General features: G+C 33.0%; 3 protein-coding genes and 1 non-coding gene across 15 annotated transcripts in view; 2 read left to right on the forward strand and 2 right to left on the reverse strand.

Moving 5' to 3' along the window:
- The first annotated feature begins 1,622 nt into the window (after nt 1–1,622).
- On the forward strand, nt 1,623–30,110 carry LOC148277073 (uncharacterized). Of its 8 annotated transcripts, none has more exons than XM_088233364.1 (5): nt 1,623–1,857; nt 3,598–3,741; nt 9,663–9,795; nt 18,356–18,470; nt 25,874–25,896. In XM_088233364.1, the coding sequence occupies exons 1-3, from the start codon at nt 1,630–1,632 to the stop codon at nt 9,732–9,734; spliced, it is 444 nt and encodes a 147-aa protein (XP_088089490.1). In that variant the 5' UTR covers nt 1,623–1,629; the 3' UTR covers nt 9,735–9,795; nt 18,356–18,470; nt 25,874–25,896. The 8 variants fall into 8 exon arrangements, with proteins under 8 accessions (XP_088089490.1, XP_088089492.1, XP_088089491.1 ...); XM_088233366.1 differs by lacking the exons at nt 18,356–18,470; nt 25,874–25,896 and adding exons at nt 10,232–11,024; nt 16,422–16,735; XM_088233365.1 differs by lacking the exon at nt 18,356–18,470 and having other exon boundaries at nt 25,874–26,013.
- Nucleotides 30,111–32,656: 2,546 nt separating this feature from the next.
- LOC148277074 (RNA-binding protein squid-like) lies at nt 32,657–38,125 on the reverse strand. Of its 4 annotated transcripts, XM_088233373.1 has the most exons (9): nt 37,894–38,115; nt 37,180–37,233; nt 36,721–36,761; nt 36,261–36,535; nt 35,989–36,120; nt 35,313–35,595; nt 34,460–34,525; nt 33,386–33,505; nt 32,657–33,295 (listed from the first exon to the last, which is right to left on the reverse strand). In XM_088233373.1, exons 4-8 carry the CDS (start codon nt 36,402–36,404, stop codon nt 33,420–33,422), a joined length of 711 nt encoding a protein of 236 aa, XP_088089499.1. In that variant the 5' UTR covers nt 36,405–36,535; nt 36,721–36,761; nt 37,180–37,233; nt 37,894–38,115; the 3' UTR covers nt 32,657–33,295; nt 33,386–33,419. The 4 variants fall into 4 exon arrangements, with proteins under 4 accessions (XP_088089499.1, XP_088089497.1, XP_088089500.1 ...); XM_088233371.1 differs by lacking the exon at nt 37,180–37,233 and having other exon boundaries at nt 37,894–38,125; XM_088233374.1 differs by lacking the exon at nt 34,460–34,525.
- On the reverse strand, nt 36,610–36,678 carry LOC148277075 (small nucleolar RNA snR61/Z1/Z11). The gene has a single exon (XR_015823598.1). It is a non-coding gene; the product is annotated as a small nucleolar RNA snR61/Z1/Z11 (small nucleolar RNA).
- Nucleotides 38,126–42,940: 4,815 nt separating the features above from the next.
- rin (ras GTPase-activating protein-binding protein 2) overlaps nt 42,941–72,089 on the forward strand; it is a 33,057-nt gene continuing 3,908 nt past the window's right edge. Inside the window, exons 1-9 of one of the 2 annotated variants that reach the window (XM_088233358.1) lie at nt 42,941–43,090; nt 43,703–43,844; nt 53,739–53,880; nt 61,431–61,589; nt 62,682–62,937; nt 66,761–66,862; nt 67,663–67,760; nt 69,397–69,538; nt 70,747–70,875. In XM_088233358.1, coding sequence (XP_088089484.1) covers nt 43,747–43,844; nt 53,739–53,880; nt 61,431–61,589; nt 62,682–62,937; nt 66,761–66,862; nt 67,663–67,760; nt 69,397–69,538; nt 70,747–70,875 — 1,126 coding nt within the window. In that variant the 5' untranslated portion in view covers nt 42,941–43,090; nt 43,703–43,746. The remainder of the gene's footprint in view (nt 43,091–43,702; nt 43,845–53,738; nt 53,881–61,430; nt 61,590–62,681; nt 62,938–66,760; nt 66,863–67,662; nt 67,761–69,396; nt 69,539–70,746; nt 70,876–72,089) is intronic. The other variant, XM_088233359.1, reaches the window with a different exon arrangement.

Consider the following 72,089-nt stretch of genomic DNA (forward strand, 5'->3'; position numbering starts at 1 on the left):
AAGCATGATACGCACATACGCCAACAACTACACTATTTATGTATTTATTAAACACTTTGTGTACATATACGTTTTATATACATACATATAAGGGCGGGCATATTGCTTCAAGGCGATTTCTTCCTACCCACTCAAACTGTTCAGTTTAAGAAAATATAGGCATATGGACATATTCAAGGTATATTTTTTACGTATACAGTTTTATAGAAACAAAAATCGACTAACAATCTAAACTATTAATGGAAAGAGGAGGGGGAATGGGAGGAAAAGAAGGAGGAGAATAGAAAAACTCAAATATTTGGATAGTAACATTTCAATCTTGATTTAAATGTAAATAAAGAAGAGGCGTCTCTGATATTAGTGAGTAGATTATTCCACATTCGAGCAGCTACTACTGTGAAAGCAAAAGGAAAAATTAGAGCCTTGAATTGGTGTTAATAGGGTTCTTTCGTTACTAGAACAAAGAGATAGCCCATATTGTGACAAAGGTTGGGGTAAAAAGGGGGACTTATCCTCACTCATTTTCCTTTACAGGATATTTGCCTGGTAGTAATCATTGATGTAAAAACAGTCATCCAGGAGTAATATTGTTTTTTTTATGGGAGTTGCTTTATTATTTACCTTGCTTATAATATACAAGGTTAATATTTCAAAAGTGCATTTTTCTGCAACTAAATTTCTTAAAATTAATCTAAACTGTTGGGATCAGGAGGGATGTACTAATGTGGGCCAATCGGGAACTTCTCAGCATTTGCTTATGTGAAGAAGAAACCATTTAAAACTCTTCGGGAGAAGCCGGCCTGTTGGCAGTAGTCAACAGGCCTTTCGTTCCACTAGAGGAGTGTTCGGCATTTTGTTCCCTACTTTGATTTATTTTACCAATTGCCTGACCATGTATGATACTACCATATTTTACATATTGACCATGTATGATACTACCTCACGTGTGAGTTCTTTATTACCTATCATTGATGGGATGTCGCATAGATCTTCACCAAAGCTTCTGTATCGCGCCTCTAGCTGTTGTCTTTGAAAGCTGAAAAGGGGGCAATGCATCAACAGGTGAGGGACATCTTGAGGAGTTTCACCATAGCATGGGCAGCTATCGATCTCGAAGAGCTAGAAGCGATGCAGGTAGCTCATAAACCTACTATGACCTGTAAGCATCTGGGTGACCTCGTAGCCAGCATTCTGCATTCTGAAATCAAAGGCATGGAAAATGGTAGGGAAAAACATTTTAGTTATACTTCCGGTAGGTTCAATTAAATAAAGATCGTTCCAGAGTTGAAGGGTCCTGCTTCTTATTTTTCTTTTGAGGGGAGTTTCGTTATATTTCTTAAACAAAATCGCATATTTTATCCGCCTGCACAACTGTTCAGGCGTTCCGTTAGTTGCTCATAAGAGCATCTGGGTATGCATATTTTTAAGCTTTGGATGTCATGGCAAAAGTTTTAGTACTACGCAACACCGCGGCATGGACGTAGTAAAATTATCAATGATTTTAGTTATGTAGTTTCGATGGTTTCAGGATGAGTGCTTTGCATCCGGCAGATCGTGTTTTTTAATTATCGTTGGTATTTTTCTTTTCCAATAATTTATATACGATTCTGTTTTAGTTTTGCATCGCCTATGAGACGCCACTTTGTCGACTACAGCCGTTTCTCATCTGTGATCGAGGAGAGCTTTACGCAGAAGGGTCTCCAGCACTCGCCACTTCTGGTTCCTGTACCACACCTGGCTTGTTCTGCTTCCTGGAGGAACTTCCTCAACTACAGCGAGAGGGTGCTGCTCAGCAAGGCCATGGAAAAGTTGGGCAAATCTCCTGACGAACTGTCCAACATCACGGAAGTATTCAAGGTAAGCGCTAAGTAAAAAAATATTAAATATGGTTAAGTAACTCGTCGGAAATAACATGAATAAAAAATGGTTCAACAATTATTTACTTACTTTTAATTTAGAAAATAACTGAACGACCTTCTTGTGTCAACCTTCTTTGGTAGAAAGCAATATAATGTGATCGCTTCAAAAATATTTCATGATTTAATGCCAAATATAAAGGACTCAAAATGTAAATCAAATTTTAAAATAAAAATAACTGCACATACAAATAGTGTAGCGATGATTTTTTTTGAAACTATATTTAGATTAAGAAACGATTACTTTATATAATTGGTACACATATTATTTATATTCTTATGTATTACTTTACTTTACAATTATTTTTTATTATGTATTTTACTAGATTATTTATGTTTAAGTAACATCTTGGCATACATTTATATATTGTATGATTTCTTTAATAAATAAATAATAATGATTATTTAGTTTTAACATTTGATAAGCTATGCATTTATAGCTAGGCAGTTTTAGTTTTTTTTTCTGTAGTTGTTATATTAGTATAGAGCTACTTATATGTTAAAATATAAAAAATCTCCATCTTAGAACAGGCTGAGCCATGTTAGAGAGAGACTATCTTAACCAGCGGACGTTGTCATTCACTACTTTTATATAGATTCCCTGGTATTAAATATATACTTATTTATGCAATAAATTTATTTACAAAAAATAAATATAAACACCGCAGTAATAACTATTTACGGATGCATCAATGCCATAGTGAATTAAACTGTTATTGTGTGCAGTTAGAATCAGTTACAAATATTATCATCATCATCATTCCCTTTCCACACCTAATGGGGCATAGGGTACTGCATTGGTACACCAGTCGCAGCGTATCTTGATCATTTTTTGTTACATGAAGGTAAGATGATCAATCTTATGATTCAAGTACCAGTCCAGGGACTATGAAATATTCTAGTGTGAAATCACCCTTTTTTAAATAAATATTTCATAACAACCATGTCGGGAATCGACCTCGAGACCTGACCATTACACCACGAGGCCGCAGACCATTACAAATAACCGAGTAATCAAATTGATAGGTTTTTAAAGTGGAATATACAAATCGATACAACTTCATATAAGGTTAAGCGCATGACATATTTTTTCCTACCTCTAAGGAAAAGGTATACCAAAAAGACCCAAAGGCTGAAAATGCTTATGTTTTACACTAGAAAATTCTGTCATCACAGACGGTATAATTAACATTAAGTACGGTGGCAGGCTTTAGATCAAAAGTTCAAAATTCTAGCCATGTTCCGCTTCAACTTTATTTCCGATTTCTATGACGTTTATTAGTTAAAAATTGCCTACACGTGTAAACAAACTTGTACGCCAGAACTTAAAGAAATGTAAAGTTCAAATAGGCAAGAAAAATTGAGTATAAAGCTATTAGTTAAAATAAAGCAAAACCAATAGACGATGATTTAAAAAAATGATAATGATAAGACTTCCATATCCTAATTTTTGTGTTTTGTTAGAGTTATTATACACATATTTTTCTCGACAATATATTATACAGTACTATATTGATATCTCCGGTGCACGTTTTCTAATTGACTTGCATCCCGGATAATTTTGATTCTTTTTTAAACTTCTGCAAACATAATTTTTCAGTTTCAATACAGTTAACTACTTTTGGCCTCTTATGTTTGATTTATTTATTGCAAAATATACAAACATCTTATCTTGAATTAGGATTTCGACAAGGAGAACTGTGGAACCATTCCCAAATCGAGGTTTATCAAGTCCCTGAAGGTTCGCGACATGATGGACCTGTCAGTGAGAGAGCTGGACGTTATCTGCAAGTGCTTCGCTGCTTACAGAGGATCAGAGGAAGAGGTAAGCTAGTATTTTGATGGAGCTTTTACCACTAATTAATTACAATAACGGTTTTTTAACAACATAGCAATCGATCAATCTGTCTTAATTGGAGAAACGTTAAACGGAGATGGACCTTATACGCAATTTTAAAATACTTAATGCTATTTGATAGCTCATCTCTGTTGCAATCAATTTCTTTTCATGTTCCCAACCGTGACATCAGAAGTCAAATTCGGCTTTTATTAAATAGGTATTCTATGTGATACCAACTTTTATTTCTATGCCCCAATGTCCAGGATTCGTGGATTAGTCAATTTGTCACACATCTGAGAATTCTTTAAAATGGATCTTCCGGGTTTTCGAAGATTTATTCGCTATCAACACAGCGTGGGATGAAGGTGAATTGACATGGGTTAGATCGAAGTTTTATACGTTGATCGTATTTGTTGGTGTATTGTATACCATTATTGACTGTCCTTGTTTGTCTTTGCTACATAGATTTATGTTCTTTTCGTTCAGTTTCTTGTACACATGTTTCTTCACATAACTGTTGTAATTGGCTTAGGTCGTTTATATGATAAATAAATAAATTACAATTCCTTTTTCTGGTACATTTTTTTCCTTATAGATTCTTCTGGATTAGTTGTGGTCTACGTAACTAGGTACAACCCTTTTTTAGGGCAAAATAAATCATATTTTTATTATTTAAAGCATCAACTTTGTTTGTTGTTAAACATTTTACCAAATGTTATTAAATATTTGTATATAACCACTTACCGACTTTTCTGTGTCTACCGGTTTCGAGACGTACCCGTCTCTTCGTCAGAACACCAAATAAACCAACATGCAAACCAACATGCAAAACCCACTATACACCTTCACCATAGTTGTTGCACAAAAATATAAAACCAACACGACATGCATTTTTATAAGCGCATGCACTGATTAGGACAAACACGTACTGATTCAATTATGAAAATATTATCTTGTTTGAGCATTAATGAAAAGAGTAGAGGGGATGGAGAGAGGGTACGTCTCGAAACCGGTAGACATAGAAAAGTCGGTAAGTGGTTATCTATAAATATCTAATAACATTTAGTAAATCATGTTTATGAAAATGAAATTTTATACATTTGATCTTACGGGGATGATCGTCGGAATAAAAGTTTTGTATGTCAACTAAGTAGATGACGTACTAGAATTACGTCTTATTTTTTTTCTAAATTCACTTGTAATATGACGAAACCAAATACTTAAAATCGATACCACATTATAATTAGTCTTATTTTTATACAAATCTCCTATATACATATTTTTAATCATGTAGGTATGCTGCTTGATTTTAAAATTAAAGGGTGAATAATTATATTGCTGAATAATTGGACATAAATATTAAGTTCTTACCTACGAAATTTTCAATGTGAGTAATAATAATTCAAATACAAAAACAATACAACACAAAGTTTGAAATGCATTAATGCAATTCGGCAATAGGTGTTTATAACAACTGTTGTATGTATTCAACTGTAGGTAATTTAATGGACATAATAAGTCCATAAACATATAAATATTTTTATAATATTTACAAATATAATTCTTGTATCTCTTAATTCTTTGACAATAACAAAATCTAAAAGCTGTGAAAAAATATGTATGCTGTACGCTGTGCATATCATATATGGTATAGGTACTCGTATATATCCAAATTAATGTAAAGGAAGAAATGTTCCCGGCTCAAAGACAAAAAACCTGTCATCTACAGTTTTATCGAACCACTCGTAGCTTTTAGATCTATCTATTTAATTTGATCACAACCATGATTCACGGAAAGTATCAAAGTAAAATCTTACGGTAGTATTTTTTTTTACTTGGAAGCGATTATTTTGTGATTTAAGCATGATTTATTGATATGGTACGAGAATAAAAAACCCCAGAGTATTTTCGGTGGGTTCACAATTCTTTTGAACGTCAAATAATGTTTCATATAATATTTAACTTCCAAATAAACTTCGACAAATTTAACAAGATCCTTTTCGAAAACAGTTTTTCCTCGGTGTATTGATATTTCCCAATAAATTGATTCCAGTTGTCGATAAGATTTAATATTTGATCAACAAGAATTTATTGCCATTCATTTTGTTGCAAATATGTATTTAATAATCGATATTAGTTACTCAATTTCAGTCCCTAATGCACATCTTCAAAGGGAAATGTGATCTCGCTTCGAGAAAGTGGGGTATGTAATACTCGTATCTACCCCCATAACATACAAAATGTTACGTTTGTATCCATTTAAGGAAATAGAGATGTATTAATTTGATCATATCTATTTGACATTACTACTAGTGGGTTTGTCAATATAATGTTTAGTGCTTTCGTGGAAATTGATGTCTTAATATTTGTTCCTAAATGTAATTAATATTACATCTGTATAAAGATAAAATTAAAGAAAAAATGTAGAAAACAATCGAAAAGAAGTATGAAAATGAAATAAACTAGACCAAATAAACAGTAAGCGGTAACAAGATTTAGCGGTTTAATTGAAAATTAACCATTTTTTGGCACTTACTTGTTGACAAATTACAACAGAGATGGAGAACATTTTAGAGAAGGGAATGTAAAAGTCTAGGTATTTACAGGGCTTATGTCCTATCGTTGCCTGATTTAAGTGGCCACTTTACACACTATATAACATTAATCATTTTGTCTATGTTTGAACATCGATATTTCTTCAATTCATTCATCTGTTGATTTTACTGAAATTAAAGAGCTGAAACTTTTGTTGTTGTGAAGAGATTTTTTCGATCGAATTATTTCACATACTAGGCAACGCCTGAAAACAATTTTCAAATGTTTAAACTTCTTCTTGGACCAGATGGTTTTATTACTCTTAAACTTTACTTAAATCGAAAGATGGAAGAATTGAAAAAATATGGTTGAACATCCATAGGCAAAATGGTAAATATTACACAGTGTGTAAAGTGGTAAATATTCCCTTCTCTAAAGTGTTCTCCATCTCTGTTGTAATGTTTTAACCTTAATGTTTCCCTAGGGAGTGAAATCCAGTCTTTTTTCTCCAAAAAATTTTGAAAATCCCAAAATATTGCATTTACTTGTTATTCAGCAACGGAACACTTCGCAAATCCGAAAATGTTAACGGATCACTTAGCTTATGTGTACGTGAAAACATTAATAAATTATTGCACGATCATAAACACTTCCAACTTTTAACTCTCGTAACGCTATATGCAAATAGGCGCTGGGGTCGTTTGGTTCCCCCGTTCTAGACGTCCTGGCGGTCACTGCTAACGTGCACCTGACTCGGAAAAATGCACAGGAGCTGACAGCCAGCTGTTGTTTACCAAATTAAGGCATAAAGAAAATATTTTCTAATGATTTTTTGGTATATATTTTTTTTAACTCGGTTAAATAAAACCAAAAAAAAAAAATTTCTTTGGCATTTCTTTACCTTTAGGTAAAAAAATATTATATAATTGGTTTATCAACGGTTCATTATTGAATAAATTAATTTAGTGTATTCTGCACAAAATTAAGGTAAAATGTTTGAAACGAAATAAATTCAATTTGGACAGCGGCGTTTCATTATTTTTTAAAGGTGCTTTAACGTATTTTTGTGGGAAGAAAATAGAACTTGCCGAGATAAATTAGATTTTTAGGCCAACTCGGGACTCTCAGGAGTACATCATAAATTTTCATGGTAAATTAAGCTGTCGTTTTTTTCTGGTCTTAAATTTTTACAACGAAAATTATATTTTTAATGATTTATTTTAGAATCGTATGTTTTTTCCGTTTAGTTCAAAACATTGTGATTTTATTTTTTGCTCTTTTGGGAGTTTAAAATGTTAATTAAGTTAGTTGAAATAGTGAAACTCACTGTTTTAAATAAAAATAGCATGAAAAATATTCAAATACAAGTCGTAGGAAAAACACAATATCACACTTTCTGAATTTTTCTTTCTTCTTTTTTGTGTATTTCATAAAATAAAAAGATAATATGCTTCAACTTCAGTAGTCAACTTTAATTATTACATGACTACTACTGAATCAAAATCTAATGGATATTTTTGTAAATTTTTATTTAAATTTTTACGGCGAATAGTTTTGTGGTCAAGTTTAAAAACCGTAGTTTATAAAAAAACGCCGTATGCGTATACGACAAAGTTAATGTAAAATTACGTAGGCGAATGGTGCTGAGCCAATTTCACCATATAATTAAATATTCTATAGTAGTTAAAAAAACAAATATATACTTATACTCGTATATGTACTAAAAGTTATATGGTTTGGTCCTAAGATATAGATTTTATGATTGATTTACTATTTATTTCCTAATTACAGGGTAATATTTAAAATTTGAAACAAAAAAATTCGTATTTTAAGACTTTTTTCATGGCTGATATTGTAACTTTTGTATGGTATCTGCCTACGAATATATTTTTATTTTTTTAATTGAAACAATTTTTTTATTGGTTGATTAAAAATTGATACATGGAAATGAGCATGCTAATGTAACGAAACGTTATTGTTTATGCAGGTACTATAAGGAAAATTAATTTAATATTATGAACTTTAATATTGTTATCAAAATACCAAAGATGTCAGAAGAGAGTCGCTAAAGGTTCTAATTAGCAGCATGGTGAATATCATTCAGTGCATAAAGTGATCAGTGATCATCCGAATTAGTCATTGCTCATTAAGTCCAGTAAATTCTAAAAGTAAATTATTGTACTTGAATTTCAAATTTAATTATTTTGTAAAGCGCCCTTGAGGTATTATATTACGAAATTGGCGCTATCTAAGGTATCAATAATAATAATAATTAAATACAGAGATATTGTGAATACGTTTAAACAGATGTCTTCAACCAAGATGAAGAAATTATTAGGGATGTTGAATTTTAGGCATTTACAGAGCTTTTGATGTATTATTGATTGCTTCAAGTCATTTAAAATTAAATTTTTTGGTTTAAATTTATAAATATGTACATTACAAAATAGAGTATTTTAATTCATTTATAGAAATAAAAAGTCAGTTAAATTAAGTATTTATAAAATTTACGCCTAGGTATACATAATATCTTGAAAATAATATGTTAAAAAATGTAAGAGAATTTTGAAACGAAAAACTCTCTCAGAGGCGGGAAAAATTTCAATGTCCAAGGTGATATTAATCAACATAAAGATAGCCCTTTCAACAGGCATAACCATTGTCAGGTCGGTCCTGTATATTGGAATGTGGAACAGTCTATGTTGACGCTGTCTAAGGTAACTATCCGGAATATATATCCGGCTAATGCTCCGCGTGATTTCAGGGTTGTTAATAACTCCGCGTAACAACTGAAAAAAATGCGTTGTTCAATAGTCAAAAGTCATTACTTTACACATCGTCTACCTACCTAATATACCCGTTGCTTAATTATCAATTTTGTTTAAAGTGATCAATAACCAGATTAAATAACAGGTAAATAAACCCCGTAAAGAACTAGACTTCGATACGAGTTGATAATTTATTTATCCCTGTTAAGACCTCTTTCAATAATTTATTTATTTGTCTCCGCTGAGACATGATTAAGCAACATTTTAAAAGAGTTAAATCTAATATACACGTTTAAATATTTGGAATTACTCAATGTATTATTGCCAGCGTCGTAACTAGGGGCTGGCCAGGTGGGCGGCTGCCAGGGGCGCAACTTTCAGGGGGCGCACTTTACAGACCCGAAACCTTCTTTTCTCTTCCTAGAAAATAAGTCTTGGAGGTCACAAAATTCAAATCTTACCATGGGCGCTCTTGATCCTAGCTATGACGCTGATTATTGCATAGATTTTGTAATTCCTTTGTGAAAACATTTTCGTACGTATCTGATAATATAACCGTAATATCGTATTGTATATAAAATATGTTTAAATATTCATTTTCAGGTTGACTACAGATCCTTTAACAGTGCAGTGGACAGACTAAACTACGCGTCCAAGGATACTCGATGTCAATAAAAGGACACAGTAAAATACCATTTTCACAGCATCTACCTAACTAATTACCACATCATCACACGTAAGTTTAAGCGATGATCTAATTATCATTCAATACAATAAATATTTTTTCTAAAATCCATATATACTTACGACGATCCGTCAATTTCTTCATTTTTATCAATTAACATTACTAGAATAAAAATAGACAAGTAACTTGAGATACGAAAAAAGCAACGTCAAGGAACATTTTTAATTTCTTCTTTATACACTCCTTTGTGCTTTTTTAAAATCCTATTAATGAGTAATTTTCATATTAATTTCTACACATACCTGCATATTGCTACTTTTATTGTGGTATCAATCTTTTTTTTAATGCATGCCAACTAGAGGTAAGAAAATATTGATCATTTATTTGAAAAGTGCTTTTTTATGTCTCATAAAATTAAATTGTTACTCTCAATAATAATTAGACAGAATAAAAAAGCCATGTTTTGAGTATGTCCAAACGCTTGCAGATAGGCTGAATTTCCTTCCCAGGGAGTTATTTAGATCTAAACTTGTTGTAATAGACAAGAAAAATATTTTGAGAGGAGAATTTGGAAGTCTCCGTTGCAACAAATTTAGAATTAAACAGATTCAACAACAGGTAGTGATATTGAAAAGGTGAAAAAGTTTAAGTACCTCGGCAGCATTCTAACAGAGATCCTCCACCCATATATAGAAATTAAATGCAGAATTAGGGCAGCAAAAGCTGCTTTTAATGAAATGAATTCCCTCTTCTCAAATGATAATCTGAAAATGATAATAAAGCAAGGATTGGTAAAGTGTTATGTGTGGTCTGAATTGTTGTATGGCTATGAGACTTTGACTCTGAAGGCGAACACTACGAACAGACTAGAAGCTTTTGAGGTGTAGTTACATCGCAGAATGTTTAAGATATTTTGGACAGACCTGATAAACAAACTTAGAAGTCTAAAGTCGAGCTAGAACGAACAGAGAACTCATAACCACCATTAAAGTTCGTAAAATTTCGTATCTGGGGCATTTAATGCGTGGAGAAAAGTATCACTTGCTTCATCAAATTTTGATTGCCAAGATTGAGGGTCACCAGTGAGCTGGAAGAAGGCAGGTGCCCCGGCTGCGTAATCTACGAGACTGAACTGGCTTTAAGGCTGTGGAGCATATTTTCCGGATAGCACAGGACCTTTAGAGACCTTCGCCAGACTGATTTTCAACGCTGGGAATACCTGACAGGGTACTAAGAGAAGAAGAAGACGAATTTATTAGATTTAACGTAGTATAAAAGAGGTAAGAATATTAAAGAGAAGGATATCTGGAAGTCTAGACATTTTCAAGGCTTATGACCTGTCAATGACCACTCAAACCAACATTTGGATCAACTCAAAATGTTGCTTTTGTTTTTGCGAAATTGTCATTCGGCAATAAGCCTACCAGTGTGCAAACATAATTATTGTAGGTACCTGGAAACAAATAAATGTGAATTCGAACTCCAGGTATCCGGATTGCCAAATATCTAGATTGTTATAAGGAAATATTTAGTTTTTTTTTTTTAAATATTGTGCATTGTAACTTTGCTGGACATGTTTGAGTAAGTTTAAATGTGATTCCAATTCGTCGTATGATTTCAAAAGCAATCAAATCTGGCACTCATTATTCCGGATAAGTAGAGTTTTACTGTATTATAATATAAAAAGTTGGACTCAAACTTGCGATACATATTTTTCTAATAACTATGTACAGTACACTTATTGAGGGATTTCCCTTTAATAATGCACTTAATTACTATTTTTTCTATAGATAAAACTAGCAGATAACAATTAAATAATGCTCGATAAAGGGCTGGCTACCTTTTTTACTCAATATTTTTTTATCTAAACGGAAATATCACGAGAAAGATATCACGTCTTGCAATATAGTTAATTATATTTATTGAGTAACATTTATAATCCACGTTCGATTATTCTTTGATCGCGCAATAACCGCGTGTTGTAAAGTATTTCCATTAATTAAAAAGACTGATAAACATGTGTTAAATCTAGTGTTTATTTTAAAACAGGTACAGCTCATTTAAAACTTGAAAAATTCTCTGCTTTATATTTTATTATTTTTATTTCTTCAACACGTGCATTTTGAGGGGTTTAAAAGCAGAAACGCCACTGTCCACGATCACTAATTTTGAGAAAACCGAAAAAATCGGTATCGAAAAAACTATTTATTTTAAGTTCAATGTGCAAGTTAAGCGTGGTATAAACCAGCGCTGAAAAGACTATTCATTTTATGTTCAATTTACAAATTGAAAAATTAGCCGTTTTGCGACTGGTTCTGTTGGTTTTAAGGAACATATAAGAAAAACATTTTTGAGAAGGGAATATGGAAGTCTAGACATTGGCTGGTTTTAGTGGCCACAATGGAACATAGCCTTCGAAAAAGTGGGACTACATATGAACTTGAATAAAACTAAAGTGATGTACGGTCCCAAATGAGTTTCTAATTACTCCTGGGAGTATAATATGTAATTTTTGTATTATATGTTTTATTAATAATAAAAAATAAAAAATAAAAAAAACAGTATGTACATTTTTTTGTTTTGCAAATACTTACCTGTATTTCAAAATATCACGTCTTTTGCTTAATTAAACACGACGTAACATCACGATTGTTAGCAAAGAGGGCATTTTTTAGTCACAGTCTTTTAAGAGTTAAACGTTGGCACACATGAGTTACTAATACATACTAATCCCTAAATTATAAATGTTTGTATGACGGTCATTTGATGGTGAATCACCGAATTTATTCTACCCAACTGTATATTTTCAAACTGATAAGATATAATGAATGAAAATATTAATTTAAATAACATTTTGTTTCAATAAGGTTTATTTTGACACGGATAAAATCTCGCAAATAACAATTCAATAAGTATGTAGGTACTTTTGGCGCTTATGTAAACATTTACTAAGCTTTTCACTGTACACGCAATAGGCCTATTTCGGACGGATCGTGCAAATCCACACGGCACGGTAAAATATCATATCATAGGAAGGATTGATTCTTATCGGGAAAACTTCTTTCCGACTCTAAATACTGCAGTTTTCATTTGTCTTACGGTTGAAATACGGCTCAATACAAATCGAATAGTAATATTCTTCGTCTTTTAAACTTTCATCTTTTGTTTCTTGTTTTGTTTATAATTTTTTTGGGGAAATCTTTTTTTTAGTTCAGCTCAGATCTTTTTACTTCATTATTAAAAATTTCTTTTTTTTTAATAATAGACGTCGATGTTAATATTATACGGAATCATCATTTCCTTTTCTGCACTTACTCATGTTTTGTATGTTTAAATATTTGACTGTGGAGACCAGAGAGTGAGAGACGAGGATGTGTTGTTGTCTATGGCCACAGTGCCCAATGGACCTATATAAGGGCGCGTAACACATCACTCGCCCTTTACTGCCTTCACCAGTATTCAAATTCACTTTTTTATTTTTTTTATTCATTTATTAACCCTTACGGATTATTACAATAATTTTACAAAAATAATATATGCATTTTTTATTCATACTCTGTTATTCAAAATAATATTTTTAACGTCTTTTGAAAAGTTTGTCTGAGTCTTTTGTTTAGTTTTGTCTGGTAGTTTACTGTATAATTTCAGACCCTGGTTTATTTGTCTCGGCTGTTCTTGTATTGTTTTAGAAAGTCGTATATGATATATTGTATTATTTGTTTTATCTCAGTATTTTCGTGTGTAATTAACAAAAAATTGGGAGTAACTTAAATTTTGTTATTTATTTATTTATTCCTTGAAGTTAAATCCATTTAATCATGTGTTTTTACATGAAATAACAAATACCTACTATCTAGTAGAGTATAATAATATACCTCTACAATACTATTTTCATAAGTATAAAAAGGTCCCTTTTGTTTCATTGCGGGAATTCAATGTTTTAATTTGTTTTTCTTAGAATGCCTTCTTTGTTTTTTTTAACCATGTTCGGAATGATGAAAATAAGTAATAACGCGCTACAGTTATAGATTAAGGATATGTAATTACTCAACCTGTTTTAGTATAACCCTATTCCCAGTGATTTCACATTTAGTCATACTTTCATTTCTTTCAAAAACCATCACATTCGAAATATCGACATTCATCAGCAAATCGCTTCCCTCGCATACATCGTAGACTTTTGCTACCAAGAATAGCGAAATATCACATATTACGAATACTGATAAAAATATATGAAATGGATTTAGAATAATTAATTGTATTCTCGAAATCTATCTGGATATTGTGAAGAAATGTTTCCATACATAAATGTAAAAAAGAAATTTAATAAAAATACGTTGATAGAAAAACACAACATGTTTGGCCTTGGTAGTTGTGACGTTAAGATTTGTGGCAATGTTTTTATTTTTATTTTTTAAAAGGAATAACCCGCTAAGCCTCTATTTTGAGGCTTGTCAGCAGGTGGGATAGAGGGGATATGGAAGAAGGTAATGAAAAATACACCACAACACCCAGACCAATTGAGAAAAAAATCTTTCTTGGATTTTTTTCTTGCAACTTGCGGGAATCGAACCCGCGACGCCAGTTTCACAGATAGCCGTCTAACCAACTGCGCCACGGCGCCTGTCTAAATAAATTCTATGTAAATTTAAATGGGCGGGAACAAATAAACGTAAATCATGACGTATTAGGGGCGTGGCCAATAAAATTACCGTTTTTGCGGGTATTTAAAATTACAAATTTAAAAATATTTTTTGTGCTACCAATAATTAGCAAAAAAAATATTTTTACAGGACTTTATTTCATAGATCTTAATTAATTTAAAAATGTTTTAAAAAATTGATTTTTCCATATTTTAGTTCCTCTTTGTTATTTTCAGGAAGCACGGCATCATCAGCATACAAAAGACAATTGACAGTTAAATTCCCTATTTTTTCTCCCATTTTTTAGCCTTTCAGTTATTTCATACAGTTCTCGATATATACCTTCCTTCTTTTTTCTCTGCTGCATTGACATGTTTTTATACTTTTAAACTACTTTTAATTACTTATATTGTATATGTATATGAAATCAATATATTGCTGCTCTTACTATGTGTCATTAATTTTGAAGATGATTTTTCAATTGACATAAATTTATTTTCTTTTTTAAAGATTCTTCTCATCGTTTCTTTGAATCCCTTAAAATATGTTTGTGTATATATATGTTTTTCTTTTTTTAAAAAAATGATATTATTTTACTTTATTTTTACATCTAAGCATGTTTTTCATTCTTTATTTTAATTATTAACTTTTAATTACTTATACAAATTATCTTCATTTTTTACATTAATTTTAATTTTTAAACAACTTCTATTTATGTTTATTTTCCTTCTCTTTTTTGTACTTTAATTAATAACTTTACATATAATTATTATACAATGTGGAAACTTCACTGGTCCATTAAAGTTAAGTCTAACTGTGTAAAATATAAAACTATGTAACTGTACTGTATGTTTCCTAAATAAAATAAAATAAAATAAAAAAATTAAATACGTTGAACAGCCATGGTGACATCACACATCCCTCTTTTATGAATGTCAAACCACGATATGTATGATCCATTTACCCTAACACATGCTGTGCTGTCTTTATACAGAGAAGCAATAGCCCGTGTCAGATTTCCGCTCACTCCATACTCCGATAACACCTTCCATAATTTTTCTCTCTCAATTCTATCAAACGCTTTTTGCGAATCGACAAATGCGTAGAAAAACCCTAAGGCAAATATTTGATCCATATATCCTCTTCCATTCCTAAAACCGCTCTGTATATCCCACACTCCATCCTTAGTAACTTTTTTTACTCTCTCAGTCTGTATTCTTCCATTAAATTAATCACGAAATGTAATTACTATCACTTCCGAATAAAATAGGATTTAACGATTACACTAATTGACGGATGTTTTGGTGATTAATATCTAGCAATTGTTTTTGCTCAATACAATTAATAGTAAAATTCTTTTAGTATGTTTCGAAACCCAATTAGATATAAATCGGTTGATAAAAATTCATTCTCTGGTTTTGACATTTATTTATAAATGTACATGTAAAGATTATCACTATCGATATTTTAAAAATGCATAATCTTTAGATAAGCATTTTATAACTGGTTGTAGGTAGACACATTTTTTAACAATTTTTAAAAACAATGCGAATTATCAGAAAACGAGTAAGACCAAGAAAGACATGAAATGATCAAATTCAGCAAATACTTGAAGATGGACATATCAGGAGTAGGAATAATCGGCGTGCGTGCACGAGAAGATGTATGAATGCAGAGGAAGCGAGATCTGTATGCAAAGCGTGATATGTGATGTCAGTCTCGTGGTGTAATGGTCAGCGCGTTAGCCTATCATGTAAGAGGTCTCGGCTTCGATTCCCGACATGGTTGATATGACATATTTATTGAAAAAGGTTTTTTCCCACTAGAATATTTCATAGTCCCTGGACTGGCACCTCAAGTGTAAAATTGATCATCTTACTTTCATATAGCAAAAAAAAATTATCAAGTTACGCTGCGATTGATGTACCAATTCAGTGCCCTATGTATCATTAGTTGATATATTAGATGTTATTTTATAAGCTTTTTATTAAAACTATTGTCAATAATATTTTGACTTTGTCCAAATTTTTATAGACAAGGACTGGATTCAACTCCCTGGGGAGCTGTTATTCTTGGGAGCTGTTATGAATCTCACCCGCATAAATAAAAGTTTCGGCTCTTTTACTTCACAAACATCAACAGATGAAAGAATTAAAGGAATATAGATGTTCAAATATGGGCAGAATGGTGAATGATACACAGTGTGTAAAGTGGCCACTTAAACCAGCCAACGACAGGTCATAAATCCTGTAGACACTTAGACTTATATATTACCTTCTCTAAAATGTTCTTTATCTCTGTTGTAATACGTTAAAACAATTTTGCTATAATATATTAAATCCCCTTATACCAGCACTTTTGCTGATTGGGAATATTTCGTACAAATAATATATGTAATGTAATGTAATATGTAGAGTTAAAAACGATGTATTTTGTCATAAATAAATAAATCTAATCTAATCTAAGACAGAGTAATATGGCGTTTTCTCACATCTGCCTACCCCTACAGTGAAACGGCGTAACGGTTTGGTATTGTTGTATAGTTTCGGTTTCGGACAATAAAACAAATTTCGGCCGCGGTTTCAGTTTCGGCCAATTTTTGGACGAAACCTGCAGTCCGGATGTGTCGGATTACGTTCGGCTGTACTCGGGTGCATATTATAGCTCGTGACTCTCAAGTTATCCTGAGTTCTAAGATGTTTTATTTAATGTATTTATCTATTTACATCTTTTATCAAAAATCCAATTTTACGTTCACTTTGCCCAGCTAACAAGGGTACATACCCCGTTCCAAGCTAGGCAATTTCATTCTAATATATGATAATAGTTAACAAATTAATAGAGAGCACAGAGTAATACAATATAAACTTACTCGTATACACATTTTGATACAAATACATATACACTACACACATACACATATATACACACATATATATATATATATATATATATATACACACATATACACACATATATACACACGTTAATACACATGTACATACCCACACACGTACATACACCCATGCGCATACACAAACATACATTCATAAAACGTAAGACAATTTATTTTTAATGCAAAACTTCATGGTTACCATCTGTAAGTATATTTTTGTAAATTATTCTTTATTTTGATATTTTATTTTCGACATCCACTAAGAATCTCTAATCCGTGGCATGCATCAACTTTTCTGACTCCCTACGACCAACGTCATGCAAGAACGAGGTCAACACCTTCCGCAACTTGACAACACTCCCGTCTTTCCACGATTCTGGCAAAAGGTTATGGACTTAATAAAATAAATAAAACAACTTTGTTTTTAACCACTAATGTAATTATTAGTGGTTAAAAGCAATGTTGTTTTATTAATTTTATTATAATGAATAACCACAAAGTTAGTGCTTCAAATATAAATTTTATAGGTTATGGACCTTTTTTCCTACGTAATAGTGTTGTCTAGATGCCAGATGAGTGTTGACCCCTTCACTTAGTAACAGATCCCTATTAGAGTATCTTGTATTATGGTTGTGGTTGACGCTTGGGTAATTATTTGACAATTGTAGAATGCGTTACTTTCCCGTTTGTTTGACCGTTCACGTAAAGCAGACCGCAAATATAAGGTAGAAGTTAATGAATAGAAAGCAGATAGTTACTAAACTGCCGACATGTACAGAATAATAGGTCCATATTATCCGCAGAAGCCGTATTAAACAAACAATTCCTTTATAGTTAATAAGTCAAGGTTCCAATAGCGGACATTGAAAAACTGTTACAGATAAGTTATATGTGTAAAAACAACAAACCAAAAAAAGCTAAAAATAAACAATCATACTCATTAAATTTATGCCTTTAATTTCATGGTGTATTTTATGGAACACTTATTTTAATGAACTCATAACAATAAAAATGACTAATTTTGGGATTTTTGAAGTGACAAATAACTAATGTTAATAAATTTCGGTTTCAGTTGAATATCTTGTTTCGGTCGGTCACTATTGGAAATATAAAAAACCAACCTTTAACCTGTGGGTTGCGACCCTCTGATGGGTCGCGAAGCCTTGCTCGGGAGGTCGGGGCCACAAGTAAGGCAAATTTATATTCTATGTACAACAATAGACCAGCATTGCTTTGAAAAATTGTAAGAACCAGTAAAAATAGTAGTTTTTAGCATTTTTCTTGTTTCCCTTTCTTCCGTTTTTTGCTATTCCCAAAACGTTATTTTCATTACCATTTTGTTTTGCGATTAACGATTTAACATATTCGAATTATACACCTAGATCGGTGTTTTTCAACCTGTGAGTCGCGACTCTCTGATGGGTCGCGAGCCTTGCTCAGGAGGTCGCAGCCATAAGGCAAATTTATATTTTATATACGCTTTGCTATGAAAAATTGTAAGAACCGAGTGGTACATGCAATCGATAAACTATTATGATGTATTATTGAAAAAAAATCAGTTTAAAGATAGCGCAAGTATAAAATAATGAAAGAGAAAATACAAATATTTGTAAGCATGAAGCTTGTAATTAAACATGTTACTCAATGTTAGTTTAATAAGTGTTCTGACAAAGAAACGGGTATGTCTCGAAACCGGTAGAGATGAAAAAGTCGGTAAGTCATTACATTTTATTTATTTTATTTTATTTTATTTTATTCAGAAAACATACAGTCATACAAAATAAGTATTAAAAACAACAATTTTTCAACATAAAAAGACCAATTAAGTTTTCATAAATTTAAAAAATATAAACATTAAATGTGACAAAAAAATTAATAAGAATTTTAAGTGAGAAAAGAATAATTGTTGACGTTTGCGTTTTCCATGGAGGTAATAAATTAAAATAAATAAAAATACCGAATGTACACTCTGAGCCATCCACGCACACACATGAACGCACATATAAAACGTACACAAACATATAAATTACATGCGGCACATATACATAGCATAAATCAGCAACTATCCCAAATAATCGACCCCATGAAGAAATTTTCTGTACAAATGCAACGTGCAGTTAAAAATGTCTACATCAATACTGAGTCCGTTATAATATACAATTATTTGCTAAGATTTGAACAAAAAAAAAGAAATACGGTAGACATGATTAAGAACTTTAAAAAAGAAACAAAACAAAGAAAAACAAGAAACACATTAAATAATAAATACGTTAGCTATTACAGACTTTTTATTTAGTTTTTCATTTTACTTTTATTCTCCCAAAAATAGGTAGGTATTTTTTTTTTATCACAACACCATGAAAATAATTGTTTTTTTGTGTAGGTAATTATCGGGATTCGAACCCAAAACATTATGTGCGTGAGTCCAATGTCTTAGCCATTAGACCACGGAGGCTGCCGTGATTATTTATTAGATCTGACAGAATTTTGAAAGAAGTGGGTGTGTAAATTTTTATTAATAAATTAAATAAATCCTAAATTAATATGCCAGAGGGGTTCTTTGATTGGGAAAAATAATGAAATGCATCCCATTTATGTTTACTTAATCATCACTTGACTCATGTCGGCACACGCATTTTCAGTTTTCAGAATTCCGATAAATAACGAATGTTTTTTAATTGAAATTTCATACTGTTGAAATAAAATAAAATCTTATCTTTATTTAATTTTACAGTATACAATAATAGTCTTGTTGGCAATAAGGTTACGATAAAAATAAAAACAATATAAATCTAATTTGTCTATTATATTCCGGAAAATATTATTTATTTATTTATTTATTTATTAACGGGCATTGTCTATATATACAATTTATAAGGTTTAAATATTACAATAAAATAATAGTTTAAAACATTTTTTAAAAAAGAAAGAAGCATTGACAAACATAAGGGACATCGAGACAAGATCTGGACTATTTATTTAGTGCTCGTTTAAATCGTTGTAAACTTAAACCAAAAAAGTCCAGATCTTGTCTTGAGTTAACAATACGACAAAGGCGGGTCATTGGAGAATTTAGGCCATAGTTTGTTCTATGCTGATCGATGAACAGTATTTCATTGTTTCTCAATCTACGAGTCGGAATATTGAATTTTACGTGTCCCAGTAATGATGGAACATCGATTATACCATTTAGTATGCCGAACATATATATGGAGTCAATATTAGTTCTACGTTTTTGTAGACTAGAAATATTTAACATTGACTCTATTTCAGCATAAGAATAATTATCTCTCTCTAGTCCGAGCATCCACGCTATTTTTCAAAGCAAGCGATGTTGGACTGATTCAATGAGATTTATGTGATTGACATAGAATGGAGACCAGACCACTGAGGCATATTCTAGAAGAGGGCGAACAGTTGAGCAATAAAGAGTTTTGATTGTACGGACATTAGTAAAATCAGAGGATATTCTGTTAATGAAGCCAAGTAATTTCAGTGATTTATTTACTGTTTTATCTATATGCTCGTTGTATATCAGTTTATAGTCCAAAACAACTCCTAAATCTCTGATGGACTGGACTACATCAATTTTGGAGTTTTCTAATAGGTACTCGAAGGAAATTGGTTGTTTTGTTCTATGAAATGACATTATTTTGCATTTTTCAATATTTAGTTCTAATTTATTGACTTTACACTATCGGTTAAAAGAGTTAATGTCTGATTGAAGAAGAAAACAGTCTTGTTAAGTTTGAATTATTTGGAGAATTTTGTTGTCGTCCGCGAAGAGCCGAAAACGAGAGTAAGAGAATGATTTAGCAACATCATTAATAAACAAATTGAAAAGCAGGGGTGCCAAATGAGCACCCTGAGGTACACCCGATGTAACATCAATACTCGTTGATAAATAGTTATTTATCCGAACATTTTGTGTCTTACCAGTTAGATACGATTTAATAAATGAGAGTAATGGATATCTTATTCCCAAGGCATGTAATTTATACATATTATTTATTATGCTACCTACCACAAATTTTCATTGATTTTAAGAATCAACATAATAAAATAGTCAACTCTGATATATTTATTTGTTATTTGATTAGATTTAACCATCTGCGCGTTATTCTAATTTTACAAAAAATCTGACATAATTTTATCCGGGACGTTTTTATGTATGATTGTTTACGCAAAGACACATATAAATGTACATGTAATGTTATTCACCATGTAAAATAACCTTAGAGTATATATGTATATACTCTAAGAAAATAACATTTTAAATATTTCATAAATAAAATAATTGTATATTTATTCGCCACACAGGAGTTTAATTTTAGATCACAAATTTTGAGTATTCTGAATACCTGAAACTTTTTGTTTTCCTAATTCTCATACAAAATATTTTATTTATAACATAACATTTTTTCCTTCTTTATTTTAAGAAAACAACCTCAAAATACAACACAAGTTTTCAAATAAACCCAAATTATAGTTTTCTGTAAGTTTTCTAAATACAAAGCAAAAAATAGTAGACTTGTACCAGAAGTCATTCCGTATAACTCCACTTGTAAAAAGAAAAAAAAAACAAAAGTAATGAAATAACACATAAGTATAAAGAGAAAAGGGTTTTTGTTGTTAACTAGGTCCTAAGAAAACTTTTTCGATCCACGCGGAGTGAGCCCAAACAAATATTAAAAAAAAAAAAAACAATATTAAATAAATATATGAAATCATTACAAAAAATATATAAACATGGAAAGTTTGCTAATTTCTGTTTAATACTGATTAAATTATAATTACTATTTGCAATTAAGGCTTTAGCATTTATTTTATAATTGTTTAGAGTAAGAAATTATGTATCGAATTCAGACAAAAAATTGTTAGTTTCATTTTGTGATTTAAATCTGTATTTATAATAAAATATCGAAACGTACTTAATAAAGAAAAACGAAAGAGATCACGATACATTATTATATTGCAAACATGCATGTGAGAAAGAAATTCACACATTCCCTTTGTTAATATTTTCGCTTTTTAATGCAATTATAACATTAAGAATGTAGGCAAGTAGGACAATTGCCTTGGTTTTGAACTACCGATGACAAATCGTGAGCCTTGTAAAAATGCCTATACATTATTTTCTCAACAACCATCTACATCTCCGTTAAATTAAAGGATATTTAATACTGCAGTAATAATAACTCAAAATTAGACAGCGGAGAGACTATCACTTCCTCTCGCTTCTGTTCAATGTACTTCAAAGTCCTAACGCTCCTATATACCTGCGTGAAAAATTTCAACGCTTATCAGTTCATGGTTGACCTCTTCGTTCTAATTCTCAAGGCACTCTCTCAATACCCATCCACAATTCCTCTTTCTTCTCAAACTCATATAGTGTCCATGCGGCTAAACTGTGGAATCATCTCCCATCCACCATCAAAGATGTTACTACATTATTTCTATTTAAATCACGTCTGAAGAAACATCTCCTTTCTCTTCCTTTATCTCTCCTCCTTTCCTTTTTCCCATTGAGTAATAGTTTTGATTTAAGGTAATTTATAAACAAATACGTTTATTTCTATTTTTATATATCTTTAGCTTTTTAATCTTTTTTTTTCTATAAAATATGTTCTGTAACTTGAATCATAAAAATAAAACATTTATTTTATTGGTTGGTTGGCAGAAATTGCCATTTGGCAATAAGCCCGCCAGTGTACAAATAACATTATGTACAAAAAGTTAAATAAATAAAAAAAGTATTCAATAACAAAACTAAAACCAGTAGAGAAAGAAGAGTCTATACATTCCATACAATATTTTGTACAATGTGATATATTTTGACTTTCTCGCTCGATCACTAATGATCTAAGAGTAGTAGTGCCATAATTATTATTAATTGTCATTTTTCATGATACTCTCTCAGCTTTTGCGAATAATTTCTTAGGAATAAATCTTATTCAATAAGTACATGCGTACTTATTTTTTATTGCATTGTATCCTGAATAAAACAATATGTATTATAACTTAATATTTCAATCTATTTTGTGTAATTCTATAAATGAAAATATATGCATGTAACATTGTATCGACGAATGCTTTCAAATTGTATGTTTTCTAGTATGTATCTTTGTTGAATTACCTAATAAAATAAAATAAAATAAATAAAAAGTATCTAACAGTCCTTTATATGACAAAAAGTAGTGTGGAACTATAATCACAGTAAACCTTTTACGAATGTCAGTACAATGGTATGTTTGAAATTAAAAACCATTCAACGCAAAATCAGTTAAGTTATTCGTAATTTATTCATCTTTAAACTCGTATGTGCCAAAAAGCTTAAGACACTTTTATGCCGTATGCACTATAATTAACATATGCGATGTACGTCGACATAATACGTTAGTTCGTTTAATTGGAAATAACAAAAGCAATCAAAGGATTTAAAATATTGAATTCTATAAGCTGTTGGTTCCGCGAATCTTCTACAAATGATCATTATGAAGATATTACGGGCAATTATCGCTATCTTATCTTGCAAAGATTCGCGAGGGTATAAAAAGAAAAAATCGCGACATTGAGACACAACAATCAAAAGTGTAATCGAATGATAAAACAAGCTGTAAAATATTCGCGATCATTTATTTTGGAAAACAATTTGTGAATAGTATAGTAGTGAGAAATATGTTTCGATATTATGTAGTGGGTTTGTGGTGTCTTCTTGCGGTATCTGCAGAGGACTGTCGTCCTAAGAGATGTCCTGATCAAGGAGTCATTTTACTTCCTATCCCTTCAGACTGCTCACGGTTTATTAGCTGTCTGAATGGTAAAGCCATTAGCAGGTAACAAATATTTCTTACAACATATTTATATTAATTTTCTTATGTTATAGAATTCCATTTTTCAAAATTTTATCTACAAACTAAAAATGCTTTCCACCCACATAACTTTCTTTTCCTCTCTTAATTTTATCCGGTTGGTTAAATCAGGATGAGTTTAAAAAAAAAGTTTTAAATTAAATAAATAAATTTATAAAAAAAATCATTGTTTATCAGATTATTATAAATTATTTGCATTTCTAGCTTTTTATAAATTTTATTATCATACCTTGTATTTTTTTTAAACTACGAAGCTGTCACAAATTTTGAGATAATTGCTGCGGAATAAAGTTTGTTTCAACTGTGTAATTTATAAAATGTAGAAAAGATAAAATTCTCACTTGTTTACAGTTGTGAAAACATTTTTAGATAAGAAAATAGTAAAGATTTCTTTTTAAATTTATTTCAACAGAGAGGTAAAACCTTGTTGAGAAGGGAATATGGAAGTCTAGACATTTACAGGGCTTATGACCTGTCATTGGCTGGTTTTTCAGTTTCAGTGCTGCAGAGCAGCGTTTATTTTATAATTAAACAAATACATACAAGAATTTGTTACCCACTAAGTCTAAAGACTTTTCGGTGGGACACATTTTTTTTATGACAGGTTTATATTACATTTATTTTATTAATATTTTATAAATTTATTTATAAACATGCACTAAAAAGTATCTAGAAGATATCTCTTCAGTTCTTTTTTTTTCATTTGAAGATCTTTCACGTTAATGATGGTAAGTGGCCACTTTACACACTGTGTAACATTCACCATTCTGCCCATTTCCTCAACTCTTCCATCTGTTGACTTTTGTGAAGTAAAAGAGCTGAAACCTTTATCACGTGGATGAGATTCATCCGGCTGAACCAAATCGCCTACTAGGCAACGCCTGAAAACAATTTCCAATTTTTATACTTCTTCTTTTACCAGGTAGTAATTCAACAATGTTTGATTATGTCCAAATGCTTGCAGACTGGCTGGATTACTTCACAAAAGTCAACAGATGGAAGAGTTAAGGAAATGTGGATGTTCAAACATGGGCAGAATGGTGAATGTTACACAGTGTGTGAAATGGCCACTTAAACCAGCCAATTATTTATTATAGGAGCAAAAATTCATTAACATTTTCTTTTATACCCACGAACAGGCCATGCCTTTGTGGGATTTTTTTGTTTACTATTTTTCTATTAATATGTATTTCATTGATATGTAATTATGTTTTATGTTTTTAATACTCTGTTTTATTATAATGTTTATTGTAAAAAACAAAAAAAAAACAAAAAATGACAGGTCATAAGCCCTGTAAGTGCCTAGACTTCCATATTCTCTTCTCAAAAATGTTTTCCCTCACTGTTAATATAAATTTAAATATGAACAACTCCCTAGGGAGGAAATCCAGCCAGTCGGCAAGCATTTGGACATAATCAAACACTGTTAAAGATTTCTTTCCTGATTAACTTATAGATAAATGAATACTTATTACATATTTTCACTAAAATTTTAATTTTTAAACAACTTTCATTTATGTTTTCTTTTTCCTTCTCTTTTTTATACTTTCATAATTAACCTTTCATTTAATTGCTTTTTAATATGGAAACTTCACTGGTCCATTAGAATTAAGTCCAATTGTGTAAAATATGAAACTTTGTAACTGTACTGTATGTTTCCTGAATAAAAGAAAATAAAAATAATTTAAAAAAATAAAAATTATTATATTTTGTTTCAGGGACTGTCCAAAGGATGAAAGCTTTGATAAAATTATGCGCAATTGTATTAAATCCAGCCTAGCAAGATGTGAGTTGTGTAGCAGCGACAGCTCTGGTACCGACGAAAACAACAGTAGCGAAGAAAGTTTGAAACAATCAATTCTGAAAAAACTCTCCAATAGGAATACAGTAGTTTTGGAAAATCACTCCGATTCTAATAACATTTCTCAGAGGTGCATCGACAATAGTGTTACCAATGTCATATGCCCGACGGATATTGGAGATGATAGATTATTACCACACCCTGATGACTGTCGCCTCTTCTATGTCTGTGTCGCCGTCGGGCAAAAACCACTCTGCAGAGATTGTCCGGCTAATCTTCACTTTAACCCTTCAAAGAAAGTTTGCGATCATCCTCAATTTGCTGGCTGCGAATTTCACTTCAATACGCGTATTCCTTACTTGACTTCCGAGCTTTCACGGAGAGATTTTGTTAGCGATATGCCCGTCAGAAATCTTGAGCGATGTGAACAACAAAACACATTAAATGCTGACTTGAGACCTGATCCGAAGCATTGCAGTAAATATTATGTGTGTGAGAAAGAACTGCTCATTCCCATGGAATGCCCCGCCGGCTTACATTTTAATAAAAAAAAAAATGTTTGCGATTACCCCCATAACGTAAGATGCATATCGGAAAATAGCACATCGGTAAGAATTTTTAAACAAAAAAATAATGTTATCGCCGCATTTACTCAAATGCTGAAGCAGAAAGTATCGGGGAAACTTGAACCTTGCCAACAACAGGGAAATGGAACCCTGGCTGATTTACGTCCTGACCCTAAGAACTGTAGCAAGTATTTTGTGTGCAATTGGGATTCTCTCATTTCCATGTCATGTCCAGAAGGTTTACATTTTAGCACCCTTTATAAAATGTGTGACCTACCACAAAATGCATGGTGTAAATTAGGAAATAGTTCAGATGAAGATCGTCCAATAATAATTCCAGAAGAGTTGGAAGGACCCAGCCAATGTATACAAGTCAGTAGTCTTTTTGGTAATTTGAGACCAGATTCTAAAGATTGCGGAAAATACTACGTCTGCGAAGGGAATACCCTCGTCTCCATGCCCTGTCCCAATGGGTTACACTTCAATCCTTATATCAAAGTGTGTGATTCTCCTCAAAATGCGAGATGCAAACCACAAAATGACACTCAAAACTACACTACACCATCACCATCTGGTTATTTGAATACTTCTAATGTTCATTTTAATGTCTCTGAACTTGGCGAAGGAGGTGGTGTGATCCAATACAATCAAACCAATCAATGTGTACAAAACAGTGGACCTTTTGCTGATTTGAGACCAGATCCTAACGATTGCGGAAGATACTACGTCTGCGAAGGGAAGACTCTCATTTCCATGCCCTGTCCCGATGGCTTACACTTCAATCCTAATATCAAAGTGTGTGATTATCCTCAAAATGCGAGATGCCAACCACAAAATGACACTCAAAACTACACTACACCATCACCATCTGGTTATTTGAATAGCTCTAATATTCATTTTAATGTCTCCGGACTTGGCGAAGGAGGTGGTGTGATCCAAGACAATCAAACAAATCAATGTGTACAAAACAGTGGGCCTTTTGCTGATTTGAGACCAGATCCTAACGATTGCGGAAGATACTACGTCTGCGAAGGGAAGACTCTCATTTCCATGCCCTGTCCCGATGGCTTACACTTCAATCCATATATCAAAGTGTGTGATTATCCTCAAAATGCGAGATGCCAACCACAAAATGACACTCAAAACTACACTACACCATCACCGTCTGGTTATTGGAATAGTTCTAATATTCATTTTAATGTCTCCGAACTTGGCGAAGGAGGTGGTGTGATCCAATACAATCAAACCAATCAATGTGTACAAAACAGTGGGCCTTTTGCTGATTTGAGACCAGATCCTAACGATTGCGGAAGATACTACGTCTGCGAAGGGAAGACTCTCATTTCCATGCCCTGTCCCGATGGCTTACACTTCAATCCTAATATCAAAGTGTGTGATTATCCTCAAAATGCGAGATGCAAACCACAAAATGACACTCAAAACTACACTACACCATCACCATCTGGTTATTGGAATAGTTCTAATATTCATTTTAATGTCTCCGAACATGGCGAAGGAGGTGGTGTGATCCAAGACAATCAAACAAATCAATGTGTACAAAACAGTGGGCCTTTTGCTGATTTGAGACCAGATCCTAACGATTGCGGAAGATACTACGTCTGCGAAGGGAAGACTCTCATTTCCATGCCCTGTCCCGATGGCTTACACTTCAATCCTAATATCAAAGTGTGTGATTATCCTCAAAATGCGAGATGCCAACCACAAAATGACACTCAAAACTACACTACACCATCACCGTCTGGTTATTGGAATAGTTCTAATATTCATTTTAATGTCTCCGAACATGGCGAAGGAGGTGGTGTGATCCAAGACAATCAAACAAATCAATGTGTACAAAACAGTGGGCCTTTTGCTGATTTGAGACCAGATCCTAACGATTGCGGAAGATACTACGTCTGCGAAGGGAAGACTCTCATTTCCATGCCCTGTCCCGATGGCTTACACTTCAATCCTAATATCAAAGTGTGTGATTATCCTCAAAATGCGAGATGCCAACCACAAAATGACACTCAAAACTACACTACACCATCACCGTCTGGTTATTGGAATAGTTCTAATATTCATTTTAATGTCTCCGAACTTGGCAAAGGAGGTGGTGTGATCCAATACAATCAAACCAATCAATGTGTACAAAACAGTGGGCCTTTTGCTGATTTGAGACCAGATCCTAACGATTGCGGAAGATACTACGTCTGCGAAGGGAAGACTCTCATTTCCATGCCTTGTCCCGATGGCTTACACTTCAATCCTAATGTCAAAGTGTGTGATTATCCTCAAAACTCGAGATGCCAATCACAAAATGACACTCAAAACTACACTACACCATCACCATCTGGTTATTTGAATAGCTCTAATATTCATTTTAATGTCTCCGGACTTGGCGAAGGAGGTGGTGTGATCCAAGACAATCAATCAAATCAATGTGTACAAAACAGTGGGTCTTTTGCTGATTTGAGACCAGATCGTGAAGACTGCGGAAGGTATTACGTTTGCGAAAAAACTACACTTACTTCGATGTCTTGTCCGAGTGGTTTACATTTTAACCCATCTATAAAATTGTGTGATTATCCTCAAAACGCGGGATGTCAACATCAGAATAATACTCAAAATTACACAACAGCATTCAGAACTAGTGATTTCAAGAACTCCCGTATTCCATTCAGAATTTCCAATGAAAATTTGAAACGAACTAAACAATGCGAACAAAGCAACAATCCTCACGCTGACTTGAGACCAGACCCTGATAGCTGTAGCAAATTCTATGTTTGTGACGGCGGGCATTTAATTTCCATGAACTGCCCTCAAGGATTACACTTCAGCCCTAGTTCCAAAGTCTGCGAGTCTCCCTACACGGCTAACTGCTCGTCTTCAACACGCCCTGAACCTTTTTAACACTTATTAAAACAAATAACATCCCGAGAGGATACAAAAGAATCTTCATCAAATGAACAGTGACAGCCTCAAAAAATATCTCAATAATTTGAGATAATTTTCAGAATCTTATTAGTGTTGTTAGGTAATTTTGTTAGTCGAATAAAATATTAAACATTTATTTATTACATTTATTTAGTACTTTCCAGGTGATTTTTTTAATGCATAATTTACCTTTATACTTTTAATATATTATTTTTTAACGGTTATACTTAGGTACAATTTACTCATTAAACATCTCGATTTTATTTGATGAAATTTGTGCTTGTGCTTTGTAAGGGTTAAGCGTTTTAATATTAGATAAAAAAAAAAAAAAATTAAATAGCGATACATTGCAAAAATGAAGTCGTTTTTATGTTATAAAACAAGGAAACATCCCTAAATAGAAGCGCAATTATGTGATTTAACGAGACATTAGTCAATAGAATTTAATGAAACTTCCGTAATTAAGCCTTTGAATATAATGAAAAGCTCTTCTCTCGAATTTTTATTGTGTGTTTTAATTAGGTACGTGTTGGTATTTTCTTGTATAAAAACTTGCAGCTCGTAAAATATTTCGCAGTAAACTTAGTGATAAGTCATGAATGCTATTGCAAAACGGCAATTATTCTCTAAATACATGTTACGAAAAACTTACACTTTGTTTTTTTTCCCCATTTAATCTAGGTACATAATTCTGTATTCCATTTCAGTGTTGTGTATAATATAATGTAAAAACGTATTTTACATGTTTTATTTTATTGCCATTTTAACCGAAGCGCATTCAATACGTCTTTAATTTGTTTAAAAAAATTTTAGAAAAATAATTTGGATATTGGAATTCCAAAAGCTTTAAGTAACTACTTTCAGTTGTTCTCATGTAAACAGTAAAAAGGTATGCTAACTGTAAAAAAAATGATCAGCGATATTTCGAAAACACAAATTTAAAGAGGTTTCGGTTATTTGAAATCGACGGAAAATTGGATATAATAAAAAATTCTTACCCGCGGTAAAAATGAAAGCATTTAATTGTAAGACGAAGTTTTTTTGAAAATGTATCGTGTTTTCACACGTACAGGGTTCACTTTTTAAATGTCAGAACAACTCACTGACGACAACAAGTGACGTCACGCGTGGAGTAATTTCAAAATTTAAAAAATCAAAGCGATAATACATAAAAAATATAGTTTATTAACAAATAAATACAACCACTGAAAAAAAGTATTGTAATATCGCCTGAGGAGGTTGATCTCGTTCGATCCTTGAACCAGTAAAAAACAGCACTAAAATTATTAAGATCCTTATTTAAAAACCTTTGAGGTGCCTACCTATCAGACAAGTTAACTAGTCGTAGAGTTTACGATATCGGATGCAAGACAGTAATGAATTATTTGTGAGGTGCCTACTGCTTAAATTTTATTAAAAAATATATAATATCAAAAGAACTCGATGCAATATAATTACTCGGGCAGCAACACTAATACTGATTAGTGTTCTAAAATGTATGTTAAAGTGACATAAGGTGTACTTGGGTTTATATTTAATAAAATATTATGTATTTATTTCTGTAACAATGAGGAAGTTCAGCGCTACGGGAAATTGGATATTAAATTGTTTTCTCGCGCGCTGTAAAAATTAGAGCATTTAATTGTACAGCGAAGTTCCTCTAAAATGTATGAAACAATCAATAAAACTGACAAGGACATCATAATTTCTTCTAAATTAACCAATGATAGAATGTTGATTACCGAGAAGCCGACCCACCAATCGGGACAACTCATTATTGAGAACTAGTAACGTCACGCGCGACGAGTAAGAAAAAAAACACTTTAAAAAGTCGTAGCGATACGATATAAAAAAATGTTTAAAAAAATTAGCTTAGTTTGAAATTTTAAATATATTAACAAATAAAAAATATTTTTAAAAAACCTCCGAACTTCCTAATTATTATTTCAATATTATATTTAGTTAGTTGATATTTTACACTAATTTGATTCTTATATTCTTAATAACTGTCTATGTTATATAAACTGATTTAAAAATATTCTATTACAAAAATATCCCATCATACTCGTGTCATGTCAACTAACCAGGTTGGAACTTTGAACTAACTGAAATGAGGACACTACATGTTAATGTTAAATAGATTCCCTAGAAAAAAAATATACGTGCATACGTAATAAATAAATAGGAAAACAAAAAATAAAATAAAAGTGTAATGTAGCATTACAGTACATAATTCCATATTGTTGGACTAAGAAATTTTCATGACCACAAAATGGTGATGCTTTCGCCATCTACCGAAATACGTTTGAAATTATTTATCCTGCTATCTAGTTATACCAGAAAAAACTTAACAGTATAGTCATCTATCGACAAGTTTTATAATCATATTTAAGAAGCAGTCAAGGAATCAATTTGTTTGCTCACTTGTTTCGTTAAAGACTGCTAGAGTGCAATGCTATCGCAAAATTGTGAAATAATTTACGCGAAATGACTTGCACAATGATTTCCACAAGTTTATTCGAAGATGAGGTTACCAACCGCTGTCCGAGGTTAACGACCCGAATGACCGCAAAACTAAAAAATACAGACCATCTGCAAAGCATACTTGCATATGGCAGAATAATTATCGTGCGTGCATGAGGAAGGTCTGTATGAAGTGACGCGGCGCGGCGTCGCGTCCTCCGCCCACCACCACATGGAAAACACGATCGGAGTTTAAATTCTTACCTCATAATTATTGCAACTTTACCCTCATCCCGGTTTTTCCACCAGATTAACATCTCAGAAATGACATTTTGGGTGTGCCCAAATATTTGTATACATGTACTGGATTTCCTTGGAAATTGTAGAATCTGGGCCCCGATTACAATGATTGTTCAGATTTATTTTCAATTTTATCTACAAAGTAAAATTAAGTTTTCTGTATGAAAAGCAGAATATGCATACAATATTTTCTTCCAAACATGTCAAATTGTAGGTTACCGACGAAAATACTTTAAATGTTCATGGAAATATAGTAATTTTCGCACACAGATTTCGGTTTTTCTTTTGACAGTCGAAGACAACTCAGTTAACTTCCCATTGTAATCGGGGCTCTGGGTAGTAAAACGGTAGTGTTCTATTTCCATCAAAATATGAAGATGGAAAACAAAGCATAAAAGTAAGTCAAACAAGATTTATTTAAAGAAAAATACATATTTTATTTACACAAGATTTATTTTCCAAGACGTGTACATCAATTTTGAATATCTGAATAATATCAGATCAATTTACTTATAATCTACAATTTACTAACATTAAGAATTGCTAGACACGAAATGTCAATTCATGGGGCCTCTAGCAGGATTGGTATACTTGGAGGGGACCCCCAAGTACATCCTACAGACCATATCCCGGCACGGGAACATAAAATACTTAACGGTTCCTTATTTGTTCCATAAAATACACAGTCTCCGAAAACGATCGCGTAAGTGTATAAAATAAAAAATATTTCTCACACAAGATATAAGGAGGACAAACAATAATGAGGGACTGGTCCCCCGAGCGGGATGTCACAAACTTTAAATTATCCGTAATAATAGAATTTGTACAAGATCTAAGAGTTAATACAGTAAACGTAAGATACAAAAATGCGGGCGATGAACACGATTGAATTGTTGAGTTGGGATTCCTTTCATACCGGACGTGGCATCCGTCACTAGTTGCTGGATTACTTCCTAACTGCCTATTCACTTCCCTTCCCTTTCGATGATATGGAATGATCTGATTCTCATGAAGATGCGGTGAGCTTACCAAGAGCATCGGAAATTACACGATGACGAGAGATGATTCTTAACCTGGAAACAGAACCAATACTTAGTGGCCTAGTTACTAACTTAACTAATACTAGCGCAATAAGAGAGGAAGTATGGTAAGGTAAGGTTTACCTTAACAGAAGACGTGGAGGAGATGCGCGCTAGCTCAGTACGGCTGGTGCCTCTGGTTGACTCGTCCACCGCCTCCTCCACCACGCTGCTTCCCTCCTGTGTAGCCTCCGCCTGAGCTCCCTGCACCACGCACAATATAAACCCCGTTATACATAGCCACATTCCCAACTCAACATCCCGCGACTACGCGACACCTACTGTACCAACAGCTAATCTCACTTCATACTATACTAGAACTAGACTGTACTGTACTAAACTTGGGAATACATCGCTTTGCGGAAGAATCATGTCCTTCAAAAGCTTACTCGCCATATCTTAATTTTGTTTGTTTTGACTCTTATATTATTTATTTTATAACTATGTCGCGAACATTTACAATACTTGTTCAGTCATCCATAAAGGGCAAATAATCGAAGTCAAATGATATTAATTATATTATGTACAATATATTATGTATGAATATAAAAACATATGTAATTATAACATCATTAGACTTCTCGAACAGAAACAAACTAGAACTATTTAAATGTTAGAATGTGAGGGTATTCTCTACTTTCAGTCTGTTCGTAAAATAACATTTTAGGACAGCCTGACAGCAGAGTGATGAAGATGAAGGAAATATTTATCAGAATACTGGTAAGACAGTGCCAACTTTACCTCGCATGCATTAACTTTAAACACTCTGGAAAATGCTATTCCGTCGTATTTTCTGTGGAATCGATTCAGTGCAAGCAGAACAACAGCACACAAAGGTAAAATAAAAACACTTCTGTCAGCAGTCTAAACTTTCCATAATGTAACAAATGCAAGCGCAAATTTTGTTTTTGTGTTTTCTTCCTATGTTTTCAAATACACCCGATTACTCCAACCACTGAACAGATTGTCATACTATAGACATCAGACACACAAGACCAGAAATGTCCGTGTGAATAAGTTAATTTAGATGCTACAAAACCCACAGCGTTGCTCGCCACTACGACGGGACAGGCTGTTCGGCTGTATGACAATCTGCGTGAGAAAGTTTAGTCTGCCGAGTGTTACGGGAGAACTAAAATTGAGCTAAGACGGGGGTACCTTTGCCTCGGGGGGCGCCGCTCCGAGCTCCGTAACCTCCCTCGTACCCCCCATAGCCGCCGTAGTCTGGCACAATAACAAATTGCTTATTAGCAAAACAGGCCTCTTATTCTCAAGTGACTTTATAACTACATACTGACTGCTTTATACCATAGTACAATATTATTCCAATTTTATTTATGGTGATTTCAGAAGGCGAACCAAACTATTCAAACCCATTATTCAGCATCAGGGGTTTTACGGCAAATCTGTGTGATTTTCAATTGTGATCCTTTTGTCAATAATACTCTTAGCCAGCCTTCAGAATAATTTGAGATAGAGCTTATTTAAAGCGTATGGTAGTTGAAGCGATAATTGAAGGAAGTTAATAGTATGATGATTTCCTTTCCCAGAGGGCTCGGCTCAGTGTGGAGCAGTAGCAGTGTATAGAATGGAGGATGGTGGGACGAGGCAGTGGAAATAGGGTATGAATATATGGCAAACACATTGAGAATACCATTTAAGAAATGCTTTATTTAAAAGCTCAATATTTCACAATGTATCTTCCATATACTATTTACCCAATTTCCCAAATGTAGCACTGTCGGGAGGCAACCAGAGCCATGTGGACAGTGCTACAAATGCCAAACGTGGTATTACAAACATAAACTAAATTATATACATTATATATATGAAAGGTATCTCACGTATAAAATATTGTTCTTTTAAATGGCTTCGTATATTATTTTCAGGGTCGAAAAAAGTTATCCAAAAAATAAATATCTCTCAGCATTAACCGAACAATATTTCAGGCGGCGTCGAGGTTCCAGCTAGTGCTGCTGTTGGTGGTGCTGCTTATTGTGTGCTTTATTACCATAGTTGTTGTAGCCGGTGTAATCGTAGCCGCCGTAACCACCGTAGCCCGTGCCGTAGTAGTCGTAGCCTCCGCCGTAGCCGTCGTAGCCGCCGCCGTAGCCTCCCTGGCCGTAACCGCCGTAGCCCCCGTAGCCCTGGCCTCCGCCCCAGCCGCCCTGGCCCCCGTAGCCGCCGCCGCGGCCCCCGCGTCCGCCGCGCCCGCCACGGCCCCCGCGAGTGCCCCCGCGTCCGCCCAGCCCTCCAGGCCCATCGGGCTTCGGCGTGGCCTTCTTCACGTCAACCTGTAACAGAAGGCGCTGTCAGTATCCGTCCGCACGCACCGTGCGGCCGCTCACCCCGCTCTCCTCCCACGCTCAGACAGGACAGGACGCAATCAGCACAGTGGTCGCACCCCAGAGGGTTCTGCTATTGCTAGCGCTGAAGTGTGAGCCGACCACCTCTGACTCCCTGTCACATTTCATCCCAGCAGCATTCATAAATACAATTTTTAAAATTTATTTTGAGCTAATAACATGAACCCAACATTTACTTTGATTTTATTTTAAAACACGCGTATTGAATTAAATATTTTATTCATAAGCTAAATTAATTGTGATAGAAATACTGGAATGCAACAGTATCAACAGATTCACTCTATACTTGTTTTAAGGATAAAAAAAATATTTTATAATTACCTCCTTTCCAGAAATGGTTTGTTTGGGTGTCTTGAGCAGTTCATTGACAACTTGCTCTGACTCGAATGTGATGAAGCAGAATCCTTTCCTTTGGTTCTTTGTCTTGTCGAATGGCATCTCAACTTCCACAATCTAAAATAAAAACAATTCTATTAACCACATGGTTGATACGAAATAAAGCTTTCATAAAATAATTGTAAGACGGTTGAATTGAAAAAGTAGCTTGTAATGAATAATGTATATATGTAACATATATGTATATAAATACTTACAGTTCCGTACTGAGCGAAGTACGACTTGATATCCTCATCTGAGATCTCACTGCTCAATCCTCCGACAAAGATTTTTCCAAAACGCGCCTTGGCTTTTTTGGGGTCAACTTTCTTGTTGTTAATTGTGTGGTCACCAGCATTCATAACCTTCTCAATAGAGTCGGAGGCTTTGAACACGATGAAGGCGAATCCTCTCGACCTTCCAGTGTTAGGGTCAGTCTTAACATTAATGCTGTCAATGTCTCCATAGGCACCAAAGTGTTCCCTTAGTTCCTCTGTAAAGAAAATAATACATGTCGTTAGTGAGTGTAAGAAGGTTTGAGAGTATCATTGTAGTAATATGGTAATAGTGTCAGAAGTTTGGTATGAGTATCTTCAACGCTACTCAGTAGCAGAACTGGAATGATCATCATGTTAAATTGAGTTTTAAGATGCGATATTTAGGAGAACTTATACTTACTGTCTGTGGTTTCCCAGCTCAGTCCTCCGACAAATAATTTTCTGTAAATATACAAAAGACATTAGTAATGTAAAAATTGAAATCGAGCCGAAGCTAGTTTGCCAAAAGTACGCTCAGTTACGTTAACATTACGCAGTACTTTGTTTACAGTTAATTAAAATTAATGTGAAATTCTCCAAAGCACTGCATCAAATAAGAATGCCTCATCAAATGGACCTGTAAGACTGCAAATCAAGTATCTGGAAAATTTTAAAAGTAATACGACAATGAAATTTTTGTCAAAAATTGTCAAAACAATATTTGCAAGTAAAATAAAAATTACTATGAACAAAGAGACAAAAATATCAATATGAATTAACAATGCAAACAAATAAATATGGAGTGTGGCCCAAAAGTTGGGCGAGGCAAGTCAGTTTGGTTTGAGCATTACGTTAAGAGACCCTTCCAAGAGATAAATACCATCATGGCGTCTCCGGTATGGTGACAGCGCGCGCGGCCGCCGCTTTCCTCTACCTGCAGACAGACACCCAAGTTATTACTCCATTCTGCTGGCTAGGTGGCTAGCGTACCTGACCCAAACTGACCAATGACCTTACACCGCGACATTTACCCGATTGCTCACAAAAAGTCTACTAACAAAGCAACAAACAGGAAAAGATCTGAAAATAAAACTTTTAATTTTGATTCGCAAAGTGCCGATATCTTCTGGAATACCCCAATTTGGAGAGAACTTTACAGTGAGCAGACTTCCCAGTTGAACTTAGTGCGAAAAATCAATAACGACGCGGCGCCAAAATCTAGGCTTGGGACGCCATTTTATACACGCCTCAGCGACAGTGAAAATTATAAGAGGAAAAAGAAAGTAAAGCATCTGAAATATTATAAACTACACATATCAATTAATTATTTAGTTAAAGTAGCATGCCAAAGTATTGTAAAAACTAGTGATTGCTCTGGAAATAACGGGATGAACTCGGATTAACAAATTAATGCGAGACACGGGCCGGTGGCGTCCGCCATAGCGGTGTCGGAACAAATCGAGATTACGCTAATATATTACAAACTATTCTATTCATATATAGTAACAGGCAAGAAATTACATATTGGAATCGATTTAAGTTGGAAATAAGTTGAAATTAGATATTTAACATCACAAAATATAGTTCGTTATACCTGTCGTCATCCCTGCCGGGTGCTTCGGCGCTTCCATTATCCATTGCATTGTCATTTCCACCGTTTTCTGATGTCCCGTTCATTGTTTGGTCTTCAGTTACGTCCTGTGCAAAATTGTTATCACCGTTTCCCATAACTTCTTGGCCACACGCCAAAAAAAAGTTATAATTTAACTTAGGACAGACTGACACTACCGCTCTCTTCAGACGTTGAAAGAAGAAGGACGAGTGGCGGAAAGACGCCGGCTATGATGCTTAGGTCGGAAGCCGCGCAGAAATGGCGCGCATTAATTCCACCAATAGGAACGAAGCATTTTGATGACTAGCCATTGATTTCCTGTCAAAAAAAAATATGGGCACAGCCCACATGAGAAAGAGATATGAAAGTGCGAATGCAAGAAAGAAACAACAATAAAGCCACTCGGTAATTTTCAATACGCATTTTCGTCAGGGATAACAACAACGTGAAACGAAAAATACCAAACCCCGGTAGGTACTGGATTATTTTTACAGAAAGACAGGATAAAATATCTACAAATAAAAATGGGACTAATATAAAATACTACAATTTTAATATCGTATTTAGGTAGGTTATAAATTATGGACGAAATATATTTTATTTTTGTAGAATTGTATTTGAAACAATTTACCTGTTTATATAAACCTGACAATGCAATAAATAAACAATAAATACAAATAATTTTATGTGAAAAAGAATGTTTCAAATCAAATTGACAATTATAATTTAAATTCAATTAACTTTTCCAAAAACACTTTTTATTTTAAATAAATTAAGTGCTGATACTTTCAAGATTAAGAAATAAGTTAACAGACAAATTAAACATATTTTTCAGACATTTTTTTATTAAAAATCATGCAGTTAAATTATAAAGTGTTTTTCTTATTTTAAGTATTTTGATAATATCAAATCTAATCAACGTCCTGACTGTCCGGAAAGTTCCGGATTTGATTTCTAGTGAGAACACAAAATAGCTTTTTTTAAGTCTGGGTATTCAGTACTGTAATTGGGCCTTCTTTTGGTCTTTTGTGCAGTAAATCAAAAATAAATTTAACAAACAAATCCTCCCTAGAACAGACGCCTTTTTGCTTGGATGTGTTACTTTATTTTGCTAACCATAATGTTAAAAAGTGCTTTTCGTTTTTTTTTTTTTATTGTTAACTTTTTAGCACGAATGCTTGACAAATTATTTACTCTGCTCAATATTCATGTTTTATAAATTTATTGATATAGTTTTAAATTTCTAGAATTCCACTCATCCATGCGCTTTGTAGCTGCAAGACGATTGTTAATCTTGCTTCAATATGTAAATGTTATCAACCATAAAATACTTAAAATTTGTATATGGGGTCAAGAATTTTAAAAGTCCATGCACTCAGCCCCTCAGCCGCCGCAAGACTTGTTATAATCTAACTCCCATTTTTAAAAACGAGCTTATATTTATTTATTTTTATATCATTCAAAAACTGAAATGCATTGTTTTCTTAGTTTTTTTTGGCTTTTTTACCTCTCAACTCAGGTGTTCTAGCGGGGGCTAAATTATTTTTCTTCCATGCGCTCTGTAGCTGCAATTCGTGCTGGGATATTTATTTACTGCACAGCGCCTTTGAGGCGATTTTCTCAAAAAATGGCGCTTTATGAATTATGCAACTATAATAATAAAAATGCCTTCGTTTCGTGAGTTTGTTCGTATCCCATACATCTATGTTTATCACTCTAAAGCTTTCAAATTCGTATTTCGTTCTCGTCTCCGCTTTATGCAAACAATATTTGACCCACCCTCATATGTGAAATATATATTTTTTGAATAATGTATGTAAACAACTTCGTATCAATAAAATATTATTTTTGAAGCGTAATTGGTTGTATATATTGAAACAAATGCTTTAAGTACAGTTCATAAAGATGCACTTATAAATCAATGAATACAAAAACGTCTTTTCTTTATGCATACCTACTTTATTTAAAAAAAATTGTGAGTTATAGAAATTTATAGTGATGCCTAGATGTAAATAAAATAATGATGACACACATTTTAATTCTTTAATAAGGTGAAGTGAGTTGAAATCTTTAACACCCCCTGCTTTATGTGAGCGTAACACCAATTTTTCACATAAATATCATTCTAGTGTACCTATTAACACAAACGAAATTTATATTACAATATTTTGCGTTTGTTGAAATATTATTTATATGTTTAATTGATTCACCGACGGGTATTAACAAATCAAAATAGCATTATTAAACATTCGAACGTACTGAGCGTGGTAATAAATTATTTATACAGGGTGTTCATTAAACCCTGTCACATTCGACACCCGGATGATCAGTATGAGCAAGAAGACATATTAGCACATCAAACATTTTTTTTAGATCATATGAATTTAAAAATATATATATATTAAAAAAAAAAACAAATCGTTCCTTACTTCTGCAAGGGAGAAACTAGGAGGGGGGAGTCTGATGCTGCGCCGCGCTCCCCTCACTTCTCCCGTGCAGAAATAAGCAACCATTTGATTTTTAAAATATTTTGTTAAAAAAATTCTTTGTTCTAAACATTTTTTTAAATATGCTAATATGTCTTCTTGCCCATACTGATCATCTTGGTTTCGGATGTGACAGGGTTTAAAGAACACCCTGTATATCGTGGTTTTTGTTAGTTTTTGTCCAACTGACCTTTTTTTAACGAAATTGAGTTAAGTGTATAGGAGTTCTGAGAAAGCCTTTATTTATAAAATTAAAATAAAAAAAAACATTTTTTAAAATTGATTAAGGTGTTTTTTCAAACAAATATCGTCTTCACTTGAGGTCATTATTTATGCCCATTTCGTAAAAATAACTTCAAAGCTCTATTCCAGCAAATTTGTGTTTTGGTCTGTTGAACAAAAACGAACTGAAGCGACGATATATAATATGGATTACCACCTACAAAATTACGACTCTTATAAAATGGTCCCAATGTTGTAGTATTTGGGTAAATAATAAGAACGTTATATGTTTTATTATGTTTTTTTTTAAATAAAAATTGTTGCAGTCTGTAAAAACAATTGAAATTAACTGAGGGCGCCGGTGTTCCTATGACTTTCCTGTTATGGTAACACAAAATAGCAATGCTGAAATGACGGAAAATAAAACATCATGAATAGTGACCAGCAGACTAGGGGTGCCATTCTGAACCACTCTCGCGGCACGAGAAAATAGTTTTTCTCGTGTATTTTGAATGTAAATATGGCCGCGAGAGCATTTGGAATTTTGGAATACCAGCCCTGCTCAGAGATTATACACGTGGTCATCTTATTTTGTTATCACCGGCCACAAAACTAGCAACTAGCCATTCATAATCTGGTGTTGCCAGCATACAAATCAGATGTACTTCTGATGTTTTGATTTCTGATATTTACTATTTTCTACAATTTTTGACAGACTGTACTTTTATAAAATAAGATGTAAACAAATAACAATGCATGATTGCAAAAATAAAAAGTTGACGCACAATTGTTTCATTTTTTGTTTCGAAAGTACTTAACGATTATTGACACCGGTTAATAATTTAACTTCAATGTCGAGTTTAAATTCCTTTTGCTGCATCATAAAATAAATATTTATGATTTTAAAAAAATCAATGAACATGACATCGATATCGTGTAGGAATCTAGCTATTTCAAAACTTATGTTTTCCAGATTATTCCACAATGTAAAATGGGTGTCGCTTTATTCTCAGCTTCTTATATGTTTGGCTTTACTACTGCTTAAGACTTGTTTACTTATTTTCAACTTACATAAATTCTTAGTCCCGATTAATAACGTATTTTTTATGTAAGTTGTCCCAATATGTTTTAGAGAGAGAAATATGTTGTGCATAAATAGCTGCGGTGGTAGCTACTTACCAAATAAACAAGTAGAAACGTACCAAGTTCAAATATTAATGACTTATAGAAACGATGTATCTATCCGCACCTTATGGTGCATAGGGAACTGCATTGGTACACCAACCGCAGCGTGTCCAATATTTTTTTGTTAGACGAAGGTAAGAGATAATCAATCTTACGCTTCAGGTGTACAAAGATTAGTTATTGGGTACCTAATTACAACCTAATAACATCAATCTTAAAAGGAAATTGTCAATAAATATATATATTTAAACTTACGGTGTGTAAGTTCATAATAAATAAAAGTAAGTAAACATTAATTTGAATTTGAAGGTGAAGTAAGTAAGCGTTTGAATGGCTACATTAAAAAAATTATATAAGGTAGTAAAATCAATCTGGTCACACCTTTGCGTGCGGGTGGTTAGTAAGAATAATAAGTGATAATAATAATATAGTTGTAACCATCAATGATATTCATTCAATGTGGGCAGAACTATGACAATGAAATGATGAGAATCCATAATATTTATCAAATAACTAAGTGACTTCTTAAAACAGTGACTTAATTAGTTTCTTACTACGTAAATAGCGTTTGGAAAATAGTTAATTATATACCTACTATAAGTTTTAAGTTAATTCACTCTTTAGAGGTGCTAAGTTGTAATACGCATGTGCATATCACGGATACATCAAAGTCAACAGCCCCTCAAACTAGGAATAGCACAAATTAAAAATAAAAAAAAGTAATCCTTGACTATCACCCTAATAAGCATCTTCTCTGTCTCCTCCTGCAGAAAAAGTTCATGAATGTAATTATGTCATAGTTGGTAAGTTATGGTAGAGCCAGCAAAGGATTTTTCTATCGAGTACCGTTAGCTCGAAAACGGGATAAAGACATTAGTATTCCTTTCATATAAAAAAGAAACAAGTTTTGTAAATACGTACTTACCTTCCAAATGTCATTATTTGAAAATCTGCGATTTAATAATGAAAAGTCAACGTCATTAAATAATAAAGTTTTGTTTGTTGACATAACTTTAAAATCATGAAAGCACAAAATTAAAAAAAACAACGCAAGTTTTGTCCTAAATACAGTTTTGCATTCAGTATGTTATTTTAATGAGCGAGTAGGTACCAATATATTCTGTATGGTTAAGCTTGTAATTCTTAAGGTTGGCAATGAGCGGATGATTGACACCCTAGAACGGCGAGGAGGGTTTTTCTGTTTTCCATTCCCATTTGTTGTTAAAATTGGGATTATATTTAGTTTTTGATATCTTTTAAAATTCCAAGATTTCGTTCAAATTAAGGTAAGAAGTGTTTCACGGATATTATTTGCTCTATATTTAAAATGACTGCTCATTTTAGCTGATGCGACGGTGTGATGTTCGCGAAGGTTATTTTGTTTAAAAACTGCGCTGTCTAGAAATGCCGCTTTAAAATATAAATTGCAGTATCAAAGCGATTTTTCACATTTTAGATTCTACTTATTTTAACTGTTTTCAGCTAGATCTATGCATTAAATAACTATTCGCTGGTAATAAGTTATATTTGTCAAAATATTCCCGCGAACGTCGCCATGTGTGTTTCACATTTTTCGTAAACTTTTTGTTGTCTCTGAAATGAAAAAAATCTGTGAGTTTTGCGTGTTCGATATTCGAAAATTAAAAGAAGAATGTAAAAACTATATGTATGGAAATGTGAAAAAAAATGACATTCCATTGTTTCATTGTTTAGGATTTTGATTTGAAGCCTTCACATGAGGTTTATGACCTTTTGTGTATCATTGTAAATAAATCTATTTAAATGTCTGTATGTAAGTCTTTTTTTATTGTTTGCTAAGGATGTTCAAAGTGTTATCCATTATGAGTTTTTTTCCAAAAAAAATTGTTTTGTTTTGAAGAGGAGTTTTTTTTTGACAGAACGGGAAAGGCATATCTGCTATCCCTACTTAAAATCAGAGGAAATGGTCATGGAGGAGCATCCTTCCCCCCAATGTGTAGGCCGAGAGTTTGTGCGACAGTACTATACTCTCCTTAACAAAGCCCCTATCCACTTGCATCGGTAAGTCCATTTACTTGTTTCTTTAGTAAGGCATTCTTGAGCGACTATTAGCTTTGAAATAATGAACTATAAATATTTGTCGTGCATGTAATATATTGATGATCGACACATCAGTTAATACTCTTCCAATATTTGACTGGAAAACTCATTGTACCTATCTTTCGTATTGTAAATTACGTAAATCACAGTAAAATATGTTAAGTAAAAAATTCCCCATTGAGAATATATTTAATATTACTACGATATTCTGAGAATACAGCGCTACTCAGTCTTCTGTGCCAAATAGTACAAAATATGGAAACAAATGATGATATTCGGGCATCGAATTCTGTTTTTCTTGAAAAAATGCAAAATATGTTATTAAAGATATAGACTTTCGAAGAAAAACTTTTAATTTATATTACGAAATTTTTTATCATCAGTAGAATAGAAATTAGTATTAATTACACTTAAAAAAAAACTTAATTGTTTGACGACAATGCCTAATACTCGGAGAATTACGTCGAATAGATGTTTGTTTTAAAGACTGTTTATTTATTTATTTAAATCTTCAATTACAAAGAATAAATACTTCGGCAGACTTATTGATAAAAGTAATATCTTCCAGCCAACCAAAAAACAGACTGGTCAAAAGAAGAGTTGCTCAAAAATTTGTACTAAATAACAAAAAATGTACGTAAACATACTTAAAAAAACCTGATTAATCAAAAACTATAGCTGTTTTTTAATGGGGACATAAGGATTGTACATATAAATTTAAATAAACGTACATTATGTTAAAGGATGCGGAATGTGGAATCAGGTAATAAGTTTAGAAGGAGATAGGGAGAGGAACCAGGAAAGAAAAGAAAAAAATAATAATAAAATGAAGGGAGATTTGGGTTTTAAGGATATGTAGTTATGTTTCAAGCGTTTCTTGAAAGTGGCCAGAGAAGGTGCATTTTTTTTATAAGAAGAGGTAGCTCATTTCAAATTCTAGCACCTTGAACAGAAAAGGAATTGCTGAAAAGTTATGTGGTATGTCGACGAATGGAAAATGTTCTCTCCTGAGAAAAGCGAAGCGAAAGACCATTATCAGAAAAGGAAATTAAATTCCTAGCAAAATATTTTGGAGCCCAAGGGTTGTAAAGAATATTATAGTAAAAGTTAGGGATATTGAAAGTATGCGCTGATAAAATCAAAGCCACCTGAGTTCGGAGCGAAAGGGTCATGGGTCAAAGGGAAACATGGTCATATTTTTTGAGGTTGAAAATAAAGCGGATGCTTTGGTTTTGCAAACGCTCCAGACAATCTATGAGTTTAGTATTAAAGTCAAGATAGCGAATATTAGCTTCTGCAAACGCTCCAGACGATCTGAGTTCAGTATTGGCGTTAAGATAGCAAATATTAGCTTCTGCAAACGATCTATGAGTTTAGTATTGATAGGAAATATTAGCTACTGCAAACACTCCAGATGATCTATGAGTTGTGTGTTGGTGTCAAGATTGAAAATATTAGCAAAGATAATACAATAACAATTCATTGATACCAATACTGCATAGGTTAGGTAACACTTATGAAACGGCTGCAGACATTCTGTCCAACACTTTATCATCTTACAAGTCTACAATATCAAGTTTATTTGTAGCTGCTTGTCAAACTATTATTGACAGTTCAATCCCATGAATATAAAAATGACTTGTTTATTTTTATTACCCCATACTTGTTTTTATTTGCTATAATATCCAATTATTTTTTCGCGATAATATGCTAACTTGGTTATCAATTTTACTCACATTTATTTTTTATTGATCAATATATTTCATTTTGAATGTACGAGTACGTGAGAAAAAAAAAACTTTTAGGATATAAAAATAAAAACAGAAAATAATAATACATTCATACTAATTTAAATTGAATGCAGTTTTTACACTTGTTCAAAAAAAATCTTTATATAACTTTGAATTTATTTATTGATATACAGTAAAACTTATTACGAGGAAGATGGGACCGATTGAATTTGCTCGTTATACCAGAGAAACATTTTTTTTTAAACAATCGCTATTGCACATTGTCACTAAGTAAACAAGTAAATATGGTACATTGATGGAAAATCCTGCGTTTCTTCGGGTACAAAACCATTGGAGCAATGACATTAGTACGATTGCACTTTCTAAATTTTTTTATGTCCGTGATATTCTTTTCAAATGCAGGCAAATAAATATCCTTATTTTTTCACAATGTTGACACTGTGGATTAAGATAGAAAAAACTTTCTACGCAATTCCACATTTTTCGCGCCATGTTCGATTCCACAAATAATTGCCACTTTTCCACGAATTGAGAGACACTTCCTCTTGTTATTAGACATGTTTATAATTCAGGGGTTAAGTTTTAACTGATCTGGTCTAGAACTCATTTGACATCACCCACTTGTAGTGTTTATTGTGTATTGAAATAAACATAGAACATTAAAAAATCTAAAAAACCCCCAAAACGAGCATGTCATTCATAAACTACAAAAGGAGCTGTAAATTGTAGCAATGTGCCGAACCGGCACTTACTAAGTTCACAAAGCTTGGATTTTTTAAAAACCATGTGTGTTCATTTTTCAATATTGTCGGCGAAAAATCCAATTAAGTACTTAGACACTTACATAGCTATCATATACATATTCCGATCCCAATGCCCGGCGGTATTTATCCTTTACGTTAGCCGACCGTTTGGATTTTATCACTTAGGTTTTTATTTCGAGAATGATGTTTTTAACAATTGAAGATTTTTTGTATAATTTTTGACAATATTTTTGTTTGGCGTGTCCGAGAAGTATCTCGTTATAACAGTGAATAATTGTATGGAAAAAACCATGAACTAAAATGTCAACTATGTCCTCGTTACATCAGAGATCTCGCTATTTCCGTGATCGTTATAACCAAGTTCGACTGTATTAGTTTTAATAGTTTTTAGTTCATTGGGGAGATTATTGCAATTTTTGACACCTTTGAAGACAAAGCTATTTTGTCCATGACTTGTGTAAAATTTAAGGATTTTAATATTATTTTGGTATTTGAGTGATTTATTCATCTCAAATTCTTTTATTTCTTCTTTAATGGAATTAATTTAAAAATAGCGTCTACTGTATGAACTTGAAATAATTTATATGGAATTTCTATATATTTTTCTTTCTTGATTACCGTAACTTTATTTACTTTGTTTGCTTTAGAGAATTTATTTTATTAACTTATATCTTCGCATTTTTTGTTTATATGTTTGCTGTTTTTTCTTGTTTACCTTCATTATTATTATTATTCTTTTTACTTTGCATAGCTTTTTTTTATTATATCTTTTCTAATTTTTCTAACTTTCTAACTTTTCTAACTAATTTCACATCTTTTTCTTAGTTCGTATTCTATTATTTTTTGTAAATGCGCCTTCGGCGTTAACGAACAAAATAAATAATAGATTTGGACATATATATATTTTGCTGTGGTTGGAAGATAATTCTGAAGCCTTTTCAGTGAATAGAGGGTGCCATAAAACTTCTTCCCAACCTCAGTAATCTGTTCTTGCCACGTTAAGCGTTTGTCCATTATAATACCGAAATATTTAACTGTAAAAGGAATCGTCTCCAATCTCAATCTAAATAAAGCATCTGGTCTAGATCGAATTGACCCCGCGCTTGTAAAAAGGTGCTGGTCCTTGGCCCCATTTGAACTCCTTACCATGTTTAATATTTGCCTTTCCGAAGGTGTCTTCCCAGATTGCTGGAAAACAGGATTGATGAAAATTATTTCTAAGCGCTGCGATCGGCCAAGTACTGATCCTAAAGCGTACAGACCAATCACCCTTTTGCCTATTCTGGGAAAAATACTGGAACGGCTAATATGTAACAGACTTGAGTCTCACTTAAATGTAACTCAACCGATAAACGCTAAGCAATTTGGGTTCAGATCCAATATTTCTACCGAAGATGCTATAATTTCGATAGGCAATTTTGTTAATAATACAAACAAAAAATATGTTCTCATTATTTTACTTGATATCTCAGGTGCCTTCGACCATGCTTGGTGGCCAATGATTCTTTCCAAGCTACGACTTCGACAAATACCTGCAAATTTATTTAAAATTAAAATAAGCTATTTTTCAAATCGAAACATTGTGTATCCCGGTGGCAGTACACTTTTATCCCGTGAGATTTCATGTGGCTGTCCTCAAGGCTCTGTATTGGGACCACTTTTGCGGAATATATTGTTCGATAATTTTCTCGAACTTCCCCTTCCTTCATCATGTATGATTCAGGCTTTTGCCGATGATGGATGTATTTTGATTGAGGGCAATAGCCGCAGATCTCTGGAGGGTGACGCAGCTAATGCATTAAAAAAAGTATCCGATTGGGGTATTCGAAATAAATTAAGTTTTGCTCCTCAAAAAACTCAATTCTCACTTTTAAAAGGTAATTTTGTGTGTCCTCCTTCAATCAAATTTATGGGCACTTCTATTCGAGCGTCAAATTCGGTTTCAAACCTTGGTGTAATCCTTGAAAGAAATTTGTCTTACACTTCCCATGCTAGGAAAGCCGTGAATTTGGGAATGATGGCTTTCCACAAAGTTGCACGCTTGGCCAGAGCCAGCTGGGGATTGTCTTTTGAAACTTCAACGGTCTATTATAAATCCATTTTCCTAGGTATCGTATGCCATGCAGCTGGCTGTTGGGCACACCGATGTGAGTTGCAATATTTCAGGCGAATTATTTTAAGCGGACAAAGGCAACCTCTTTTGGCTCTTTCTAGAGCATATAGGACATGCTCAACGGATGCACTCCCGGTTCTAACGGGCTTGTTTCCTTTAGATCTCGAGGTTCAGCGACGATCTGCAAATTTCCACCTAAAAAGAAGGCGTTCCTCTGTTATTGGTGGCGTCCGTCTACTCCCAACTGAACGAATGTCTCAATCAAATATTAAAAAAATGACTTTAAATGCTCTTCTTAATGCTTGGCAATCGTGATGGGAATCTTCCTCTTCAGGGAGGGTTACCTTTCTTTTTTTTTCCTTCAATCCGTCAGCGCTTAGAATCTTCTTGGGTTATCCCCGATCACTGGACTACGCAGTTTTTATCAGGTCATGGTAAATTTAATCAAAAATTATTTGTTTTTAATATTGTTGACTCCCCTTCGTGCTGCCTAACCTAACCTAACCAATCTTCTGAACACACCCTGTGGTCTTGTCCCTTTCCCCTTCTCTATGATTACCGAATGGAGCTTCTCGCGACTATCCGTGGCCCTGTTATAGGTCCTGTCGGATATACAGATCTGGTGGCTTCTAAAAAAAATTTTAAGGCTTTAAAAAAGTTTGTAATCATTTCGGCGAATTGATCATGTCCAATCAATTTAATCCCAGTCAGTGAAGAATTCACTTCCCTCTCTTCTCAATCCAATAAAGTACATATTATGTACTTCTAGGTTACTTTCTTTCAGCACAAAGATGCTAAGGCTACCAGGTTTCAGAGAGTTCCCGAAGGATCGAGCAGCTTTTCTCGTTTGACAACGAGCAAATTTTCCGTGTATGTGGGCACCGCCAAGGAGACTTATGTCCTCAGATGCGGTGTGTGGTATGTGGTGGGTAAACTGTAAAAGGAATCCCATTTTTGTCGATTACGAAAGTAGGAAAGGTTGAAAAATTTAGAAAGAAGATTTGTCTATGGCTACCGATTATATTCGCTTGGGATTTTTCTGATTGATTAATAAGCCGTTATCTTTGTTATTTTTTATTACTGTCTAACTGAAACTAATATTGTAGTGTGGATATTAGTTTTAAAGTAAGGTAATAAGTATTTGTCATTTTCACAAGACCTTTTGTTAGTTGCTTATTTAAATAAGTTTAAATAACCTGTTTAAAATTATCAATTAAAGTAATAGAATTAATCATTTTTCTAATATAAGCGTGCAATCACTACTTAACTATCTAAAGTTTGTTATCAATATTTAGAATACCTATTTACTTTTGTATGTACAAAAATATTATTATGTACAAAAATATTATTATGTACTCTTATCTAATTATTAATGAGTCATACATTATTATTATAGGTGAACATGAGTTGCAGATATTTTATTTAATAGTATAATCATACATTTTTACAATTAAAAAAAAAAAAAAAAATTCACTTGTTATATTTTTACTAAAACTAAAATCCCACCAAGCCACTTTTTGTAGCTTGTTGGTGAAATATAAATCTGCATTATTGTATTACACACGGCCTCCATTTCATTTGATATTTCTGTCTTAACCTTAGACTGCATTTTGTATCATATATGATACATCTCTCTAAAACGTAAATTTAAGTATGTTAAAATACGTCTTATACCTTTAAAGCTCAAGTTGACAGATCTGTTACATCTTAAGGCGTAAGAAAATAAAAAACACTCGGATGCAGTAGTCTGGTAGATAATATTATTAAAATTAGTTTGACAGCTTGTTCCAACTTGCAAATGTGTTATGTTTATGCTGCTGGTTCTTATATTGAAATAAATTTAATTTCTCAGTAAAAGTTTCATAAAGTATTGTTTCTAACTACACCAAGGTATGTTATTGTGTTTTGAATTATTTTTATCAATCTAACTTCTTTATATAAGTTCTAATATCACGATTACTTCAGTTGTAACATATCTGATAACTTGTGCCTGAACGCGTGTTTTGACTTGCCTACAGAAATAATGTAAAAGAATCTAATGATGTTGATAGGGTTGGCGAAACAATGCCGCCTATTATACATAATGAGGTTCATGGCATATGGACTATGCCAATTACTTTTGATGATGGTAAAATACTTATTTCTTTACTTGTTACTACCGATTGACGTAGTATATTTATTTCAATATCATAGAAAATAAGTACCTGAACATTATACCTATGTATTTAACTTTCAAATGATGACCGAAAACAGCCCGTTGCTCCGATTTATAATGTAAATGATGATGCTAAATGTTTACTAGAAAACTTATCTAACACCAATAGGAATTCTAAATAAGAAGCTAAGAAACTTAAAAAAATATATTCAAAAATTATGTGGAGACAAAAAAACGTGATTTTGAATAAAAAAATAAAAATTTAGAGGTGATTCATAATCAACAATATTTTGAGTTTGTCCAAATTTTTGTAGACAAGGACTGGATTCAACTCCCTGGGGAGCTGTTTATATCAACATATTACAACAGAGATGAAGAACATTTAAGAGAAGGTAATATAGAAGTATAGGCATCTACAGGGCTTATGACCTGTCAATGGCTGATTTAAGTGGCCACTTTACACACTGTGTAACATTCACCATTCTGCCTATATTTGAACATCTATATTCCTTCAATTCTTTCATCTGTTGATGTTTGTGAAGTTAAAGAGCTGAAACCTTTATTTATGCGGGTGAGATTCATCTAATTGAATTATTTCACCTACATACTAGGCAATGCCTGAAAATATTATTTTTTCAATTTCTATACTTCTTCATGGACCAGGTAATTTATCAACAATATTTTGAGTTTGTCTATATTACCTTCTCTTAAATGTTCTTCATCTCTGTTGTAATATGCTAATATAAACAGGTCCCCAGGGAGTTGAATCCAGTCCTTGTCTACAAAAATTTGGACAAAAAGGGTGCAAGTTACCTGGTTGCTAGTTACTATCATACATCAAATACTCAAAATGTGGATTAAATTCATGTGCAAATAAGAATAACAATTGTTTTTATATTTTCCACTCCACACCACACAAAAAAAAATCTACAAGTTTTCTCAATAAAAAAAATATCTCAATTTTCTAATCTATAATTTAAAAACGAGTATAATGTCTCATTAATTATTGCTCAGATTATTTGAAAAAATAAAAAGAAACAAATGATACTCATTGAAAACTAAATCACTCCTTTATGCACAAGTTAACGTTAACATATATGTTACATTTAAATTTTTCGTAATAAAGTGTACAATTTTTTTTTAATTTTTTTTTTTTCATATTCTGTGTATTAAAATGTAGACAAAAACTATTTTTTATTTCATTTACAGAAAATCATGCAGTGTAGGGTTAAACTTATGTGAGATTATGTTACTGCCTCCACATTATAAATATGATCCAATTATTTTTGTGTTGCTATTCTTTATCTGGTTAGCCAATATGTTAGATTTTAATAGTTTTATAAATAAGTATTATAGATAAATACATTTTATTTCTGTTTGCAATTGTCTTTAAAGATTAAATATCATTATTCTAACTTGTAAAACTTGTAAGTCCACAAATGGTAAAAAATCATATTTTGTCATTTTCTGTTAGGTCTTCAAATAATCTATATGTAGGATGCGAAACTTGTATATTCCTATAGAGTTTTATTTAATATATTAAATACATATATAAAGGTAATTTAAGGCTTCTCCTCACTAGGGAACCCTGTTCTAAGGAGTTACATAATTTTTTTATTTTTAATATAAAACAAAAACTTAACTACCATTTGCGCGCTACTGAAGTAAAAACTGTTTTTTCTTTCCCCCCAGCAAAAGTATGTTTGGGATATACAAATTTTACAAGGTAGGCTGACAATTTTTTTTCTCACAAAGTAGAGATGTTTATTGAAGTTTCTGACATATTTACAAAAATACATATGAATAACTATGAGATTGTGAAACTGGCATTAGTGGTGGTTGATAATACTCATCAATATCAAGGTGCAAAAGAATAAGTTATATAGGTATAATGGCTTCCTCCATGGTGTACTGGTTATGATGCTTGAGTCACGCACGGAAGGTTCCGGGCTTGATTCCTGGTTAGAGCCTGAAAATTAAATGTGATTTTTCTCAAGCCCGGGTGTTCTGTGCTGTAATTCATCTCTGTAATTGTGCCTTCTAACCTGTTGTGGTGCATAAATAATTTAACTCTTCATTCTATTATCTGCACCTATTGGTGTATAGGGGATTGCATTGGTACTCCAATTTCACCATTACTTGATCTTTTTTATTACACGAATCAGTCTTACGCTTCAGATGTCATTTGAGGGACTATGAAATATTTCAGTGTAAAAACACTTTGTTAAATAAATATTACATGTCTACCTTGTCAGGAATTGGATTCGACATCTCTTGCATGATATGCTCTGACCAGTAACTTCAATAATTGTATATTATGGTTAATAAAGATTTATTATTATTATTATTACAGTTTGCGGTTATGCTGGCTATAGCCATCAAAATCATGTCTCTTATTTCATAAATGAGAGACACAATTTTTTGGGTCGAGTTGATTTGAATGCGAGACAATATCATGTCATTTCTTAAATGAGAGACACGATTTTGACGGCTATAGCCGTCAGTCGAAAAGACATTGGTAGTGAAAAGACCGCTATAGCCTACGCGAAACTGGAGTATTTATACATGAGGGGGTATTGTGTCCCTATAAAAAAGTCACCAAAAAAAGTGTCCCAGTATGTAAGTCAAATAAAATTTACTTCAAACCGTCAACTACGGTCCAATCTGAAATGAAATATTAAAAAAAAAAAAAGAAATTTATAATATGTTTCCACATGGGAAAAAAAGTTTTTTATTTAATATTAGCCAAAATGGCATTATTTATTAAAATGTTGTAATTTCCAAAATTCAAACAATGATTTGATGTTTCATATTTTTTATATCTCGGAGAGTTGTTAATTCCAAGGTTTTCTTGCTGATTCATCAAATATTTTCATTTATTGTCAATGTTTGCTTGTAATTTAAAATTGATAAATCACACCACATTACTTTTAATCTTCATCTTCAAAAGATCAGACTATGTAGTAATTAGTAATCTCAAAGTGCGAATAAAGTATGCAGAAATGCAAAATGCATGGTTTTGATAACTGGCTCAAATAAATAACAAAAAACATTTCATAAATATTGTTTTAGATTTTACAATAATGCATCGTCCTTCGTCCACGGAGGCTTGGACGCTCCCGACCGAGAGACCGCACCAGTTGTTGGACAGAAAGAGATCCACAACCGCATCCAGCAGCTGAATTTCCAGGACTGTCATGCCAAGATCAGTCAGGTAACCTCCTCATCATCATTTCACGTTTGTCTCTGGGGCATTACCTGTATCCTCAATATCCTCTGTCTCCGGCTATACCTCCGGCTATACCACTTCAGAGGTGATTTATTTATTTAACAATTGTAGTCAGCATTACTTTGCGGGTTGCTTAATCTATTATGTATCATAGACTGTAAATATCAGATAGAATAACATGTCAATGAATAGAAAGCAGATAGCTGCTGAACTGTCTGTTGTCAGTAAAAAGAGTCACTCTAAAAGTTTGAAAGATAGAATCGAGCAATTCAAATAATATGTGCAGAAAAATGTGTCCATGTTATGTGCAGAAGCTATATTCAGCAAGCGAATTGCTCTATTTATGTATAGCTTCAACTAGACAATCCAATTTTTACAACTTTATTTATTTATTATGAATAAAAAAATTAATGTGTCCTTAATCGCATGTCCTGGCTGTGGACACATTACATTATGTTTTATTCAGTAAAAACATGATTATATTGACAATAATACTAATATAATAAGAACACTCATCATCCCCCTTTTCACACCCAGTGATGCATAGGGCACTGCATTGGTAAACTAAATGCAGCGTTGCTTGATCGTCTGTTACATGAAGGTAAGGTTATCAATCGTACACTCGAAGAAACCTTTAAAATCTACCTCGCCATTTTATTATCATATGTATTATGCTAATATAGACAAATATTTCATCAAGATGTATTATTTAGGGATAGCGTAGTAACTAAAAGAAAAAAGAAAACTGCCTAGGTATATTCAGTTTAAAATGGGTTTAATTCTGAATAATATGTATTATTTTTATCCCTCCATAAAAATATGCACTTAGTCATTTGCTTTACCATTTAGTAAATGACTTGTTGGTAAGTTGGACTTTCCATCCCTGTGGATACTATTGTTTCAGGGGTGAGTCATTGTTTAATTCCTTGAACATGGCTTACCTATGTCAATACATAAGGGTGCAGGTAGTTTCAGTATTGAGGTACAGCTTTACAATGTAGTCAATTTCTTAGAATTTGTACCCTTATTGAATTTCTTGTGCCTAAGTGCTGTTTTGCATTTATAAATAGATGCATTAAGTTTATGGCTATGGCAAATAAACCCTAATGGATATTAATTCCCCAGCTTAGTAATGAATCATTATGAAGTTTCCTACACCGAACTTAGGCAGAGAGGATACAATTCAACATGTTTTTTTATCTTTATACAGAAACCTTAAATATATTTGTGTATTTTATACATGATATTATAATTATTGTCACACCCCAATATTGCTACGTACTTCTTAGAATTATTTCTAATACTTAATGAAATATTTATTTATGCTTTGTTACGTTACTTCAAAACATCTTAAGAAATTAATTAACTTTTAATAACATTACATTTTATATCAAAACAAGCTGAACCCGGCAATGCTTTGCTATTGCTAGATTTGAGTTCTTGCTAAATAGATTAAATAAACCAATGCCAATGATTGTATTTAGTCCAAATTAGATATGTACGTAAACGTGATTATTTTTGTGTTTCGGTTTAGATAAATTGTGAGGACAAATAGATGTTCGAACATTGTTTTCCTGTCACTGTCTTGCAGATGCCTCCCCGATACTGTACGAAAAAGACAACTGCATGTCAGACCTTTAGTTAGAGTAAAAAAATCGACGTTTCGCTCTACCATTTTCCGCACCTCAAAACTGAACCGATTCTGTTATTTTTTTAGGCAGAGTATCAGATTAAAATTTTCTGTATCGGTATGTTTTGCGTTTTTCAAAAATAGTTATATTTGTATACCGTGTGCCATGCGCCCGAAGACAGCAGATAAAACTGTCCTTTTTTACGGGATTGAATGGATCTAGTTCCCATAATAAACCATTTTTAAAAACGAAACAATATAGGGACACGCCAATTGTAAATATCTATAATGTGTAAAAAAGAGCTCTGCGCTGGTTTGGAATTCAGAGAGAAAATACGTGAATCCGTTTGTATGAAGAAAAGTTGGACTGCGTTTCCTCTTAAGGTTAAACATAATTAAGTATACTGACAAAATTTTACTAAAAAATCTTTAGTAAAACCGTTCGGATAAACGTAAAAAAGATGTAACTTTTCATTGGTATGTAGGTACCTACCTATATACTTTTTTATGATTGAATTCCAAAATCTAAAAATAACAGATATTCAAATGATATTGATTTTAAGTAGGTACCTAAGTACTCGTTTATGTTTGAATTCCAAAACAATCAATTATTTTCAAATAAAGAATTCTTTTAGCAAATGTCAAACTCTGCTCAGGGATGCACTCGAGTCAGGAGTGCGATTTTCAAAAATGTATTGAATGTTAGTTAATATTATTTTAGTATAACCAAAAATCCATTAGGATCCATAAAAAAACGAATGCTGTCTGTAAACATTCAAAAACAAACTTTTTTATACAGAAAAAAATAACATCCATCCATTTTTTTTGTATCTCGGCGAATGGTGATGAATAAAAAAAACATTTACGCTCTTAACTTTTTTTGTACTTAATAAATTGAAGATTTTATGAGCTTTAGACCTTCTCGCGGCAAAGACGTACATTTATCTGAAAACCGCCCGTAAATCAATCCGGTAGTTATCGAGTCCATCGAGGAGAACTATTCAAACATTGCTTTTTATATACATAGATTTATCAAGTATATATTTTCTGAAATTTTTTCTATTTCTTTTATTTCTTCAGGCCACTCAATGTACAATTTTAAATCCTTGTACCATGAGTTTTGATACCCCCGTTTTTCTCCTCATTGGTAAATCTTACTCTTTTTATTTCTATAATCGATTACACGAAATCTGGCGGCTGACAACCCTTTAATCATTTCAGTCCGTCCTAGAACTCGGTAGAAATTTAATTGGTCATTTGAGAAACCCCACAAGTCAGGGTGTGGTCGGATGTGACCACACAGGAAACATAAAATAAAGGTTAATAATATTAAAAAAACTATTAGCTACTTTTTTATTTATGTTTGATGTAAACATTTCATTTAAATTTTTTAAAATTTTTTTTTTATCATTTCTGAAAAGTTTAGACTGACTGAATAGTGGGGTTTTTCAAATGACCGATGCAATTATGTAGTTTGACTATATTCTTCAGGCTTAAAATGATTATGACCTATCATTGGCTGGTTTAAGTGGCCACTAAAGTATATTTTATTATTAGTTATATTAGTTTATTTTATTATTTATAGTTACATATTCATTGCAGCAATTTACATTTAGTAAACAAACAAACCATCACGCCGTTTTCCCATAAGTGTAGACACACTCTGTAACATTCACCATTCTGCCCATTCTCTGTTCCAATAAATTTAAATATGAATAACTCCCTAGGGAGGGAATCCAGCCAGTCTGCAAGCATTTAGACATACTCAAACATTGTTGATAGTAAATTATTAGTAATTTTCAGAACCAGGCGGCTCTTGTCGTGGTTTCTACTATAGTTTCATATGTATGGCATTGTTGGTTAAATTTTATTATAATATATTGTTTTTTATTTAACCCCATCATTATTTTATGATTGAAAATTGCAACATTAAATTTTATTTGTTGCTTTACTCTGAGAAAGCCAATTATTTCCTTATGCATTAATTCTTCATTTGAATTAATATTAGTTTATTTTATTTTATTATTTATGGTTACATATTCATTGCAGCAATTTACATTTAGTAAACAAACAAACCATCACGCCGTTTTCCCATAAGTGTAGACAGAGAGGATAGAATGCCACATCACTCTTTGCATACTGATCTCACTTCCTCTACATTAGTAGATCTTCTCATGCGCACATGCCGATTATTCCGACTTTTAACATGTCCATCTTCAGGTATTTGTTAGATTTGGTCATGCCATGTCCTTCTCGGTCTTCTATTTCTGCATCCATCGACATTCACTGTAAATATTTTTAGCCGTTCTTTCACTGTCCATTCGCTCTACATGTCCAAATCAGCGCAGAGCTCCTTTTTAGTTATATATACAATAAGTTTAATGAGTAGTAAAAGTATGCATGCATATTTGTTTTTTTTGCTGGTGAGTCATCTAAACTGCGTAACTAGGGATAGCTTGCCTATTCTAAGACAGTAAAGTTTTGCTGGTGAGTCATCTAAACTGCGTAACTAGGGATGGGATAGCTTGCCTATTCTAAGACAGTAAAGTTTTGCTGGTGAGTCATCTAAACTGCGTAACTAGGGATAGCTTGCCTATTCTAAGACAGTAAAGTTTTGCTGGTGAGTCATCTAAACTGCGTAACTAGGGATGGGATAGCTTGCCTATTCTAAGACAGTAAAGTTTTGCTAGTGAGTCATCTAAACTGTGTAACTAGGGATAGCTTGCCTATTCTAAGACAGTAAAGTTTTGCTGGTGAGTCATCTAAACTGCGTAACTAGGGATAGCTTGCCTATTCTAAGACAGTAAAGTTTTGCTGGTGAGTCATCTAAACTGCGTAACTAGGGATGGGATAGCTTGCCTATTCTAAGACAGTAAAGTTTTGCTAGTGAGTCATCTAAACTGTGTAACTAGGGATAGCTTGCCTATTCTAAGACAGTATAGTTTTGCTGGTGAGTCATCTAAACTGCATAACTAGGGATAGCTTGCCTATTCTAAGACAGTAAAGTTATTCTTGTCTCTGAATTAATTTAATTTAATAATTGATGCAGGTGTTCAAGTGAACTACTATCGTGAACTACTATCATACAATATACTGGTAGAAACAAATGTTTGATTACAAACATTAAATATACAATAGGAGCAATCCATTCTCAATTATCCATTGCCTGTTCATAAATATTTTAGTAAACAGTTTTCTTCACGGTCTAGTGGTCAACACATTTGTCTACCGTGTAAGACGATTCAGATTGACATGAGATATTTATTTAAAGAGGTGTTTTAACACCGCAATATTTCATAGTGTCTAAACTGGAATCTAAATTGTAAGACTGTTTCATTTAGCAAACATGATCGAGATACGCTGCTATTGGTGTACCTACACGGTGCCTTATGCACTCTCAGGTGCAGATAAGGAATTGATGTTCTTTATTTTGTTTTTATTTTTAAACATAGGTATTTTTCTTATTTAACAGTCATTATTCTCGTATTGTAACTGATACTTTATTTCTTATATTGTATTCTCATAATTCTTTAAGTTTGTAAAAATTTCACAGCTGTTCACATACATCAAAATCAAACATTAACAAAAAACATCAGTATCTGGAGTTCACATAATAACATTTCTACAAGTTTGTTGTTTTGTAGAAATGAGATACCCGCGTAAAATATGTAATCAGAACATAAAATTATTTATTTTAAATATTTTTTTACTTCAACAGAGATGGGGACATTTTAAAGAATGGAATAAAGTCGCAGGGCTTATAACCTGTCATTGTCTCATTTTATACTAATGAAAAAAGATTACTAGGAATGTTGATGATGATATTTGGTATTCTTTGGAATTTGGAATTCTTTCACACATACACACACCCATCTTATAAATTGTGAAATATCTTTAAAGCCGACTTACACTGTAAAAACAGTTCAACTTAGTACTTATTCAATTTTCAAAATCATGCCCAAAGTTTACCCGAATTAATTTAATTACATTATACAGGGGTAGGCGCTCCAAGTGTTACCAAACGGCTCATGGCAGTGCGCTCATGTTTTGACACGTGTCAGTCTGTTATATTGTTAATAATTCTACTGAAGCATATTGTTTTACGTCACAGTTAAAAAAAGTAATCAAAATGGAAGTCAAACTCAACAGTGTTATTGCTCTGCATTTAGCTGGAAAATTGCAACCAGCCATTATTAATGAGTTACGACATTTACATGTGAATAAATGTTTGTGTATCGGATCATTTCACGTTACAATGATACCGGTAGCATAAAAAAACGCCATATAGGTGGACATCCAAAAACAGCAACATCGACAGAACTGGTTCGAAAGGTGAAGGCCAGAATTCAACGTAATTCATGACAAAGCGCAGTTCAATTGGCGAAAAATCTCAATGTGTCTGCTCGTATCATGGGGCGCATATTAAACAATTAACTAAGATTGAAGCCCTACAAAATACAACAAGTATGAGAATGAGAACAACTTATGATCAATGTTCCCACTTATATCTTGGACCCAAGTCCTTCAACAGTCTGCCAAAAAATGTTCGCGACAAATCAACATATTCAAAATTCAAAGAAAAAAAAAATTATGTTAATGGACAGAAATGGAATCAACCCGGAAACTATAGGCACCCTATAATTCCAATAATCCAATCTAAGCTTAGTTGATACTTATAACAATGTATTTGAATTAAATTATTTTTTGTAAAAAAGTTTAAAAAAATGTATTCCATGTAAAAAAATCTAAAATAATTTATTATGTAAAAAATATATATATCACACTAAAATAAAATTGTAAAATGTCTTCCTCGGCACAGGTTTTCCCAGTGAGGAATACGTTTTTAATTCAATTTTGTAATATATTTTTGTGAAGTATTAAATACATAATAAATAATAATAATAACACCTGCACAAAAGGCAGTTTGCTTAGTACGAGCAAAGGTGTTAAAACACTTGAACATTGGTGGCGGTTCAGCAATATGTAAACAAACAAAACGATTTAGTCCAGAAAAGACAATTTAGACCAGCGAATTGCTCTGCACAAGCAAGCGCCCGCATCAGTGATGGTTTGGGCCGCGGTAACTGCCACAGGACGCTCATCAGTTGGTTTCATTGAACAGGGCGTAAAGGTAAATCAGCTAATTCCCCGGACTTAAACCCAATGGACTTTTTCATATGGTCCATTCTAGAGGCCAAAGTATCAGCTAAAAAATGGGACAAAATACTATCGCCCACATCCGTGCACAGACTCTTCTTGGACAGACTCGATGTTTTTATCCGCGCTAAAGCTGGCTACATCGAACAATAACATATGTTTTTTATAAATTGAAATGTTTTTACGATATACTAAGGTTTTTAAATTTAAAAATTCAAAATTACCCCTGTATAAAATTAATAAAATTTTGTATCGAGTTTTACTGTTCCTCTTCTAATAAGGGTCTAGCCCTCGTGCATAGAGATACTTGTAAATTAGAAAATACTTTTAAGATGATGTGTAACAATTTTTTCTGTGTCCGGTCGGATAAAGAATACAGTTCTGTGTGTGAAATAGAACCGAAATTCTGCACAAGTCTTGAAAAAAAAAATCAAGTGGAGAAATGTCTGCCTCATAGTGTAGTGGTCGATGTGTTCACCTACCATGTTTGATGTCCCGGGTTCTATTCGGAAGGTTGGGGTGAAATATTAATTTTGAAAGGTGTTTTTACACCGAAGTATTTCATTGTCCCTGGAATGGCATCTGAAACGTAAGACTGATAACCTTACCTTCCTGTAACAGGTGATCAAGATACGCTGAATTTCATTTAATAATGCAGTGCCCTATGCACCATTGGATGCGGATAAGGGTTTGATAATGTAAGTTTTCTGATTTCCTCCTGTCTAACTGATGTTGAACGGCTCTTTAGGTGGACTCACAGGCTACCCTCGGGAACGGAGTGGTGGTGCAGGTGACGGGAGAACTGAGCAACGGAGGTCAACCGATGCGCCGCTTTACCCAAACCTTTGTTCTCGCTGCGCAGAGTCCCAAGCAGTACTACGTGCACAATGACATCTTCCGCTATCAGGTAATTTGAATTTGTACTGTTACTCATTGAAACATTCAAATTTGATAGTGAAAATTCTTGGTGGAAGTTCATATTGGAAATAAAAGACATTATAATTTGATACACAGATTTGGAATAACCAGTTACCAAGACAGATATCTTCATTATGAAATAATCTATTCAATCATTTTTCTTTAAAGAGAAACAATAAAAATTTCTCCTTATTGATGAATGGCATCTATATATCCAATACGTACTAATTAACTTTTCTACACACTGACCGCCTTCTAAGATTAAAAAGGAAAAAAAAACTTTTATGCTTTCTTATTTATAATTATTTAAAGTTTCTTTTCAAACATAAGTTTTATTCCGCTCTTCGTGATGCTAGTTTTTAAAGCATTTTTATCTTTCTCTTTTTCATCACGGTTTTTTGTTTTATTTACCTTTTTTTCTACAGGCAAATATTTATATTTGTTTCAGACGTTATGTCTTTTATATTAATACTGCTTACTAATGTATTCTTTTGAAAAAATTGTATGTTATTTTTTGTTGCAATTTTTTCTCTGTTTTATTATAATTATGTAAAAGGTTCATGAAACCGAAAATAAATAATATGGATTGTTGTTTGTTTGTCATTCCGCAAATGCGAAAATAGACAAATACCTATATATTTTCTTGTGGTGTTATAAATATATTTGACTTCTACTCTTATCTCTTATAATATTAACATAAACAGTATAGGGCGAGTGTATGTAAAAAATTTCAGCAAAGAAATAACTGTTATTTTAGGAGATAGAGCTTTGTTTTATAAATGTAGTAACTACTTAATTTTTCACTGATTTTAACTTCGCTTCGTTAACCTTCTTTGTAGCGAAGCTTGCATGAAATGTGTTAACAAATCAATTTTTAGGTTTCCCGGTAAAAAAAATAATTGATACTTAGCGGTTTTGCAGATCACCGATGATATGTACTAATAAAATAAATAAAAATCCACATTCACTCTTTTAAACCCTACTGCAAATGTTTAGACTTCTTTTCTCCAAAAAATCTCTGTTTGGTTTAAAATATGTCTATTTTATATTTGTAAATAAATGTTTTTTTTTTCTGTTACAGGACTTTGTTTTCTCGGACGACGATGGCGAGTGGGAGTACTCCCGCGCGGCATCCCCCCCTCCCCCACTGGCGCAGGTTCCCGTGGTGGCGCCACTCCCGCAGCCGGTCCCTGCCGCCGCGCCCCCCGCTCCCGCGCCCCTGCCGCCCGCTGCACCACCCTTGCAGCAGCAGCCGCCCGCAACCGCCGCCTTGCCCGCCCCCTACTTTCCCTCCCCCGAGCCCCAACAACTCAACGGACACCAGGAGGATCAGCAAGGTACAGCATCACAATCGTCTAGTTAGTGTTTTTTAACTTGTGGGTCACGACGCCCAGAGGGGTCGCAAAGCCTCGCTGGGGGGGGTCTTGCTATAAGGCCAAAGTGAAAAGCAAGGGTTTTAATTCATACACTACAGTAAAATACAATGATTTCTATAAATAACAACTGTATTTTTTAAATGATGTCCATTTTTCTCAATATTTTTCATATCCGCCATTGAAGAGAACGTTGGATCACATAGGTAGGATGTGGCGATTATCACTTATAATTGCAAATCTTCCCTTGCCATTTCTGAATATTCTTCTTTTTTCTTCATCCAGAAAACTCCAATTAATTTAAGTCCATTTTAAGCATGCCGCATGCATGATGATCGTATGCAGATCGTGCTGCTGCTCCTGCCTTGCACTTGATTTCTCGATTAATAATAATATGGTCTCAATAGAAAGAAAAAATAAATATGCCATCGTTGAAATCGGGGGTGTACGAGTACAAGGAGTAGAATACAATTAGCGTCCTAAGGGGTCACCAGGTTTTTTTTTTACTCATAAAGGACGCGTGTTCAAAAAAGTTAAAAAAACACTGGTCTAGTCTATAAGTCAGACATTTTTAAATTACGAATTTAATAAAATTTTATTTTAAATATTTTTGGAAATTAAACGGACAATTATCAAACTATAAGATACATGTTAGAAATAAATTTCATCAAGTCCAATTAGAGGCTTCCTCGTAATTGGTTAAATAAATAAATAATATTTTTATTTATTTTATTTTATTCATAAAACATACATAATAAGTATTTAAAACAATGACACAAACTTATGTGAGAAAAAATAATTATTAACTTTTTCGTTTTCCTTGGAGGTTATTATTGGTAATAGATATAAATACCAAATGCACACTCCGAGTCATCCATGCACACATATAAAAAACATACATTACATGCGGTACATATACATATTATAAACCACTCAAGATGTACGTACATTCAGCAGCTATCCCAAATAATCAACTCCATGAAGAAATTTTCTGTATAAATGCAATATGTAGTTAAAAATGTCTACATTAATACTGATTCCATTATAATGTAAAATAAGTAATGATGCATAACTTATTTTATTACAAATATGTACATAATGTAAATTCTCTTAAGAATGTTTTCCGTCTTTTCTTGTTGTCTTATTTAAATATTTATCAAGTTTTCTTTTCACTTTACTTGTACAGTGCGAACAATGGCCCTGTTACCGAGTGGCCGCGACAGCTTGTACCATTGAAATTTGTTGTAACATAGAGGGAAAACATTTTTGAGATGGAAATATGGAAGTCTAGGCATTTACAAGGTTTACGACTTGTAAATTTTTTTTTTTTTTTTACATAAATGGCATAAATTGCCTTTAACACATATTGAACATAAATACACCGCAAGACAAAAAAAATTACGAGTTTACCTGCTACCGCGCCCCTTGACTTTACTGAACCCTTTTTCTAAGAAATCCTTTATCGATACCTCTTTCTTTTGTTTAATAAATTAAGGACACTATGTGTCACCTTTCTACAATATTTACATTTTAAAATGTCTCAACAGTCTTGTTTTACCCGCGTTTGAGTGAACATAACACAACAATCATGGAAAGTGCAAAGCAAATGTCGATTGCGATAAAATCCAAAATAATCACATTGTCGCAAGAAAACATATCTAATTGTGAAATATCTCGTCGAGTTGGGTATTCAGAAGGTGCAGTGAGGTTTTTATTAAAAAAAATCCAAGAAACTGGATCCATAGAACGGAAAAAAGGAAGCGGACGGGGGCGCGTGACATCTGCCCGAGATGATCGCTTAATAAAAAAAATCGTTATGCGCGATCGATTTTTAACGGCACCTGAAATACACGCAGAGGTGCAGTCTACCAGCACATCAACATTTTCAGTAAAAACAGTGTCCAGGCGGCTGTTGGAGCATGGTTTCCAAGCACGGAGTCCCGCAAAGAAACCATTACTCACGGACAAAATGAAGAAGGCTAGACTGGATTGGGCGAAAGAGCACCAGAATTGGACCATGGAGGATTGGCAAAATGTTGTTTTCTCTGATGAATCAAAATTCAACCTTTTTGGTCCAGACGGCAGAAAGATAGTTCGACGAAAACGTGGGGAAAGATATCATCCGTCGTGCGTCACTCGAACCGTTAAACATTCACCCTACGTGATGATTTGGGGGTGCATGACAGCATACGGTTTAGGACCTCTAAATTTTGTACAGGGTACAATGAATGCCATTCAGTACAAAAAAGTGTTAAAAAAACATATTATTCCAACAATCGAGGACATTACGCAGTATACCGCGGACCCAGGACGATTCTGCGCCGTGCCATAGAGCCCGCACTGTGAGTACAAATATATATATTTTTAAATGCATTTTGTGACCACATGATAAATAATTTATTGTTTTTTTATAGATCAATGAATTCAAGGAGAAAATTGGCTTAAAATCGTTGACGTGGCCCGGGAATAGCCCTGATTTGAACCCGATAGAAAATTTATGGGCGATTATGAAAAAAAAAGTCGGGAAAAAAAAATCAAAAAACATTGAGGAATTAAAAAAAAACTTAATTCAAGTTTGGGAAGAAGAAATAACATCAGAAATTTTAGATTCGCTTTACGCTTCTCTAAATAATAGAATTTTACATGTTATAAAAAATAAAGGTGAATTCACTAAGTACTAAATATTTTTAAATGTTATAAATATGTTTAAATGTAAAATACTTTAATTTAAAATAAAGCGATAAGAACCTACTTCTTAAATATGAATTAAAAAATAACATGTCTTTTATTATTCCATCACAAACACTCGACCATAAATGAACCGTTATGGGTCTCTAAGGTTCGGGTAATCTGATACCTGATATATAATGGCAATTTCTAAGTACAATTCATGAGTAAGATTTTTTATTTTAACCTTGAAATAACGAGTAGTCATCACATATGTCAAACAATATAAAAAAAACTAATTAAATATCAAGAATAATTCATTATATGTCAATTTTAGTTTTTTTTGAGAACTCGTAAATTTATTTGTCTTGCGGTGTATGTTTTTTTTTTTTCACATATGTACACTATATGTATAGAAATACATAACAAAAAATGATAAAATTGCATAGCTATAACAAGTAGGTAAATACACACAAGAAATGAAAAATATTAACGAAATATATACATAAATATGAAAAAGCAAAAAAGAAAAACATTTTTAAACATAAAGAAAAGTTTAAGAATTATATTGTGAGAGAAAAAAAGAAATCAGACTCGTTTTATAACTATCAAGTCCAGAACCAAATATATCAGCCTTGTCCTCATACTGATTACCATATCTGTGGAGCCTAGGAATAGACGAGTGCATGTGATAGTTGGTCCTAGAACTTGCAGAGCAAAAAGGAGATCTGTGGCGGGTATGTCGACCAGGTACAAGGATGGCTGGTTTAATTGGCCACTTTACACTCTGTAACGTTCATCATTCTGCCTATGTTTAAACATCCATATTATAGACTTCCATATTCCCATCTCAAGAATGTTTTCCCTCTCTGTTGCAATAAATTTAAACCTTAATAACACTCTAGGGAGTGGAATCCAGCCTTGTCTTCAATTATTTGGTCATACTCAAAACTTTTATATCTTGTATAATATAATTTTTGCTTGTAATGTTAATAATTATTGCAACAATTTTATCTTATGCACTATGTATTTTGTTATAATTTGCCTCTGGTCCTCCAACGATGAAACATAGTCGGTTTTTGTATGTTTTTGTTTATGTTTGTGTAAAATAATGTTCCAGTAAACCTGTCTATGGGCCTGGGAACTAGTGACTCCTCATGCGGTGAGCTGGAGGCCAGTCACGAGCTGGAGGAGGAACCAATACCCATACACCATCAGCCGGGTAAACACAATAATATTTTTCTTTTCTACCATACCGAATCAAATGAAAACCTTTTTCATAGTCTCTCTTCAATCCGCGCCTCATGTCTGAGGATGGTGATTACGCCTGACTCCAGGCATGGCTCGTCTGTGGACAGACTCCCTCCATCTGGAACGGTCTTGTGCTCTTCCATATTAAATTTTATAAATAAATCATAAGAATCTTTTTGTTTTTGGGCTTATTATATTTTAAAGTGATAGAAAATGGTAATCTATTTGTGGTACAGCGGGGTTTGAATCTTGGACTTGATTAACCTACCAATACATTAGTGTCCTGCTTACAAGTTTGTATGACTTAAGTGTGAAAGAATTATAAAATTTGTTAACTTTAAAATGAACTAACCATGTTTCTAAAAAGAACATAAAAAATGTAATATTACATTTTACAGTAAAACCTCGTTTTTACAATTCTCAATTTTACGTTTTCCCGCCTTTACATTAAAATCTTCAGGTCCCATTTTTCTTCATACATTCTTGTACAAATATTCCCCCCAATTAACATTCTTTACATTTTTCACTACCCCGATTTATGTTTGTAATTTTTTTTGATAATTCTAGGTGAAAATATATAAAAAAAAAGAAAAATAGTTTTGACACATTAATTAACTGGTATTTTCAAATTAAGTAAATTAAATGTTCACTCTAAACATCAAATGTGCTCCTGCAAAATAACCGTAAGCGATTCAATGACTTTTTCCCCGAAGCGATCATATTAGTCCGTAATTTGCCTAAAATGTGGATAAATTGAATTGAGTTTTTCAGCACCCCCAGTAAGCACTGAACCCAAGACATACGCTAATCTCGTCAAGTCCGGAGCTCCAGGATCCTTTGCCCAGGTCATACAGCAACATATCTCTCAGGTAAACGTACTTCAATGTTATAACCTTTAGAGACCTGAGACAGACCCGGCCATCAGATGAACTTATATTTTCTCTATAAATGATAATGGTAGTAAAAATAATCTAAAAGGAATGAAAATGTTTTTTTTTCAATAAATAAAAAATGTTTTTTTTTCAAAAACTTTATTTCATCAATCAATTATATAATTTCCATTGTTAGCTAAAACATTTTCTCATCTTTACGTAAGTTTAATTATTTCATTGGTAATAAAAATCACGAGACTTGGATGCAAAAAACAAATGTAGTGTTTTGACTTGATAATTGAAGTAATTTTTTTTATTCAAAGCGATCAATTCCATCACCGGAGTTGATGGACGCTGCAATGTAATACGAAACATCAGCAGAGAGTACAAACGACACGGCACAATAATCCAGAGAAACACAATTTGCAGATGAAAAACTTATTAGTTTGTTTAAATACTTCAGTGTTTCAAGCATTTGTTAACACGTTTTTATGTACCGTTATTTTAACAGTACAATGATTCATATTTTATGTTTATTTACGAACATTAATTTCTCTGTCACTGTAAGATTTTACATTGATTTAGAATTTCACTTTAAGAATAATTGAATTCTGCCCACGCAGCAGGGCATATACCATACAAACGTAAAAACAGTTTTATTTAAATGTAAAATGGTATATATTGCAACGAGTTACCATTAACAATCACCGAATTTTGTGAAATGAGCATTGTTTTATTAAAAAAAAAACAAACAATAAAATTGGCTTAAAAGTTTTTCAACAATATTTTGAGTTTGTCCAAATTTTTGTAGACGAGAACTGGATTCAACTCCCTGGGGAGCTGTTCATATTAACATATTACAACGGAGATGAAGAACATTTAAGAGAAGGTAATATAGAAGTCTAGGCATCTACAAGGCTTATAACCTGTCAATGACTGGTTTAAGTGGCCACTTTACACACTGTGTAACATTCACCATTCGCGGAATGACAGGTCATAAGCCCTGTAGATGCCTAGACTTCTATATTACCTTCTCTTAAATGTTCTTCATCTCCGTTGTAATATGTTAAAAGTTTTTGTTGAATTACTCTTAAAAACCAAATCTTGTAAAACACTTGTACCCTTCTACGTGGGTATAATTAAATTATTTCTTCATTTGCCATTCTTATTGTTTCATTATGATTAAGATAAATCAGTTACACCTGACATTGACAATGAAAACTGATTCTCTGATAAAATTGACTCGTTTATACCAAAATTGTACTTTATTTTTACCTGCGATGTGCTTAATGTGCAAATAACACATTAATAATATTTGTTGACAGGTTAAACATGTTAATTACAGAGTTATGGTAAAATTACCTTTAATAACTAAGTTTTATATTTTTTCAATAATCCCTTGCAAAACTGTAGCGTGTGAAATTATGGAATTGTAGAAATATTTTAAGGAAAAACTACATATTATATTGCAAAGCGCCATTGGGAAGATGTATCATAAAATCAGCACCTTACAAATTGGCCATGATGAGTATTTTCACTGACATTAGTTGAGTTATGATGATATTTGTATACCTGAAAAACGGGCTTACGCCGTCACATTCAAGATTGTTTGTTAAATTATTAGTGTTTCTAGGGAGGACAGGTATCACGGCCCAGCGCGCGTGGGGGAGAAGCGGTCGCTCCTCAGCAAGCCCCTTCTGGGGGCTCCCCTCCTGGCCCCCCCCAGCACCAGCGCTCACGCCCCTCACGCACCCCACGCAGCGACTCTACCAGTGGTAAGTTGCATACTCTATCGCAAACGTAATACTATATTTACATTTATATTTCTGAGATGGTTTGAGGAACATACCCTATGACAGTGATGGCTAGCCTTTTTATCTCGGCGTCCTGAAAAATTCTGTCCTTGACCTGGGTGCCGTGTCACATCTAGGAATATTAATAATTTTCGCATCCCTAATAAGTGAAAGAGTTCTGTTTTTAAACTATTTATTTATTATTGCAGTAAAACCCCTGTTTTAGGTTTTTTTAGGGAGCAACAAAAATAAGTGTAAATCTTTGGAAACTGCTAAAGTGGAATTAGGAGAAATAAAACTTATACTTTGTTTTTTGATACACTCACTTTATTTTTACCAACTAGTTTCGGTAACCAGCTGTTACCTTCTTCAGGGTATTTTTATAACTAAACATACATAAAAGAAACAGTGAACAAATTAGTGGGTGTCGATAAGGATGAGGGAGGGGGTAATTGTGTTTAAGACGGTTGAAGGGAAGGGAAGGGGGTAATTGCGTTCAGAGTAGAGTTCGATTTTATAGGAAAAATATTAAAAATGGGACTATGACTTAAGTTTAATTGATTATTAATTATGTCTAAGTTCTGTTTTACCGCTTTTTTTATTTCTAAAATTTCAAAAAGATTAATTAGTTTATTTTTATTATTTAAATGCAATATTTCAATTCCATTTTCAAAATTAAAAGAATAATTATTTGTTATAATATGGTCAGCAAATTCAGAAAAATTATTGTTATTCAGACATCTCATATGCTCCTTGATTCTTATATTAAATGAATGCGATGTTTTTCCTATATAAAAGGATCTGCAATCATGGCAAGTTCATTTATACACCCCTGATTTATCTAATTTATTTGTTATAATAATAAAACTTATTACAAAGTATAAGTTTTATTTCACCAAATTTAATTTAAAATGAAACACAAAGATATTGCAGAAAATATTAAAAATACACATTTTTTATTTACCGTGATTTTATTCACCATTTTGGGCAGATGCGGCGGCTAGCGGCTCGGCGCCTTTTGGTGGATGGAATAAGTTTTGAATAATTTTCAACGTTGTCATCAAGATGTGACGATTATCGAACATCATGTATATGCGAGTTGACAAATTAACTATATTAAATACAATGTGCATGAGATTAGCAATGTGTGCGAAGATTTTGATGGGACTCTCTTCACTTGCCTGATATAGGGGATGTTGGTATTGCAGAGTCCGGAGTAGGTCCCGCGGGCGGGAACACTCCGCCAGCAGCAGCCGGGCGACGCTACTCCGACAGTCACCAGCTCTTCCTGGGCAACTTGCCGCACAGTGCTACCAAGGGTGAGAAAATAATCAACTTTGTTTGCTGTTTTTATTACCATACGCTTATCGGTGCACCAAATACAGTGTATCTTGATTATTACTGTTTTTTTTTTAAGAGGAGATAAGTCCGCCTCGTTGTGTAGTGGTTGCCATATTCGCCTGTCATTCTTTAGGTCCTGGGTTTGGTTTAAAGGTTGTTTAAACTGCAATATTTCATTGTTCCCGGATCTGAAGCGTAGGACTGATCACCTTACCTTCATGTAACATATGATCGAGATACGGTGCATTTGGTTTATTAATGCAGTTCCTTATGCGCCACTGGGTTTGGAAGGAAGAATGATGGTGAACTCAAGGCATACCTCCACTAAATTTCTCTTTTCAGAATTTTTACCTGAGATTAGCCATCGAGTCAAAAACGCTCGTCCAAAATTCTGGATCTCTTTAACACACAGCACTGTATTCTTCATTCCCCCGGTCATGGAAAATTTATCCTATTAAAAAAATAAAACTATAGTTTCAGGAGAGTACACTTCCCATCGACGGGTGTTACAACACTATTAGTTTTTTTAAATATATTAAATTTAATAATACACTGAAAACATTTAAATTCATTTTCTTGAAATTTATAATGCATTTTATAAAACATCAATATTATCTATTCATTTGTGCTTTATGAAGTTCATATGCTTCGTATATATATTTTTTCAATTGATTTCATATATTTTAAGGGTTTCTATTTATTTTATATCGTCTTTATTGTACAATTTTAAACCTTTGTACAGTGAGTTATGTTATTGTTTATTGTATCGCAGTTTCCTGTTGTTTGATTAGTCAATTTACTATATTTTGTAAGACCCCTTTAGGAGTATATCGTATATTAACCCTAACAAACACAGTTTTGAGTTGAATATTTATTTATTTATTTATTAAAGGACTTAGTCCAAAGTCATAGCCATTCAAAACGTAAAATATGTTCTTTAAGTGACAAGTCACCAAGGTCACTAAAATCCGAATTATTTGTTGTTAGTTAAAAACAGTGGTGTGAATTTCAATAAAATCTCAAAAAGGATAAATCACTAAAGATGGATAGAATTTATTGACAGTTAAGGCAGATTTTTATAATTTTTTTAAGTATGACAGTTTTCTTCCTAAAAACAACATTTTCTTTGTGTTTAGGTTTTTTTATATTTAAACATAAAACAAAGAAATAAAAAGTATTTTTATCCTCAATA

This window comes from Micrasema longulum, unplaced genomic scaffold (assembly GCF_059751315.1).
Source record: "Micrasema longulum isolate JH-2025_06_02 unplaced genomic scaffold, ASM5975131v1 h1tg001086l, whole genome shotgun sequence".
In the NCBI taxonomy this organism is placed as follows: domain Eukaryota; kingdom Metazoa; phylum Arthropoda; class Insecta; order Trichoptera; family Brachycentridae; genus Micrasema; species Micrasema longulum.

Excerpts from the sequence above, each read along its gene's own strand:
- LOC148277073 (XM_088233361.1), top strand. The coding sequence starts at position 23,962 with ATGTTTCGATATTATGTAGTGGGTTTGTGGTGTCTTCTTGCGGTATCT. Across the intron at positions 24,120-25,873 it reads AATGGTAAAGCCATTAGCAG|GGACTGTCCAAAGGATGAAA; the intron begins GTAACAAATATT and ends ATTTTGTTTCAG.
- LOC148277074 (XM_088233371.1), bottom strand. The coding sequence starts at position 38,027 with ATGGGAAACGGTGATAACAATTTTGCACAGGACGTAACTGAAGACCAA. Across the intron at positions 36,536-36,720 it reads GAGCTGGGAAACCACAGACA|AGGAACTAAGGGAACACTTT; the intron begins GTAAGTATAAGT and ends TTTTCTTTACAG. Across the intron at positions 33,506-34,459 it reads CGGCGCCCCCCGAGGCAAAG|GGAGCTCAGGCGGAGGCTAC; the intron begins GTACCCCCGTCT and ends TGCGTGGTGCAG.